This window comes from Megascapheus bottae, chromosome X (assembly GCF_031878675.1).
Source record: "Megascapheus bottae isolate mThoBot1 chromosome X, mThoBot2.hap1, whole genome shotgun sequence".
Classification (NCBI taxonomy): Eukaryota; Metazoa; Chordata; class Mammalia; order Rodentia; family Geomyidae; genus Megascapheus; species Megascapheus bottae.
The window spans coordinates 29,281,776-29,348,717 of NC_143547.1; the positions used below are offsets into that span (position 1 = coordinate 29,281,776).

The 66,942-nt window shown below is 42.0% G+C and overlaps 2 protein-coding genes across 2 annotated transcripts; one reads left to right on the forward strand and one right to left on the reverse strand.

Moving 5' to 3' along the window:
* Positions 1-17,593: 17,593 nt before the first annotated feature.
* Positions 17,594-20,340, forward strand: Spaca5 (sperm acrosome associated 5). The gene is made up of 4 exons (XM_090326153.1): positions 17,594-17,785; positions 18,463-18,621; positions 20,011-20,089; positions 20,199-20,340. The coding sequence occupies exons 1-4, from the start codon at positions 17,629-17,631 to the stop codon at positions 20,299-20,301; spliced, it is 498 nt and encodes a 165-aa protein (XP_090182279.1). The 5' UTR covers positions 17,594-17,628; the 3' UTR covers positions 20,302-20,340.
* A 2,315-nt stretch (positions 20,341-22,655) lies between these two features.
* Znf182 (zinc finger protein 182) lies at positions 22,656-33,851 on the reverse strand. The gene is made up of 5 exons (XM_090326133.1): positions 33,413-33,851; positions 32,841-33,025; positions 26,508-26,634; positions 26,178-26,273; positions 22,656-25,010 (listed from the first exon to the last, which is right to left on the reverse strand). The coding sequence occupies exons 2-5, from the start codon at positions 32,853-32,855 to the stop codon at positions 23,305-23,307; spliced, it is 1,944 nt and encodes a 647-aa protein (XP_090182259.1). The 5' UTR covers positions 32,856-33,025; positions 33,413-33,851; the 3' UTR covers positions 22,656-23,304.
* Between the last annotated feature and the right edge of the window lie 33,091 nt (positions 33,852-66,942).

A 66,942-nucleotide genomic window follows, 5' to 3' on the forward strand; every position in this document is an offset into this window, starting at 1 on the left:
GGACCCATTCTTAAACCACAAACTTCCAAAACTCACCCAAGATGGATGGTTCTAGAGCTAATCAAAACACATTGAAACCTTTTCTGGGTGTCAGCGGCTAATGCCTGTAATCCTAGCTACTCAGGCAGTGGTGTAAGGATCACAGCAAGAAGCCAGCAGGGGCAGGAAAGTCTGTGAGACTCATATTAAGTCCTAGGATTGACATGCATGAGTGTGCATGTGTTCACACTTGCATGTACACACACGTGCACATGTGCGCGCGTGCACACACACACACACAGCCCTAAATCTGTATTACTGAAGCCAAACTATGGTATTTTTATGATATTCTGAACAGGCCTAATCAGATGTATAGGAGCTGAATGATGAAAATAAAAAAAGTGAAATAATCAGAAATCTAAATAAATATAGAAATACATTATATTCTTAGATGGCAAGTCTCCATGTCAATTCTCCAGCTATTCTGGTAATATAATTTAAAATATATAGGAAAAATAATCTAAAATTTATATAGAAATGCAAAGAGAATGAAACAGTAAGAGTCAACCAATCTTGAAAGATAAAATGGAGATCTTATACTACTTGATTTTATGATTTATACTAGAAAGTGACAATAATGAAGGGATACACAAATCAGTAGAATAGAGAAAATATAGTGGGTACACTTGTTGGTGCACACCTGTAATCCTAGCATTCAGAAAATGGAGGCAGGAGGATCCCCAGTTTGAAAACAGCCTAAGCTACATAGTGAGACTCTGTCACACACATGAAAATAAAATAAAAATAAAAAGCATCAGGTTTAAGCTGGGCTTGGTGGCTCATGCCTGTAATCCTAGCTATTCAGGAAGCTGAAATCTGAGGATCATGATGCAAAGTCAGCCTGGGCACTAATGTCCGTGAGACTCTTATCTCCAATTAACCACCAGAAAACCAGAAGTGGCACTGTGGCTCAAGGGGTAGGGTGGCAGTAGCCTTGAGTTGAAGATCACACAGGGACAACGCCCAGGTCCATAGTTCAAATCTCACAACCAACAAAAGAAAAATCATAAGAGCCTAGAAATAGACCTTATAAATATGGCTAATTAATTTTTTAAGCAGTGGTAGGGATTGGACTGAGGATCTTGCACATATGAGGCCAGCATTATACCACTCAGCCCTTGGATTTTTTTTTCCAGTCCTGGGGCTTGAACTCAGGGGCCTGGGCAATATCCTTGAGCTTTCTTGAGGCTAGCACACTATCACTTGAGCCACAGCACCACTTCTGGCTTTTTCTGTGTGTGTTGTACTGAGGAATCGAACTCAAGGTTTCGTGCATGCTAGGCAAGCACTCTACCACTGGGCCACATTGCCAGCCAGCCCATGGAATTTTGAGACAAAGTCATACAATGCAGCCAAGACTGGCCTTAAATTCTTGATCCACCTGCACTAGCCTTCTGAGCACTAGATTACATGCATATGCCATCATATCCAGCAACTAAATGTTTTTTTTGTTTTTTTTTTTTACAAAACCATGAAATTGATTCAATTGTGGAAAGATGGTCCTTTCAACAAAAGGCTTAGAGCTACTGGGATTCCATATACAAAATAGTGAGAGTTCATCTAATTCACACAACTTACAGAAGAATGAATCCAAAATGGATCAAAATTGTAAACACAAAATTCAAAACTATGTGTCCAAAGTGTGGCTCAATCGGTAGAGTGCTAGCCAATAAGCAAAAGCATCAGGTACCATAGAAAAAAGGAAAAAGAAAAAAAAAACATAAAATTTTCAGAATAAAGAAAGTCCTCATGGCATAGGGTCAAACAAGCTCCAACATTACACCAAAAGCATAATCCATAAATGATTTATAAATTGGACATATGCAAAAGTAACCCACTATTAAGAGAATGAAATGCTTGGGCATTGATGACTTATTGCTAGCTACATTGACATTGAAAGGATCACAGTTCAAAACAAGCCTAGGTAGAAATGTTTGTGAGACTGCAAATAACTAACAAAAACCTAGGTTGGAGGTGTGGTTCAAGTGGTACACTAGCCATCAGCTGTGAGAAGCAAATGAAACTTAGTTTACGCCTCAGTATTAGAAAAAAAGAGTATGAAAGGACATGCAACACACACATGGAAAAAAATATGACAACTCTCAAAACTAGAGAGTACAGTCAAGTATCCAATATATATCCTAAAAATTGAGAAGAATAAGGAAGTTGTGGGCAGGGGAGGGATGGGCGAGAATGTTGAAAGGGGCAACCCGGATGAAAGGAGCGACATTGAGCAAGATACAGTGTATTCATAAACTGCTTGGTTAAATGGCAACTCCTTTGTACATCTGCTTAGAGATAATAATAATAAGTTCATACATAAAAACCAAAATAACAGGCTGGGAGTTTGGCCTAGTGGTTAAAGTGCTTACCTAGCATGCATGAAGACTCGGGTTCGATTCCTCGGTACCACATACATAGAAAAAAGCCGGAAGTGGTGCTGAGGCTCAAGTGGTAGAGCTCTAACCTTGAGAAAGTCCAAGGACAGTGCTCAGGTCCTGAGCTCAAGCCCAGGACTGGCAAAAAAAAAACCAAAATAACTTAAATTTTGAAAAAAATTATATGTAAAAGAATCCAAATGTAAAATAATCAGCTATGACCTTGTTATCTGATATATTGGATATATACATATTTGGTTATTTGAAATTGGATAGGTAATGGGGGAAAACAAGATGAGGGGTGGGGGTGGGGAGAGAGAAATGGGGACCAAGAAATGAGAAAGGGTATCAATATATGTGAAGTTATGCACCTTCTATCTGGTGAATATAATGTAACCCTTCTATTAAAGACAATAAAAATATATGAAAAAAAGAAAAAAATCAGCTATAATTTCAGCTACTCAAGAGGTTGAGCTCAGTAGTTCCAGGCTAGCCTGGGCAACCTAGTGAGGCTGTTTCAAAATGCATACACTTGCCTAGCATGGGCTAAGGCTCTGGGTTTTATCCTCAGGACATAGACACAGACACAGAGACACAGACACAGACACACACAAGCATGCACACACACAGAGAGTTTTGCTGGACATGGAACTACAAATTCAAAGAACTATAAATTCAAAGACAAACTGGGAACAAAACCCATATAACGAGTGATTGTAATCCTTAATGTACTATGTTATCTCTCATCTCTTTTACTGTCCCTTGGTTATCTCATATTGTTATAGTATCTCACCTTGTTATCTGATATATTGTATATATGTTTATTTGGTTATTTGAAATAGGATAGGAAAGGGGGGAAAACAAGATGAGGGGAGGGGGTAGGGAGATGGGAAATGGGGACCAAGACATGAGAAAGGGTATCAATGTTTGTTAAGTAATGCACCTTCTATCAGGTGACTATAATGTAAACCTTCTATTATTTCCAATAAAAATATATATGGAAAAGAAGACAAACTGAGTCATATAACAGACCTGAAAAAACCTATATGAAATATGGTTCAACCACTCTTTAAATAATTTGGCAGATTCTTTGAAAAAAGCATACATTTACCAAATGACCTAGCAATCCATTATCAATCTAGAAAAATGGATACATGTTCACACATTTTCTACTCCCAACTGCTTTACTGGAAATAGTCTAAGTATCAATAGGTAAACAGATAAATACCATGTAGAACCTCTAGGCTGTGAACTACTACTCAGAAATAAAAAGGGAAGAAGCTTAGACACACAACTTGGATGAAGCTTCAGAAAATTGTGTTAAGTTAGAAAAATCCAATCTGGAACACATAGGCATAGGCAAAATCTTCCTGAACAGTCCCAGGGTCACAACAGATTGAGAGAGACTCAACAAATGGACTACCTAAAAATAAAAAGTTTCTGCATAGATAAAAGAATAGCTACTAAAGTAGAAAGACAGCCAACCAACTGGGAAAAGGAACCCTACTGCACAGCTGGTGGGATTGTAAACTAGTCCAGCCACTTTGGAAGGCAGTGTGGAGGTTTCTTAAAAAATGGAAAATAGATCTTCCCTTTGATCCCGCCATCCCACTCCTGGGCATCTACCCTGAACATCATAACCCAGGACATGATAAGGACACCTGCTCAGCCATGTTCATCTCTGCACTATTCACAATAACCAAGCGATGGAAATAACCCTGATGCCCTACTGCAGATGAATGGATACAAAAAATGTGATACACACACACACACACACACACACACACACACACACACACACAATGGAATTCTACATAGCCAACAGACAAGATAAAATAATGGCATTCGCTGGGAAGCGGATGAAATTAGAGCGAATCATGTTGAGTGAGATAAGTCAAGACCAAAGTAACAAAAGGTGCATGGTATCCTTAATATATGTATATTAGATCCAAACAGTACAACGGTGATGACTCAATATTTGGGTACCTAAGGTTATGGACATGGACTTGGAGATATAAACATAACTACATAGACATAAAAATCTATGATGGGTTATATACTCTGTAGACATAATGCTTTATTTCACACACTAATTTGAATCTATGTTCTAAAATCTATGCGCCAGTGATTGTATATAGAGATTCCCTTTTTGAATACTTATTTATTAATCATGACATTTGAAATAAGATGTAAAAATCAATGTTAATAAATTCTTTAAAAAGTCCAATCTTGAGGCTGGGAGTTTGGTCTAGTGGTAGAGTGCTTGCCTAGCATGCACAAAAACCCAGGTTCGATTCCTTGGTACCACATACATAGAAAAAATCTGGAAGTGGTGCTGAGGCTCAAATGGTAGAGTTCTAGCCTTGAGAAAATTCAAGAACAGTGCTCAGGCCCTGAGCTTATGCCCAGGACTGGCAAAAAAAAATCCAATCTCAAGGAAACCACATATAATTCTGTGCATATCATATCCTTGAAACCACAACACCTAAAACAGAGAACATGGTTGTAAAGGTGCCTTGAACTGATGTGATACTGTGCCTAATCATACTGATGTGAATGTCTTCACTGTGTATTGCGTGACAGTTATGAAAGATAGTACCATTGTGGTAAGATGGGGAAAGCCTACACAAGATCACTCTGTAGTCTTCTTCAAAATGCTTGTAAATCTACCATCTCAAAAGAAAAAGTTTCATTAAAAAAAGGTCACAGGTCTGGGAGTTTGGCCTAGTGGTAGAGTGCTTGCCTAGCATGCACGAAGACCCGGATTCGATTCCTTGGTACCACATATACATAGAAAAAAGACTTGAGAAGTCCAAGGACAATGCTCAGGTCCTGAGCTCAAGCCCAGGACTGGGAGAAAAATAAATAAATAAAATAAAAATAAAAGGCTACATAGTATATGACCCTATTTATATGAAACAGTTGAGAATACAAAACTATGATATTGAACAGGTCTACAGGTGGTATAATATGGTAGGAGAGCATAGGTCTGCACACAGTAGCGTGAGGCAGCTTTCTCGAGTGATGAAATTATTCTTTATCTCATAGATTAGTTACATCGATCCAAATGTATAAACATGTAGCAACTCATAAAAGAGAGAAATCAATTTCCTTGTAACCTAAAAAGCAAACAAGGCTGGGAGTTTGGCCTAGTGGTAGAGTGATTGCCTAGCATGCACAAAGACCCGGGTTCAATTCCTTGGTACCACATACGTAGAAAAGCCAGAAGTGGTACTGTGGCTCACATGGTAGAGCTCTAGCCTTGAGGAAAGCCAGAGGACAGTGCTCAGGCCCTGAGTTCAAGCCCCAGGACTGGCAAAAAAAATAGCAACCAGGTATGGTGCTACACACCTGTGTTCCAGCTACTCTGGAAGCAGAAGCAAAAAGATCAAAGTTCATGGTCAGTCCAGTCAACATATGAACAAAAGGTGATAGAGTGCTTACCTAGGAAGCATGAGGCTCTGGACTCAACCTGTATGCAGTACAAAAAAAATAACATTTGAAAATCCATCCTTGTTTGGGGAAAGTGGTTCAGTAAGGCCTGAGGCCTTAAGTTCAAACTCCATAGTCCCCCATAAAAAATTGAAAATTGAAAGTAAAAGATGGTAGGCTTTGGGCTATGAACCTTTGTCTCTTAGCCAAAAGTCCAACTGAGAAAATTATTTCAGGAAAATCCCTTCAAAGAAAAGGAGATTTCCTAAGTATTTTAATTTCCAAATCAAAATTTGATTGTGTCTGCAGGTCACTAATAGGGGAAGTAAATATAGGAAATAAGGGACTGTGATTATCAACAGTAGTTGAAGATAATTCCCCATGTAAATCAAGCAAAGATTGCCTTTTAATACAATTCCAGGAAGTTTTTGGCATCCCTAGGCCTTGGTATGCACTCTTCTAATGAGTAAAGTGAGCCAAGTTACTAGTTGTATTTCCCTTTGGCTGTCAGAAGGCTCAAAGCCAAACTGGCGGCTCAACATCAATACAGATGGTCCTCTACTATGGTTCAATGAGTTTTCAACTTTGTGATGGTGCAAAGGTGATAAACATTCAGTAGAAACCATCCTTGCACTTTTCATCTTTTCCTGGATTAGTGATACGTATCAGTATACTTACTATGCTGGGCAGCTGTTGCAAAGCACAGCTTCAAGTCAGTCATGTGATCGACACAGAAAAGCAACCCACACATAGAAAAAGGTACTGATATGCTCCAAGGTTCAGTCAGTTAGGTATTAAACGAATTTTCAACTTGTGATGAACTTGAGGACATAACCCCATTATAGGTCAGAAAACACTCATGTATGTATTACTTTTTTTTGCCAGTCCTGGGCTTGAACTCAGGGCCTAAGCACTGTCCTTGGACTTTGTCAAGGCTAGAGCTCTACCACTTGAGCCTCAGCACCACTTCCAGCTTTTTTTTTGTATGTATTACTTTTAAGTCTCTTAACTATCTACAATTCTAACTTGGCGTAGATTAGCACTCATTTTGCCTGATCCAAATTCTTATTTACAAGTAATTTCCCATTTTATAGAGGAGATTCTTACATATCACATAAATGATAAAATAGAGGAAGAGACAGACAGACAACATACTTATCTGGTCTTCAGCCATTTCTTCCTATTCTTGGAAAAAAAGGCAAGCTGAGCTAAAACAGACAGAGAAGAGCCAAGTAGAGCTCAGAATTACCTGCCTAGAAACCTCACACAAGAGACCACTTTCTGAGAGTTTGATCAACAATGCTCTACCATTTGCGCCACTTTCCCCAAACAAGGCTGAATATTCAAATGTTATTTTTTTGTACTGCATACAGGTTGAGCCCAGAGCCTCATTTTTCATTAATATGTTGACCTTGAGTTATTTGAAAGCTTAATGCCATAAAGAAAATACAAGTTCAATTATTTATATCCACAAAACAATGTGGTTTTAATAACCTGTGGCTGGGCTCTGGTGGCTCACACCTGTAATCTTAGCTACCCAGGAGGCTGAGATCTGAGGATTATTATTCAAAGCTAGGTTGTAAAACTGCTACAACATATTTTAAAACTCTTAAGTTAAATGCTTTAAAAGACATACCCCTATACATCCAAGAATACACATTTAAATGAATAAGATTATTTTCTTTTCCTTTTATCTCCAATTACACTGTACTTTAAATGTGTCATTAATAAAACATAAAAAAACCTGATCTTTAAGCCAAATACTAGTTCTGCCTGTAATCCTAGCTACTCAGGAGGCTGAGACCTGATGGTTCTGATTCAAAGCCAGCCCTGACAGAAAAGTCTGTGAGATTTTTTTCCCCAATTAAATACTAAAAGGACAATTAACCCCCAAAAGGGAAAAAACAACTGCGGGGCACTAGGCAGAAAATTGCTGTGACACTCTTAGTTCTAATTAACCACAAAAAGATGGACATGGAGCTGTTGTTCAAGTGGTAGAGTGCCAGAAAAAAAAAAAACTAAGGGACAAATCCTCATGCCCTGAGTTCAAGCCCCAGGCACTACAGGAAGAAGAACATATAGGGAGTTAAACAAAAACTTCCTGTGAAACTCTTACTGCCAACTAACCAGCAAAAAGCTGGAAGTGGAGCTAAGGCTCAAGTGATAAGAGTTCTAGTGAAAAAGCTAAGGGACAAGGCTGAGAATGTGGCTTAGTTGCAGAGTGTTTGCCCAGTGTGCATGAAGCCCTGGGTTTGATCCTTCAGTACCACATACACAAAAAAAAGCCAGAAGTGGTGCTGTGGCTCAAGAGGTAGAGAACTTGCCTTGAGAAAGCCCAAGGACAGTGCCCAGGCCCTGAGTTCAAGGTCCAGGACTGGCTAAATTAATTACTTAATTAATTAAAAAGCAACCAGATCCAAACTTCTGGCACTAGCCTGGGTAGGTTCACCAGCAATAAACGCCGTAAAAAAAAAAAAGGTAAGGGACAGTGCCCAAGCCCCCAGGTCAAAGCTCCAGTGGGTAGACACATACACACACACACACACACACACACACACACATCCCAGAGAGAGGGGGAGGGGGGGAGGGAGGAGGAGGGAAGGCTGTGGGATTCTTCCTGCTGATTAACCTGCAAAAAGCCAGAAGTGGAGCCGGGGTTCAAGTGGTAGAGCACCAGCAAAAGCTAAGAAGCAGCATCCAGTATCTGAATTGGAGCCTGTCATTATGGGTAAAAACAACCAAAACCCCTCTGAACTTTTGAAGTACAAATCATTTCAATTCATCCACCCCTATTTAGCCTGCTATAGCATGAGGCCCCGCTCACTCCCCTCAGACCCCAAAGGAAGGCCAAGGTCTGTCTGGTCAAGGAGATAGCCCAATGACTATTTTTCCTTCTCACCTCACTGGAATTGTCTCTCCTGGGTCTCGGAATAGAGACCTTCAGGTGCAGATTCCCTTTGACTGGAGCAATTCGCACCCAGGTCCCCACCTTGAGAGACGGGAGTCAGCAGGGGAGGAGATAGATGGGTGGGAGGGGGCATCTCAACAGGGGCCTGAAAGACGCATGTCACTGTACTGAAAAAAAAATGTGTCAAAGTCAAATGAGTCCTCCTCCATCCTAACTTTATTCCCGCTCCATCCTAACTTTATTCTCCCTCACACTCATTCACTGCCATTTCCAATCACTCATCCGCCAACATCACTGACCCTCACAAACCTCCCGTCACTCCTCCCCGTCCACCCCCCTCCCCCCCCCGTCTCATCATCATTCAGCCCACAACCCCCAGCATTTCTCCCATCCCACCCCTCATCCATCTCCTCACTCTCTCCGTAACAGATTTTCTGCTCGCTTATGAGACCATTACAAGAGCTGGCCCAGAGAAGTACTTCCACTTCAGGAATATTCTCTGGCTCTGAGGAGCTGCCGCGGCAGATTTTACGCATGCTCAATGCTGCATTTGAGACCGCACCTGCCAAGAGTCAATAGGAAGCAGCTAAGGCTTTGGGGCCACAACGCAGGCGCAGAGGGAAGGTGAACGCGCGGGTGACGTCACTGTTCCCAGGGGACATTGCCCACTACCGCTCTTCCCCTCAGGGTCGGCGGTTCCAAGCGAGCGGGTGTTTACTTTTAGTTCGGCGGGCATTTTTAACGTTCCAGCCGCCGATATTCTACCGCGCGGGAAGGGGAGGGGGTGCTGCTTAATTATCGAAAAGATTCTAGCAGGCGGGAATGTCGGGACTTGAATTCAGCGGGTAGCAATGGCGTTTGCAGATGATTAAAAGCGAAGACTGGTTGCTAGGCAAAATGTTCTATGTGCACAGAGTAGGAGACTGGAAACAAGCTGCAGGCGCCACCCAGTGGCTAGTGCTGGGTGTTGACATTCTAAAACCAAAAGGCCCAAGGAGCTGAAATATAAACAGCCATGGCGGATACACATTCACGGGTGGTGGTGGTGTTAAAGCAATTGTGTATTGAGCAGTGGCTGACATATATAGTATATATATATATACATACATATATAAGACATATATATATTTATTTATTTTTCTGGATGGTCAAAATGTTGGGATGTTGGAATGCAGCAGGTCACGAGTAACAACTAGGCATAGCCAGGAAGAGTCTCATTCATTCTCTATAGGATGGGAAACCGAAAGACCAGAACGAAGCAATCTCGCATTACATAGTAAGGTAAAATTCACACATATATTTTTATTTGTTTGCTTATGACTTGTTCTTGACCCTTATGATATGAACTCTCCTGAGATTTGCTAAAGCATCTCCTGTGTATGCCAGGCAGTGTGTTAAATTCTGGGAATAGAGACAGGAAGGAAAACAGCCACAAATAGCCATGTTTAAATGGCCAAGTTTAAGTCTCCACTTATCAGCTATGTGACATAAGATGTGACTCTTGACTTCTCTGTCATCTATAATACAGGCATAATTAGACTGCCTAGCTCATTAAGGTTGTGGTGACAAATAAGTAACGGGTTTGAAGGGTGTAGAACAAGGTCTGTCACACAGCAAATTCTGGATGTCTTATTATTTAAATAAAATATGATGTGTATATTTTATATAATGTTTTATTAAGAAGGAAAAAAATTTAAAATGACTTTTAGGCTGCTTTGTGGAGCAAGGACTGAAGGGAAAGGGTGAATATGAGAAGACCAGGAAATGACATAAATCTGAACCTTCTGAGTACACAGCACTATCTGAAGCACTTGACAACCTGTCTCAGATGGTCACCACAAGAGTTCTGTGGCCCCCACTTAATCATATTTGGAGTCACAGACTTAACTAATTTGCTAAAGGGCACACACATTACCAACCTGATATGCATAACTCGCACCAAGTACTACTCTTTTTTGTTTATTCATTGTCTCACAAACTTTCTAGAAACTATCGGAAGAATTCTAAAACAATTAAAATCAGCCAAGGCATGGAGACCCCTCACATAAGAGGAAAAAGAGAAAGCCAAAAAGAGACTCACATCTCTTGCTCCCTGAAGAATTAGAACCTTATGGGTATAATAATTGTCCACTCGCTTAATGCACTAAGAGGTGAAAAATAGGTGGAGATGGACCTTTAAGTTCCATCATAATCTGGCTCCTTTCTTCTGTAAACACCATTCCTCACCATCTTGTATAAGCTTACACATACACAAGGCCTTGGTTCAGTCCCCAACACCTAATTAATAGGTAAACATTTTAATAATTATTAAGAAGAAAAATCTGACCTTGGGTTCACAGTATAAACATCCTCAAATTCCTGCCACAGAACCAAGACTCTGACTGTGTTCAGGACATAATCTTCCATCAGTTCCTACAGGTGCAAACCTCAAACAGTAGCTTAAATGCCAGATTTCTTGGTAAAGGGCACAGGAAGCTGACAGGTGTCCCGTTACACGGTCAGAACAATGTGAAAGTCTCACCCAAATAAACCTCCATATGGCTGACTGGGTCATAATTACAATTGCTCTTAAGATAATCTTTTTTCTGCCAGTCCTGGGGCTTGAATCCAGGGCCAGAGCACTGTCCTTGGACTTTCTCAAGGCTAGAGCTCTACCACTTGAGCCACCACATCACTTGCAGCTTTTTCTATGTATGTAGTACTGAGGAATTGAACCCGGGTCTTCGTGCATGGTAGGCAAGCACTCTACCACTAGGCCAAACTCCTGGCCCCTCTTAAGATAATATCTTATTTTTATTAGCATATATTATACAAAGAGGTTTCATGCATATTCACTCCCTATTATTCTTTTTTAATTTCCCCTCCCCAACATACAACTCATTAACCAAGGACATTATATGTACATATAGAAATGTCATGTTGAAGTCCCTTATGTACAATTTAATACATGCCAAATTTAAGAACAAAATCGGTAACCTATTAGAGCTGAGAGGTGTGTTACTTCTCCCAGTTGTATTTTTCCAGCCGAGCATCCATTTTCCAGAGAAGCAGACAAGCCCAGAAAGGTAAACAGTATTGAAGAGAAAGATTCTTACCTTTGTTGCTTCCAGGTATTGGGGCTATCTTTCTGCAGCCATTGAGGAAGATTTTTCACATCTCCATAGGATATTCAATGTGGGTTTTGTTCACCACTCAGTCTCTTGTATCTTTTGTTTATGTCCTTGTTGTGTTATCTGTGTCAGGCTTTCCAAAATTCAAGGTTGACGTTTCAACTCTCTCAATGCAATGGTATTAGGAGGTGGTGCTTTGGGAGGTGATTAATTTATGGATGTGGGTTACTGCCTTTACAAAAGTGCCCCCAAGGTCAGGTGGGTTGACACACAGCTCTGTAATTCCAGCACTCAGGGGAAGCCATTGCAGGAAGATTGTGAGTTTAAGGCCTTCATGAGACCTCATCTCAGAATAGATAGATGGGGGGGGGGAAGAGAGAGAGAGAGACAGAGAGAGAGAGAGAGACAGAGAGAGAGAGAGGGAGAGAGAGACAGACAGAGAGAGAGACAGAGAGAGAGAGACAGAGAGAGAGAGAGAGAGAGAGAGAGAGAGAGAGAGAGAGAAGAAGAAGAAGAAGAAGAAGAAGAAGAAGAAGAAGAAGAAGAAGAAGAAGAAGAAGAAGAAGAAGAAGGAGAAGGAGGAGGAGGAGGAGGAGGAGGAGGAGGAGGAGGAGGAGGAGGAGGAGGCAGGGAGGGACAGGGACAGGGACAGGGAGGAGGGTGGTTCACATATGACATTCCAGCTACACAGGTGGCTGAGATCTGAGGACTAGGGGTTGAAGCCAGCTCAGGCAGGAAAGTCTACGAGCCTTTTAAGTTCCATTAACGACCAAAAATGGGAAGTAGAGGTTTGGCTCAAGTGATAGCCAGCTCTCAGCAAGAAATATAAAGGATAAATGGGGAACTGATAGATTTTAAAGGCGATGGAAAGGTTTCAAAATTGATTGTGGTAATGGTTTTGTACAACTGTAAAAAATCACAATTGCTGGACTCCTGGTGGCTCACACCTATAATCCTAGCTACACAGGAAGCTAAATCTGAGGATTGGGGTTCCAAGCCAACCTTGGCAGGAAAGTCTGTGAAACAAGTAGAGCTGTGGCACAAGTGGTAGAGCCCTATACTTCAGCAAAACATTTCTAAGCCCCAGCACCGAGAGGGAAGGATGAAGGAGGGAAGGAGAGGGAGGGAGGGAGAGAGAGAAAGAGAGAGAGAGAGAGACAAACAGAGACACAGACACACAGGCAGACAGAAAGACAGAGATAGAGAAAAAACAAAACAAAACAAGGTCCCAGGCTGCAGTGCCCTCAGGCCCAACTGGTGGTTTTGGCCAAGGCCTCTGTGGAGGTGAGCTGTGTGAGGTGTGGCATGGTGGCGTCTCCCCCTGGTTGCAGGCCCAGTGGACCAGCCTTCCAGGCGGAGAAGGGGGCCAGGAGTCCGAGCAAGAATGGAGGGCTGGTGGGGGAGCCGGAAGTGGTGGTCCTTAGTGCCCAGGCCTGAAACAGGGACTTAGTTGTGGGGTGTGTGGGGAGGAGGATGGGTACTTACTTAGTGCCTGATAGAATGGGACCTTAGCGCCCTGACATGGACCGGGACTTAGTGGGTGGGGGGGGGCGCGTGGGTGCTGGGACAGGCACGCATGGAGGCCGGTGGCAGGTGCACGTGCATGCTGGGTGCCTGGAGATGGGAACGCGTGGAAGCGGGGAGCAGGCGGGCGTGGGTGCTGGGTGCCTGGGCAGGCACAAGTGGAGGCTGGTGACGGTGCGCGTGGGTGCTGGAGGCGCGCGCATGGAGGCCGGGGGCGGGCACACGTGGAGGCCAGCGACGGCGGGCGCGTGGGGGTGCTGGGTACTGGGGGCCCGTGCATGTGGAGGCCGCAGGGGGTGTGTGTGGGTGCTGGTGGCGGGCACGCGTGGAGGTGTGGGGCAGGTGCTCGTGGGTGCCACGGCAGGCACACATGGAGGCAGGAACGGGCGCGTGTGGGTGCTGGGTGCCTAGGGCGTGTGCGCATGGAGGCCAGAAGTGGGTGCGCGTGGATGCTGGGTGCCGGGGCGGGTACGTGTGGGGCCCGCTTAGTAGCGGCCTCTGCCACAGCCAGCTGTGGTGCTTGGACGGTGGCACCTGTACTGAGATGGGAGCGTTTCCAGCGCTATACACGAACCTGCTGTGGCATGGGGAGGGAGTGATGCGTCGTGGGGAGGGAGTGATGCTTCGCTGGTGCCACCTGTGTCACTTGAAAAGAGTATTCAAGTGATGGCTGTTATAAATGGCTTGGTCTCCATATGGTGCGAGCCGAAAACTGCCGATAACACCTCCTAGTGAGTTACAAACACAGTTCTGCCCAGCACCGAGGGACCCGCAGAAGCCCTACCTGTGTGACAAACACACAAAAAGAGGGGTGGAACTGTGGGGCCACACGAAACTCCAGGAGCTCATAAGTGTGTGCCAGGACAGTCAACAAATACTTCTTTTTTTGCCAGTCCTGGACATGAGCTCAGGGCCTGAGCACTGTCCTTGGACTTTCTCAAGGCTAGAGCTCTACCACTTGAGCCTCGGCACCATTTCCAGCCTTTTTTCTATGTATGAGGTACCAAGGAATCGAACCTGGGTCTTCGTGCATGCTAGGCAAGCACTCTACCACTAGGTCAAACTCTCAGCCCAACAAATACTTCTTAAACCAAGAGCAGCCAGGAGTCATCGGCTCACACCCACACCCTAGCTGAGGTTGACGCCAGCCCAGACCAGAAAGGCTTGAAATGCTTACCTCCAACCAACCACCCAAAATCCGAAGTGGATCTGTGGCTCAAGCAGTAGAGTGCTCGCCTTCTGTGAAAAAGACTCGGGACAGCGCCTAGGCCTTGAGTTCAAGCTCTAGGACTTGCAAGAAAAAAAATTATTTTTTAAAAACATGGTTCAACTGGTTCAGTGCCAGCCATGTGTAACTTGCATTAGGTGTAAACACTTACTCATACTTGGTTTTTTTTTTGTACTTGACTTTTGAGTTACATAGGAGGGAGTTTCATTGTGATAATTCCATGTGTGTGCAGGGACCTTCCTCAAGTTCACTTCCTGCTATATTCCTCCCTGCTGCCCTTTTAATTTTTAAAATTGTCTTTAGAGGGGGGAGTGGCAGGGAGAAAAAAAGAAAAGAAAAAAAAACTGTGAATAGGTGACTTGTATGCTATGGGAATTATGTCACATTGAAGATAAAAAAAAAACTCTCCAACTGAAAACAGAAAATGAGATCAAGAATAGTTACTTGGACCCTGCAGAAGCACATGAGATTGGCAGAGCAGTAGCACAGAAGAAATGGAGGTTCTGCTGACCTTAGACAAATTACATATTTACCTCGGTCTGAGAGAATTTCCTCACCTCTTTTTATGCCATTCTTGGCGCTTGAATTCAAAGCCTAGGTGCTGTCCTTGAGCTTTTTTTCCCCTCAAGAATAGTGCTCTACTGCTTGAGCAATAGTTCCACGCCTAAAATTTTTTTGGTGGTTAACCAGCTGGCTTCAAACCAAGATCCTCAGATCTTAGCCTCCTGAGTAGCTAGTATTACAGGTGTAAATCACTGGCACCTGGCCTATCCTTTTGTCAGTCCTGGGGCTTAAACTCAGGGCCTAAGCACTGTCCTTGGGCTTTCTCAAGCCTAGATCTCTACCACTTGATCCACAGTACCACTTCTGGTTTTTTCTATGCACGTGGTACCTAGGAATCAAACCTGGGTCTTCGTGCATGCTAGGCAAGCTCTCTACCATTAGGTCAAATTCTTAGCCCCCCCCAAACTCCTTTTGAATCCATTGAAATGTGGGTATTTGTAGTGATGTTAGTGTGTATACCCACTCCAAATCCCAAACAACACATCAAACTTTTGCATCTTGGCCAATGTATATGTCAATACCTGGGATAGGAGACAGGTAAGGATGGTTAATGAGAGGCAAAGTGAGGTGAAAGAAGGACCACGAAATAAAGAGGAATGTACAACAGTCTGGAGTGAATGTGGAGAGATATAAAGGGAAGAATGAAAGAGAAACTGTTATGTTTGGATTTTAAATGCACTCCCCCAAAGCTCTCTTGGTCCCCAATACATCTAGGTTCAAAATGTGGTGTTTGGATCATGAGGACTTCGATATCATGAGCAGATTAATCCCTTCATGGATCTATAAGTTAAAGGTTTGTTGAGTGAGGGCAGCGAGAACTAGTTGGAGAAAATAGGTCACTGTGTGCTCACACTCATAGTCTCTCTTCCTGACTACTCTGCTCCCTACATGGCTTGAGTGAGGGACTTTGCCCTACCATAATCTCCCTACCATCCATCATGATATTCTGTCTCTTACTACCACCCCAGAAAAAATGGAACCAAAGTAACCATGAGCTGAATCCTTAGAAATGTCAGCTAGAAGAAATCCTTCCTCCTTATGTTTTCCTCTGGTATCCTTTCTTAGTGACAGAGCAGACCCATGAAAATGCACAAAATTTTGAATTAATTGGAAATTGTGACTGAGCTTGGGTATGCGATGGACCATGAGGCATAATCTAAGTAGGTAATGGGCAGGGAAAGGCAGTGAGCATGCTTGGAGTTGATGTGAGCACTCAGGATTAGAGTGGGACCGCATGGTGGTTTGTAAAATTACAACATGAGAGAGGAGAAGGGAATTTAGGGGAAGTAGGAGTAATGTGGAACATAAGAAGAAATGAAGATGAATGGGAATCAGATAAAAATTGAGCAATGCTAGCACAAGGGAGAAGAAAAGTGCGGGATTAGGCAGGGGTGATATTTGGTAGTGACCCAGGAAGGTTGGGTGGTACCGGGACCCCAAGAGGAATTAGCAGATGTGAAGGAGCTGAAGAGCTCATGCATGGATGTCATGTTGAACATAGTAAGAAGGGATGGAAGTAAAAGGCAGAAGATAAGTTCATGATGGGACTGTGAAATGAAGAGAAGGGATGAAACTCACATCGCCTAGGGGTGAGTAAGTAGGGAATCACAGAGTCCAATGGGAGCAAAAGTGGTGGATTCACATCATAGTGTGATTGAATAGACTTACTAGACAGAGAAGCAAAAAAAAAAAAGAATCATGAATGAACTGTGAGGGGGAAGAAGGTAACATGGTTACATTGGGAGTAAATGCATATGAATGAAGTAAGGAGAGGCGGAGTAAAAGCAAATGGACCTAATGATGACAAAACTGAACAAGAATGGAGGTGACCCAGGATAGAGTGAGTAAATGTGGGTAACTTGAACTAGCATTGGGAGAATAATAAGAAACAGAGGTTCCAGAAAATGAGAGTACTGGGGGTAGTGGGGGGGGGGGGGAAGAGAGAAAGATTGCAAAGAAGAGAAAAGAGGAAGTAAATGGAGATGAGGCCAAGGCAGTAAAAAAAAATTGAAGGATGGATCATAAGAGAGTGAATGGGAGTCATTTTGCTGTTGTGTCAGGAAGAAGTCAAGGTAAAAGTAGGCAGTGAGCCAGGGTGATGATGAAAGCACTGAGCCTTAGGGAACTGTGAAGAAGTGCCCAGTCTGAGTGAACTGAAGTGGATTAGAGGCAACCTATGTGAACTGGGGAACAAAAGGGAGAAATAAGAATGAAGATGAAACAAGAGTTGAGTGTGTGTGTGTGCGTGTGTGGTGTGTGCAACACATCTGTTGTGGTATTAGATAATAAAATGCAATATGGTACTGGGGAGGTGCCAAGATCTTTAGTTTGTGTGTTCCAGAATCTGTCACACAGGCCAATGATCATAGAGCCTAGAATTTCAGAATGCCCCTCATTCCGAACATTACAGGGTGATCTGGAGCAAGGAGTCAACTTGTGAGGCTTATGGGTATCATACTGCAGTCCTGGAATACTGTGACAGTGACTCTGATCACACTGATGATTGTTACTGTGGATGCCAAGATTTATGAACGCTGTGAAATAGCAAGGAAGCTGGAGAAAGCAGGTCTCAATGGCTACCGAGGCTATACTATTGGAGACTGTAAGATTCCAATTGCCAATAGTCCCATCCATATCCTCAAACCACCCACCGCACTCAGATCTAGGCTTTCCTCCACAGTTCAGGGCAGGAACTTTCAGTCTGATGATAATTACTGGCGTGTTTTTTTGTTTTTGTTTTTGTTTGTTTTTTTTTATTTTTTTGTGCATGTGCCTGTACTGGGGCTTGAACTCAGGACCTATGATCTGGTCCTAAGCTTTTGTGCTCAAGGCTAGTGGTCTTATACTTGAACCACAGCTCCACTTCTGGCATTTTGGTGCTTAATTGGAGATAAGAATCTTACAGACTTTCCTGCCCAAGCTGGCTTCGAACTGCAATCCTCAAATCTCAGCCTCTTGAGTAGGTAAGATTACAGGCGTGAGCCATTGGCACCCATCAAATGACTGGTTTAACACAACTCTAATGCTACCATCATCACATCCTTCATAATCATTCTCTTGCTCTACAATCAACCCCATATCCTTAGTACTATCATGAACACCATCACAACCACTATCAGGATATTTTATAAGAATTGCCAACATCCCCATTCCACCACCAAAACAAAATCATCACCCTCACAACTAAGACAGCAATTATCCCTTTCTTCACTCCCTTTATCATAGTTTTCCCTATTCTCAAGTCCTATGCCAACGTCCCACTCCTTTCTCCCTACCCAGGGCTATGCATGGCACATTATGAGAGTGGTTTTGACTCTGCTTTTGTGGACCACAACCCTGATGGCAGCAGTGATTATGGCATTTTCCAGCTTAACTCTGCCTGGTGGTGTGACAATGGCGTCACACCCACCAGAAACCTCTGCCACATGGATTGTCGTGGTAAGACAACCCTGGGAATATATGGAAGACCAGAGTGGCCCCACATGCCACACACAGAAGGCATTGTCATCTAACCAATCTAGAAATGTAGAAAGGTGAACAGGAAAGGGGGGAAGTTGCCTGGGCTATTAGAAACAGCACCCCAAGCCAGAATATCCTGAGTTGTCTACGTCAGGAGAATACAGAGCCTTAAATCTCATCTAGAATGTAAAATGCAGTTTTCTGACACTCATAAACAAGAAAATTAGTTCCAAGTGAAACAGAAGGAAAGACTGTTCTGATTTAGGATTACAGTTGTCTAGGACTTGAAGGAAGAGGTAGATATCTAGAAGTAGGAAAAGAAATAAACTACCTCTGAGAAGAAAAGAGAGAACTTTACAGTTTACAGGTGAAAGAATGGTGTTTTGGAGGACAAAATAGAACAGCAAATTGAGATTGCTCAAGGCTGCACAAATTAGTGGTTGAAGTTGTCCAACACAGGCCAAAATAGAGACAATGCTTATTTGAGGCAAGTTCAAATGGAGGCTGAGGCTGCCCAAGTTCTGTCAGCATGAAAGAAGAGGTCACTGAGGAATGACCATACAGAAGGTCCAAGTTGCCCAGGACTAACCACTGGAGGTTGAAATTGACTAATAAGGGGTAAATTGAAAACTGAGTTTTTTTTTAAAGCTAGGTAAAATAAAGGTTAAGGCTATTCAGTTTGAGACAGCATGGATATTGAGGTAGTTAACTAGATAGCAATTAAGATTGCCAGATCCTGAGCTCAATCTCCAGTATTGTGAAAAAATAAATGTCTAGGACTGGTCTACATGGTGGTTGGAATGATTAATAACTAGCCAAATAGCAGTTAAAGATCACCCTGTCCAACCAACATAGCATTTAAGTTCATGTAGGACCACACATTGTAATGGCTGAGGTTGAACAAGGCTAGGCAATGTGGAGACTGAGGTCATCCAAAACCAATCAGATCTAGGATCTAACAACCCAGTATTTGAAATCACCAGGACAAACTGCTATGCCAATTAAGTAATTCCAGCATTATAGCTTAGTAGCCAGTATTATAGTTTAGATAATTCATAACCAGACAAAAAGTATAAAAATATCACTTTAAATCATCCAGAATTAGCCAGCATGGAAATTAAGGTTGTCTAGGAGCAGCCAATGAAATATGTTGGTTACTCCTGACCATCCAACATGATAGTCAAGGTTAATGAGGAGCATCCAAGTGAGTTCAGCCAATTTGATGGTTGACAAGGAATGATGTCATCTACAATTAGCCAATATAGTAGCTGAGGTTAGGCCCCAAAGAACCCAGAAACCTAGAGCCCTCCCTACACTGTCACCCTGTCCCCAATTCAGGAGATGACGTTGTCCCTCTTTTCTCCCCAGATTTACTTAATCGCCATCTTTTGGATGACATCCTGTGTGCCAAGAGAATTGTGAGCTCATATGACAGTATGAGAGCCTGGTAAATTCACGGGGATGGTCTGGACTCTAGATTGCCAGATATGGGATGGTACTAATACCCCACCAGCTTGTCCACTTCACCCTCCCTCCCACCCTCTCTCCATTTCTAGGGATTCTTGGATTCGGCACTGCTCTGGCCATGATTTATCTGAATGGCTCAAGGGGTGTGATTTACATGCAAAATCTGACTCAAGAAAAGATTCTTGGGGATAAACATTTGCTTATCCTTTTTATCAGATCTTTGTGCATTCAATAAAGGATAATATCTATAAACAATGTTAGGCTATCACTAGTCAGATATCTGGCTCTTCATTTTTTAATGCCTAAAGGTATCTCTGTTCAATCATTTCCTCAATACCTTCACATTGTAACCTAGAGATACCAGATCAAGCAAAGCACTAGAGGCTCACACTTGTAATTCTAGCTACATGAGATGCTGAGATTGGGAATATGGCAGTTTAAGGCCATTCTGGGCAGAAAAATTTGTGAGACCTATTCTCAATAGAGAGCAAGGCATGATAGAATGGTTGGATTGTCATCCAGGTGTGCACATATGCAGGAAATGAGTCTCTACCTCCAAAGAAATATCCAGCAAAATCAGCTAGAATTGTGGATCAGTGGAAGAGCATCTGTCTAAGCAGGTATAAGGAACTAAGTTCCAGTCCCAATAGTGCAAAAAGAAAAAAAGAAAGAGAGAGAGAGAGAGAGAGAGAGAGAGAGAGAGAGAGAGAGAGAGAGAGAGAGAGAGAGAGAGAGAGAGAGAGAAAATATATGAATTACTTGGAATAGTTATTGGAGGAGACTAGTATAGTGATTAAGTGTACAGGTTCTCTTTGGTTCAAATACCACAGTTTCTCAAGTTTATGGTACCTTGAAAATACCTTGAAAAATAGATCTTTGTGCCTTACTTTTCTCATCTGGGAAATGAAAATATGATTATATGAGATTATTGGGGGGATTAAATGAATAACATTTGTAAAGTAGTAAAGTGTTTGTTATAAAAGTCAGCTACAGGCTAAATGTGGTGGTGATTGGCTGTATAGTGCTTGGGAAACAGAGGTAGGAATACTGCAAGCTTGAAGCCAGTCTTGGCTAAGTAGTGAGATCCTATCTCAAAACAAATAATCCTATCTACTCAGGAGGCTTAGATCTGAGGATCATGGTTTAAAGTCAGCCTGAGCTGAGCTAAGTCTGTGAGACTTATCTCCAATAAATTAGCTCCCCCCCCCCCCCGAAAAAAAGCTAGAAGTGGAGCTGTTGCTAGAGTGGTAGAGCTCCAACCTTGAGCAAAAGAAGTTCAGTTACAGAAGACAGGTCCCAAGTTTGAGTCCCTGGACATCCCTCACCAAAAAATAGTCATGCTGGTGGCTTACACTGGTTGTAACACTTACTATGATGACTGAAATTTGAGGATTGAAATTCAAAGCCAACCCAGACAATAAAGACCGTGAGATTCTTATCTCCAATTAACCATCTAAAAGCCAAAAATGGAGCATGGCTCAAGTGGCAGAGCATCAGCCTCCAGCAAAATAGCTAAGGTTTTTTGAATCCATACACAAACAGAAAATATGTTTTGAGAGAGAGAGGGATGGGCTGCAAGGATAAGAAAACAAACTTCCCTCAACAAGTTATCGTTCTCAAATGAGGTCACAACAGTCTTTATTTAAGACATATACAGTCTCTTCAGGGGAGGACCATATTAGATTTGGCCTACCCAGGAAGCTCAGTGGGAATTGGGAGTTTAAAATATTCACATTCTCCCACAGCCTCTCCCTGGTCCCCATTCTCTCAGTTCCAACACAGCCACTTACACAACCAAAACCCTAAATTGCAAATGACAGACTGGGAATTTAGGCAAGGAATTCAATAGACACACAAAGTACTCATTTCTTTTCACAAAATGTCAAGGTTTCAGTCAGGTGTCTTGAGCATTAAGAATTTGAACTTGCCATTTTCTCTTTCCACTGAGCAGCCCCAATGGAAGTAGCCACTCACAGGAGGAAGCAACCCTCCACATCCTTGTAGTCTTTGCTTGGGCTGGGTGAGTGGCTACCCAACTACTTACCACCTTGCTTTCAGTGTTCCTCTCATCCAAAATAAACCCAGATGATCACAAAAATAGTCCAAGTCAAGTTTAAGCTTGTTTCTTAATGCCAAGTCCATTTCCCCTGTCTTCTTCCCTAACCAACATAGATGAACAAATTTCATATCTCCCTTATGGTCCATGGGGGGGAATCCCTCTGGAGACTGACTTTGAATATGATAGTTATTCATCAAAAGCATCAGAAATAAGCTCAATTAGAAACATCTTCTAAATACCTGTTAGGTAGCTTGGCTTACAGTCTTTCTGGGAAGCTAACCAATTTTCCAAAGGGGCTTCGAAGGGCCACACACAGAAACAACCAAAATTTTGCCCACAGAACAAGTTGGGGTAGAAACATTGACACGATTCCCATTTGTGGAAACTAGATTTCATGTTGTCTTGATATTGATTTGATTTTGCATCTTTCTAGTAGTGTGGAACATTTATAGGCATATTTTCTCCCCCTCTTCCTCCCTCCCCGCCTCTGATGCTGATACTAGGGCTTGAACTAAGAGCCTTACACTCTTGCTCAGCTTTTGTGCTCAGAGCTGGAGCTCTAGCACTTGAGCCACACCTCTACTTCCAAGCTTTTTGAAGGTTAATTGAAGATATTGAATCTCTATGATTTGTCTTCCTGGGCTGTAAGCCATGAATCTCAGATCTCAGCCTCCTGTGTAGTTAGGACTACAGGCATTAGTCACCAGCACACCCAGCAAAATATATTCTTCATTGTTGTTCCTTTAATGGTTATCTTTAAATCTGAAAACTTCATTAGTATTATTCCACAAACCCCTTTTTTTCCCTTGGACATGGTACTTCCTATTATGAGAAATGACAAAACGGTGATTCATAGTAAGCTTTCATTAATTGTTTTTTTTTTTCTGTAAAAGTTTGTGGTATTCAACGTCCAAGGGACCATGCTTCAATAGAATCACAATACAAGTTCAAAACCAAGGTTTTCACTTCAGGATGTTGGATCTTGCTATTCCTTATGCCTCAAATGCTTTTCCCCCAGTATGGCTGGTGCTTCATTTTCAGATCTAAGTTCCTCAGAAAAGCCTTCTAGGATCACCCTAGGTAAATAAAGCATGATCTTCCACCACACCTTTTCCATATTGTTTTTCTTTGACTTTCTAAGAAAGATGCTCTATTTTCAGTTCTTTGGTTTCTATTCTCTCTGAGTTCTCTAATGTGTGTTGAACTGTGATCGCAGGAAGGTTTCTCTCATATTCAGGAAAGTCGTAGGGTTTCTCTCCTATGTGAGTTCTTTGATGTACAGTAAGTTTAGACTTCTCTCTGAAGGCTCTGTTACACTTATCACATTTATAGGGTCTCTCTCCTGTATGAGTCCTTTGATGGATAATGAGATAAGATTTTTGGGAGAAAGCTTTCTCACATACATTACACTCATAGGGTTTCTCTCCTGTGTGAACTCTCTGATGAATGATGAGGTATGATTTCTGGAAGAATGCTTTATCACATTCATTGCATTCATAAGATTTCTCAAATTTTTCTCTTGTATGAGCTCTCTGGTGTAGCATGAGATAGGACTTCCGGGAGAAGACTTTTCCACATACTGTACATCCATCTGTTTTTTCTCCTGTATGGATTCTCTGATGAGCACTGAGGCTCAACTTAAGGGTAAAAGCTCGTCCACACTCTGAGCACACATAAGGTTTCTCTCCTGTATGAATTCTTTGATGTCTGCGCAGAGTTGATTTTTCTCGGAAAGATTTGCCACATTCATTGCATTCAAAAGGTTTCTCTCCTGTGTGTGTCCTCTGGTGCACACTGAGGTGTGCCTTTTGATTGAAGGCCCTTCCACATTCTGAGCATTCATAGGGCTTTTCTCCTGTGTGAGTTCTCTGATGGATGATGAGCTTTGTCTTTTCTCGGAAGGCTTTACCACACTCATTGCACACATAGGGTTTCTCCCCAGTATGAGTTCTTTGATGGATATTCAAGGTTGATTTCTCTCTGAAGTATTTGCCACAATCAGTACATTCAAAAGGTTTTTCTCCTGTGTGTGTTCTCTGGTGCACGCTGAGATGTGCCTTTTGGTTGAACGTTTTCTCACAATCAGAACATTTATAAGGTTTCTCTCCTTTGTGAGTTCTTCGATGTATGATGAGATTTGTCTTCTCTTGAAAAGCATTGCCACACTCAGTGCATACATAGGGTTTCTCACCTGTATGAGTTCTTTGGTGTATATGCAATGTTGATTCCTCTCGGAAGGATTTGCCACATTCATTACACTCAAAGAGTTTGTCTCCGGTGTGTACTGCCTGGTGTATACTGAGATGTGCTCTCTTGTCAAAAGTTTCTCTGCATTCTGCCCATTCATAAGATTTCTCTCCTATGTGGGTGATCTGATGAACAATTAGGAGGGAATTTGTGCTGAGGGTGATTCTACACTCAGGACATTCATACGATTTCTCTCCACCTTGAGTCATATTATACTGAACGAAGTTCTGACTGTGATCTTTCCCATATGGATTACAAGCATGTGGCTGTGTGCCATCATTGATCTCGTGCCTACCATGAATTAAGAATTTACCACATCTATTACATTCATAATATTCCTGAGCTGCAAAGCTCACACTATTAGGGCTGAGTAAGCCTACATTACCTTTGCAATTTTTCCCATAGGACTCATTCATATAGGGTGCATATCCTGAAGCAAGTCCCCATGGGCTCTGAGAAAGGGCATTTGCAAGTCCATCACAGTTCTGACTTCTCTCTTCAGTCACACTGTTCCTGAGAATGGATATAGCTTGCCTCAGTTGTGTATGTGGGGTGTCCTGATGCTTCTCCAACTGTTCTTCAGCCTGCCCATCTTCTGGAAAGAAGAATAATAAACCACATTCTGTAAATACATGTTTCTCACAAGGAGGTTTCTGATGCAGCTGATTTCTTTTTCTTTTAGGTCTAGGTACCAGTCAAAAATAAATTCCAATCATGTTTCTCTCTTACACTCAGAGATGAGGTTGAAATAAGTCGATCCAACAAATTATTAGAACAGAAAAAATAAAAATATACAAAACATAGTTACTTTTAAAATAGGGAGAGTTGGGAACTGGTGGCTCACACCTATAATTCTAGCTACAGAAGATTGCAGTTCAAATTCAGCACAGGCAAGAAAGTCAATGAGATTTCTACCTCCAATTATGCACTAAAAAAGCCAGAAGTGGAGCTTTTGCTCAAGTGACAGAACTTTATCATTGAGCAAAAGAATCTTGGGGATAGTACCCAGGCCCTGAGTTAAAGCACCAGATTGGCATATGTATGCAAAAAAAATAACTTGGTAGAGAAGGTGTAAACAAGTTTAAGTAGCTGTGAAAAGAGTAGCAGATTCGGGATTTGGAGGGAAGGAGATACAGAATGCAAAGATCCTTTCAAAAAGGCTAGAGGTGAACTCTTGAGGTGAATGAACAAAGATGTTCAAGGTCTCTTCCATAGTGGAATTTGAAGTTCCTCACGAACTCACAGCCCAAGATTAGCATGAGACAACAGCTCATAGAACAAAACCTTGGAATTAGCAACAACAGTACATATATCCTTTAGAAATAAATTTCTTATCTTTGAAAGATGGATAAATCAGGCACTGGTGGATTATTCCTGTGATTCTGGCTGTACAGGAGGCTGAGATCTAAGGATTTAAGCAAATGTGGGCAGGAAAGCCTGTGAGATTCTTATCTCCAATTAACCATCAAATGTCCAGAAGTGGAGCCATAGCTCAAGTGATAGAGCATCAGCTTTGAGTGAAAGAACTAAGCAAAAGCAAGAAACCCTAGATTCAAGTCCAGTACTAGCACACATATGCATGTACGCATGTACACACACACACACACACACACACACACACACACACGTACACAGGCACACAGACACACACACACATATAAACAACACACACACACACACAATGACACACACACAAAGATGGCTAGGCCTCACAGACTTCCTAAGTCTTAATCTATTCATCTCCCAATCTCCCAAATTTTACCTGTACAACTTGAGCTTGGAATTTCCTTCTTTATGATTCCAAGGACTCCCCCCTGTTCCAAAAAGGCAATCACTTCTGGTTTGGTAATAGGATACCCTGTAATAAGAAATAATACAAGATTTGTGTTTTCTGTGCAGCCTTCTGGATTTCAAAATAATTAAGGTATATTTTAATATATTTTACATGAGGTATGAAAATACAAACACCCATTCACTTTAAGAGGGAATAAGAATTTTGAATCCCTAGAACCTGAGGTCAAAGTATTAAAGCACTTGGGAGCTGGCAAATTATTCTACTGAGAATACCATGAATTATTCAAGCCATCCTCACCCACAGACACAAGGTGGCTATAATTCTCTAGCATCACATCTCTGTATAGGGTCTTCTGGGACATGTCCAGTTGATTCCACTCTTCCTGGGTGAAGTCCACAGCTACATCCTCGAATGACACTGATCCCTGCAATTGCATATTTTTATTCAACCAGCTTGATAAAAAAAAGAAGTGATGGCATTTCCCCCCAAAATTCATTTAATTATGTTTTCAAAAAATGCATAAGTAAATATGGAGTACAGTAGGGGCCCCTCTCGCTCTCTCCCCCCCCCACGTGTGTGTGTGTGTGTGTGTGTGTGTGTGTGTGTGTGTGTGTGTGTGTGTGTTATGTGTGATCAGCCCATGGTAACTGGGGAGATTAAAGATAAAGGAGATATTTTTAAGAAAGGAGCTACTATTTAATCACTTCTAAAGGCCTTTCAAAAGGTCTGAGGGTATGGTTAAGATCTTGAGTTCAAAACTCCAGTACTAGCCGGGCATGGTGGCTCACACCTGTAATCCTAGCTACTCAGGAGGCTGAGACCTGATGATCGCGGTTCAAAGCCAACCCAGGCACTAAAGACTGTGAGACTCTTTATCTCCAATTAACTACTAGAAAACTGGAAGTGACGCTGTGGCTCAAGGGGTAGGGTAGTAGCCTTGAGCTGAAGAGCTCATGGACAATACTCAGACCCAGAGTTCAAGCCACATAATCCACCAAAAAAAAAAATCAAAAACCTCCAGTACTAGGAGAGTAAAAAGCTTCTAAGGTGCTGGTGTATAGCCAGTAGTATCTACAAGACCCTAGGTTCCATCTTCAGCACCACAAAGAAACCCAAATAATGCAAAAAATTTGTACTGCCAAAACAATAAAGAATTCTTACAAGTCAATAATACAAACAGATAATCTAATTAAAAATTTGAAAAATATTGCATTATATAATTTCACAGATTGTCAACGAATACATGAAAATGTTTTCAACATCCTTGGTTATCACAGACATGCAAACTTAAATCATACTAAAATACCAATATGTACAGAAAAGCTAATAATCCTGGAAGTGGAGCTGTGGATCAAATGATAGAGCACTAGCCTTGAGAAAAAAAAAAGCTAAGGAACAAGTTCCAGTACCAACACACACACACACACACACACACACACACACACACACACACACACTAGCTGTAAAGCAAACTAAAAAAGCAAAAGCTACTAGGGGTATGTTTCAAGTGGGTATGTTTCAAGTGGTAGATCATATGCCTAAGAAGTACAAGGACCTGAATTCAATCCCCTCTACTACACACATGCATACATGTGCATGTGCGAATGCATGCACACACACACAATCTCTATGTGGCTGGGCATGGTGGCACATGCCTATCACCCTACCAACTTTTAGCTCAAGGTCAGCCTGGGATATAGCAAAATCTTACTTCAAAAATAAGTTATTTAGGAATATAGGTAGGATGATAACATCTTAGGCAAAATTTCTAGACCCTTTCTAGAAAAGAAATTAAAAGCCAAAAGATTGGGGATGTGGTTCAAGTGACACAGTGCCATCCTTGCTAGCCTGAAACTCTGAGTTCAGTATCTTTGCAAGCCAGGATGTAGAACTCCAGCACTGAGGAGGATGAGGCAGGGGAGATCATGAGTTTGAGGCCATCCTGAACTACATATCCAGATCTTATCTAAAAAAACTAAAGAAAGAGCCAAGCTCAGAGAGACAAACAATACATATTTTCTCTATATGTGAAAGCTAGACCTAAAACACACTGGGAAATGATAAATTATACAGGATTCTAGGCATTCCCATACCATGAGACCAAAGGAGGATACCCTTAGAGGAGGACAAAGGCCCAATGCCTATGTGCACCTGGTCATATAAAATAACATTTATTGAAAGGAAAAATGAACAAAGGAGCCAGATACAATGGTTGAAGCCTGCTTAGCCTGAGGCTCAAGACTCTAACTGCTTGGGAGGCACAGATCTGGAGATTTTGGTTCAAAACCAGCCTGGGCATAAAAGGTGGCAAGAGTCCATCTCAACTGATGCCTAGGCATCTATTACTGCCAATGACAAAGGGAAGAGCAAATAGGATAACAGCCCAAGCTATTCTAGTCATTAAGCAAGACCCTATCTTGAAAATATCCCAAACAAAAAGAGGCTGGAGGTATGACTTAAGTGGTAGAGGGCCTGACTAGCAAGCCTAAGGCTGAGTTCCATCCTTAGCACAGCTAAAAACAAAACAAACAACAGGAGCCAGTAATATGCCTGTAATACTAGGGACTTGAGAAGTGGATACTGGGAAGATCTCAATTCAAGGCCAACCTGGGCAAAATATTTAAGAGATCCCCATTTCAATAGCAAAAGTTGGGCATGGTGGTACATGTCTGTCACCCCAGTTTATACTGGGAAGGGTAAAGAGGTGGTTCATGGTGTAGTCCAGCCCAGAAAAACAAAAACAAGATCCTATCCCTCCCCTCCAAAAATCCCCCAGAGGCTTAACTCAAGCACTTTTGTACTCGCCTAGCAAGTGTTAAGTCAAGAATTCAAACCCTATTATCACACCAAAAAATGATGGGCATACTGGTGCATGTCTGTAGCCCAGCTATGCAGCACTCCAACTATATGGAGCTAGGAGGATTAAGGTTGGAGGTTGGCCCAGGCAAAAAGCACAGGTCTCCATGTAAAAAGTAACTATAAATAAATCTGGCATTAGTGGCTCATACCTGTAATCCTAGCTACTACAGAAGCCAACATCTGTGAATTATGACAGCTAGTTCAAAGTCAGCTAGTTCAAAGAATGTGAAACTCTTATCTCAAATTAACCACCAAAAACCCAGAAGCAGAAGTGTGGCTCAAGTGTGAGAGCACTATCCTTTTGTTCTGTCAGGTGTGGGGCTTGCACTCAGGACTTGGGTAGTTAGGATTATAAGAGTGAGCCACCAACATCCAACTTGATTAATTTTCTATATGTTTGATGGTAGGACTAGATTTCAGTGACTTGTTCATGCTTATGTGCTACCAAGTGAACTACAGTCCCAGGCAAGTTTCCTTTTCTAGGTTGTACATTCAAGAGTTTGAGGTAGCTCGAACCTGTAATCCTAGCTATGTGGGAGGCTGAAAATAAGATCATGGTTCAAGGCCAGCCCAGGCAGAACAGTTTGTAAGACTCCCTTCTCAATCAGGAATGGTGTGTGATACTGTGTGCCTGTCACCCCAGCTTCAATGGGAAGCCCCAAACAGGCAGATCAAGGCTCAGGAAACCAGGGCAGGCAGTGAGACTCTATTTCAAAAATAACAACAAAAAACAAGACCTTAAAGGCAAGTGATGGTGGATCATGCCTATAATCCTAGTTTCTCTGGAGGATGAAAACTAAGATTCATGGTTCAAAGCCAGCACGGACAGCAAAGTCCATGAGAGTCTTATCTCCCACTAATTACAAATAAGGCAGAAGTGGAGTTGTGGCTTAAGTGGTAGAACATCAATATTGAGCAAAAACACAAAGGGACAGGGACTAGGTCCTGAGTTCCAATCCTAGTATCAACACACACAAAAAAAGAAAAATGAACTGGAGGGGGGGTATGTGGCTCAGTGATAGAGTGCCTGCTTGGCATGAAACCCTGGGTTTTATTCCTCAGTACCATATAAAGAGAAAAGGCTGGAAGTGGTGCTGTAGCTCAAGAGGCAGAATGCTAACCTTGAGCAAAAGAAGCTGAGGGACAGTGTCCAAGTCCTGAATTCAAGCCCCAGAAAAGAAAGAGGGGGAGGAGGGGAAGAAAGAAGGACAGAAGGAAGGAAGGAAGGAAAGAAGGAAAGAAGGAAGGAAGGAAGGAAGGAGGGAAGGAAGGAAGGGTAAGGAAGGGAAGGGAAGGGAGGGGAAAGGAAGGGAAGGGAAGGGAAGGAAAAAGGAAAGAAGCTGGGTACCAGTGGTTCATGTCTAAATACTGCTCTAAAGGCTGAGATGAGGATCACAGTTCCAAGCCAGCCAATAAACTACTCAGAGAAAGCCAGAATTGGCTGTGGGCTCAATGGCAGTACTAGTTTTGAGCAAAAGGAGGCTCACAGACAGTGCCTAGGCTCTGAGTTCAAGCCCCAGGATCAGAAATAAAGGAAGGAAGGAGAAAGGAAGGGAGGGAGAGAAAGAATGAGGGAAAGAGAAGAAAAAATAGGTATTTTTTTGGTGTTGTGCTGCTGATGAAACCCACAGGCCTCTACATGCTAGGCAGTGTTCTATCACTGAGCTATACTACCAGCCCATTGTTTCTTGTGACAGAGTCTATTACATAGCCCAGGCTGGCCTCCAATTCCTATTCTTCCTGCCTCTGTCTCTGAAGTGCTAGGTCACAGCACTGCTAGCCAGAATGTTTGAATCTTTTAGTACCATTTCTATCACACTTCTGAAACAAAATGATGAAATAATCTATACTTTTTTTTTGCCAGTCCTGGGCTTGAGCTCAGGGCCTGAGGACTGTCCTTGGACTTTCTCAAGGCTAGTGCTCTACCACTTGAGCCTCAGCACCACTTCCGGCTTTTTTGTATGTATGTGGTACCAAGGAATTGAACCCAGGCCTTCGTGCATGCTAGGCAAGCACTTTAACCACTAGGCCAAGCTCCCGGCCCATAATCTATACTTTTAAAAGTAGGCATAAAAAAACTGAAAATGGACAAAGACTAACATCATGAATTCTGAACTTAAGAACAAAAGCAGTCCTGTGTGTTTCTCAGGGTGTACTGAAATTGAAGATAAGAACTAAAAATGTGTCAGTAAAGAAATGGAAGGATATGAGGTTTACTGATTCTTGTAGCCTTTCAAGGATTTATCCCTGTGTGAACCAGATCACAAGAAACTTTTGTGCAGGCATGGCTATGGTGGTGTTAAGAGCCACATACCTTTAGTTTTACACTTGCAGGATACCTTTAGCAGATACAAACTCATGACTGTGATCCTAGCTACTCAGAAGGCTGACATATGAGGATCATGGTTCTAAGCCAGCCTGGGCAGAAAAATCCATGAGACTCCTTTCTCCAATGAACCACCTAAAAACTAGAACTAGAACTGTGGCTCAAAGTGGTACAACAGTAACCTTGAGCAGAAAAGCTCAGGGACAGTGTTCAGGACCTGGGTTAAAGTTCTATGGCCAACAGGGGGAAAAAAGGCATTTTTAAATCACAGCTGAGCAATTCTAGCTCTGTATTTCCCACAAGTTTGCTGAAGGGGAATTAACTGATCCATTAGAGAAGTAGCCAATGAATTTCAGGAGATGGTGGCTTTGAAAAAAGTGTTTTTTTTAAAATATAACTATTGTTCTTATTAAGGTGTTGTACAGAGGAATTATTATTCCATAATTCAGCTAATGAGTACATTTCTCTCTTTTTTTGGCCAAATTTACCTCTTCTTTCACTTTCCCCCATGCTCACTTTCTCTAAATGGAATGAATACATTAAGTATGTTTCCTTTCTTTTATGAAGTTGCTAAAAGCAACAAGGCTCAGAAAAGTAATTGTAGTTTAATATATGGAGAATCCTATAATCTACATATATTTCAACCTTGACTTGGTCTTACTTTATTTCCCCAAACCTCACTGTGTATGCTTTTCTTTGCTGTTCTTGTTTCATGTTTCACACAGTTATTTTTAGGGAGGAGGAGTTGGAGACAGAGTCTTGCTTTGTAGCATGAGCTAGCCTGGATCTCTTAATCCTCCAGAATTTCTGAGTTCTAGGATTACGAATGTGTGCCATCATGTGGATCTCTGTATGTATTTATACTTATCCATTTTATAGTTTCAATAGTAATGCAAAGTTGGGTATCAGTGGCTCTTGCCTGTAATCTTAGCTACTCCGGAGGCTGAGATTTAAGGCTCAAGTTTTGAAGCCAGCATTGGCTGGAAAACCAAAGACTCATATCTCTAATTAACCACCCAAAAGCCCAAGTGGATCTGTGGCCCAAGTGTTAAAGCATCATCATTGTTCAACAAAGCTAAGGGACAGCATCTGAGCACTGAGTTCAAGCCCAAGTAGCAGCACAAAAATAACTGCAATAACATGAAAACTCATATTTATGGCATATCATGTATATAGCAGGTACTGTCTTAAACACTTATCTTTACTCATTTGATCTCTAAAATAACCATACAAGGTTATTATAACATCATCATCATTCTCATCATCTCCATTTCACAGTCAGGGAAACTAAGGCACAGAGGGGCTAGACAACTTTACCAAACCACAAAGCTGTTCAGAGGTCAAACTTAGGATAGTGTGGTCTTAACTACTGTACATCTTTGCCTTCTTGTTCCTACATATTCTGACATGGGAAAGGGGAGAGGGGAAAGTAAGTAATAACTTACCCGGAACTCAGTCATGTCTGACTGTGGTGAAGAGAAGGCAAAGGCCTAAAAAGGCAGAACTGTTGAGAGGGGGGAGAAGAAAAGAGAAGAGCTGCAGATGGCAAGGAGTACCCAGACTGAAAGTTCACCAAATCACCAGGCCAGAAATCCACACATGCCAGCTGGTAAAAATGGCCACGCTATAGCTAAGAAAAAAGGGAAAGGATATTTGTTTTCCCCCACAGATCCCCATCACCCAACCACACATTCTTATCATGGACCTCATAGGCTATTCTATATTCCCCACCAGATTCCTCATCGCTGACTCAGAATCCCCCCTCATATTCCCCAGAGCCCCCTCTTCCATCATTTACACTACAGACTCCATCAATCAATCTACAGACCCGCTTATCACCCCCACCCCCACCTCCAAATACTCCCATACTTCACCCAACACACAACTCCTCGGTCACAGACTCCACAGACCATGTCTCAACCCACAGACCCCCTCCCCCCGCCACCATTCTAGCTCACTTACAGCTCCCTCCTCAGACTCTCGCTACTCAGCTCTGAGGCCCTCCCCAAGTACTCACCCTATAAATTCATGTCTTTAAAGATTCCACACTCGCAGTCCGTGTCACTCCGCCCCGCAAGAGTACCAGCCCTCTCACTTCCGTTCTGAGTGAACTCTGCCCTCCTTCTTCTCCAGCTCCGATCTTAGAATCCAAATTCTTATTCTGGCAAAGTCTCCTTAATGTTTCCAAAAATCAGTCTTAACTTCCTGCGATAGCCACTTTTTCGCCCTTCACCCCGCCTTGGTTACTGTCAGTCACTATATTTGCTCATGCGCAGTAGCCCTTCCTGAAGCCATTGATGCTGGCAGCTTAAATTATCTTGATTACCACAATGATCGTATTTGGGGGACAAAAAAATGGCCGCGTTAATAAGCCGACTTGTCCTGGGAGCAGACATCTTTACAGCTTTTACAATTCCATACGGAGGCGAACTCTGCCCTTTAAACTTTGGAAGAGATGAAATTTTGGAAGGCATTAGGAAAAGTTAGCGCTAAGAGGAGGGACTCCTGTGGGAAGGCAGGCTAATTACGGTTTTGTTTTGTTTTGCAAATCGAGAGTTGAGGACCACCTCCTCCCTTCGCAGGGAGGGGGACCCCGGCTGGAATGGTACAATCCTCCCCGGTTACTATTCTGGGAGAAGGGAATGGGAGCAGAGAGCGATCCTTTTCTCTACCGACCCGTGCCTCTTCGGGGACAAGGAGGACGTTTGGAGCTGATCGTCCTCTTAAGGAAATATCACTAGCGAGCCAAATACATGAGACTGGCTTGAAGAAGGTGCGGGTTGGTACAGTCCGCTATGGGAAATACCATGGTGCAGATTTGGGAAAGGGGAACGTGGCGGCGGCAAAATTCTAAGCTCAGTGAACTAGTCTTAGAGGAAAGCTACAACTGTAAGCCCTGCTATTCAGAGATTCAGAGACAGAATCTTAGGGACAAAGGGGCCCGCGCCAGGTAGGATCTTAGTCAGAGACTAAGGAAGAAGCCACAGCGAATTGACTGTAACCCTGTCATGCAAATTTCTGGGAAACTGCTGCAGAGCGATTTGGGACAGCTGAGATAAGATGCTAGTTCCCACCCCGCACGCCTCCCACCCCTGAGTTCCTATGGGGAGGGGCTGATCAGGGTCTCGTAGAAGCCTGGAGGGAGAAACTGGAGACAATGCTCAGGTTCTGAACTTCAGACACCTTGCCTCATTAATCAAACTCTTATCATTTGACCTGGTAAAAGACAAAAAGTCGGACTATGGCAGTAATTTCATTCATGAGAATGATTTCATGAGAATACTTTCATTCATGAGAATATCCCAAAGGCAAGGAAGTGGTCCTTAAGTTTTATATGGACAGACCAACAAAGGAGTCAACCTTTATCTGGCAAATAGAACTGTAACCCCACTATACATTACAATAAAAAATGTATTACAAAATAAAGGAGTCAACCTTGAATCCTAAGGAAGGATGCATATATTACTTACGTTAGAATATGAAAAAGAATTGGAAACTGATAAGGACTTGTCTCCCCTTCCCAAATTAATATATTGAACCCCTTAATATGATGATATTTGCAAATGAGATCTTGGGGCTGGGTGCAGTTAGATGACTTCATGAGGGTAAAGCTCTGATTCCATGGATTTATGGCCCTAAAACCTTGGTTTTGGACTTCGCGGCTGCCAGAGCTGCAAGAAAGCAAGTTCCCGATTGATAATCCACTCACACTGTGATATCTTGTTATGGCAGCCACAGCTAACTAGCCTAGAATCCTGCACAGTTAGTCCTTGCCTGGAACACAAAGGGACAGAGTTTGACATGATGCAAGGGAATAGCCATCCATACTTTCCAGAAACACAGCACTCAGTCAGATATCAAGAAACACTGCCACCTCCATTTCAGCTTATTCTCTCCTTAGTGATTTTCATTCCTCCCCAATTCTACTAATCACTCAAATCCATTCTCATTTGCTCAGTCCCAAATGTTCTCTCATTCAATTACACTGTTATTCATGTTCATACATTCTACTTCATGATTACCATTCACACATAACACACTACTCTAAGGGAAAACTTGGGGATACAGGACTGAGGTTGAAGCTTAGGGAGAGAGCACTTGCCTACCATGTACAAGTCCCTTATTTGATCCTCAGCATTCGAAAATTAAAACAAGCTATTTTTTGTTGTTGAGGCAGTAAAATATGTGTACCAACAAATGCTTACTATTTTAACATGCACAATTCAGTGTCATTTAGTTCATTAAGTGTTTCGCAACCATTACTAGTCTGGTTATAGACCATCTTCATCACTTCCCCTCAAACCACCCAGTGATTAAGCAATCATTTCCCATCCTGTTCATTTCCCATCTCCTGGATACCACACAATCTGTTTTTCTGTCACAGTGGGTTTGCTCACTGGAATTATTTCATCTGAATCAGATGAAATGAACGAATCAAAATTGCGCTCTGTGAAATTTTGTGGCTAGATTCCCCTCCCCACACTTAACAGAATGTCTGTTTTATTTATTGTGTGCCACTGAAAAAGAATACCATACTGAACTCATGGTTTTACAGCTGGGGAAGTCCAAAATATACAGCATCAAAATATGACCAAGACCTGGTACTAGTGGCTTACATATGTGTTGGGAGGCAGAGATCTGAAGCCACTCTGTGAGGAAAGTGTGAGACTCTTACCTCCAATTAACCCCTCCCCCCACAAAAAACCAGTAAAGCTATAACTGAAATGATACAGTGTCAGTCTTGAATTAAAAAGCTAAGGGGTGGCACCCAGGATCTGAGTTCAGGCTCTAGTACCAGTACACACACACACACACACACACACACACACACACACACACACACACACACACACACACACACACACACCTGGCCAGGGTCTTGCTGCATACTAATGTTGCAGGAAATAAGCAAGTATGCTCTAAAAAGGGCAAGAGAAATCAGGAGACTTCATCCTTTCTCATCAAGAAACCATCCTCCACATAATCCACTCCTTCTATAATGGTATAATGACAAGGGAAAGGGAAGGCTTTCTGGAAACAATCCTGAAATGGAGGACTGCCAGTGTTAGAAATAGCTCAGGACGTTGGGGTATCATATAGGGATAAGGACACCGACTTAAAAGGAACTCAGAAAAACAGAATTTACCTCTGCAGAAGGATGTACCGTCACAAAAATCTGCCAAGCAAGCATCCAGAACAGGCAGACTGCTCTTTTTATCCCTAATGTAGCAGGCCCTGCCCCTCTGTTCAATTGTCTGCATTCAGATTCACAATCTGCGAAAAGACGAGCCTTACTTAACAAGATGTAACTAAAATTCAAGGAGCTTCGATCAGGATGTCTTAATGAAAGTGCAGCAGGAAAAGGAAACAAATAAAATGTAATTAGAATCAGGCGCTGGAGGCTCATGCCTGTAATCCTAGCTACTCAGGAGGCTGAGACCTGAGGATTGTGATCCAAAACCAGCCTGGGCACAAAAGTCCATGTGATTCTAATCTCCAATTAACCACCAGAAAACTGAAAGTGGCACTGTGGCTCAAAGTGGTAGAGAGCTAGCCTTGAGCTGAAGGACCAGACCCAGAGTTCAAGCTTCATGGCCAAATTTTTTAAAAATGTAATTAAAAAGGGCCCAGCCACCTGGCCAAACCCACAGAAAAATAATTCTCACAAGATTAACAGTAAGGAAGCCAATGACTTCGATTGAAAAGAAACTTTTTCTCACACAGAGCAATCAACTGGCAAAATAATCCTTGAAGGTGTCAGGTTGTGGGACTCAGAATCAGGAACGCCACTGTGACAGATTGCCATAGAAATGACCTGTGCTATATTTTTTGTGGTTGCCTCCATGCTTCACCAGTCTGAAAGAGTATTAATACCAGTACTTGAGTAAACCAACCTTGGTCTGACTGCGAGGATTCAAGGCTCCTACCTGGCCAAGGACAGTTAATTGTTGACTATGGTCCCCCAAACCAAAGCTAGACACTATGAACCCTCTGAGCCTGAACACAGAAGAGCAATTCCAGCCCCTAAAGCAAACCACACAGGCCAAACATTCAGTCTGAATCTGGACCTGAAGTGCCAATGCTGGCTGTGCTTGTGGAAACAGCAGCAGCTGTGGCTGCACCTGGAACCACAGAGCAAGATGACATGTTTCTAGTTCCATTGCAGCTCCAGTTTCAGATCTGACATTTTGGCTGAGGTGGCTAACACATTACTAAGGAGATAAAATAGAGACCAGGAAGTAGGGTTAGAAGCAAAGCTCACAGATAGGAACACTTGCCTGGCATGTGTAAGGCCTGGACAAGGACCTGGAGCTTTGGAGTCACAGATTGGTTAAAATGGTTGGCTCATACCTTTAATCCTACTCAGGAGCCTGAGGACTGAGAATTTCATTGGGAGCCAGCCCAGGTAGATAAATTCAAGAAACTTATCTCCAACTAACCAGGAAAAATAAGCCAAAACTGGATGTATTACACAAGTGGTCAAGTGCAAGTCTTCAATGAAAAAGGTAGGCAAGAGAGCAAGTCCCAGAGTTTAAGCCCAATTACCAGGACACATAAAAACTAAAGTATCAAGACATGAAATAAAAAAACAATAACAAAAAATAAAAGCACTCTAGTGGTAGAGTGCTTGCCTATGGGTTTGATTCCTCACTACCACACAAAATAAGTAAATAAATAATCAATCAGTCAATCAATCAAATTTTAGGTGGGTACCAGTGGTTCATGCCTATAATCCTAACTACTCATGAGGGTGAGATCTGAGGATCTTGGTTCCAAGTCAGTTCTGGCACGAAAGTCCATGATACTCATCTCTAACCCCCCAAAAAGCTGCAAAAGAAGCTGTGGCTTAAGTGGTAGAGTGCCAACATTGAGCACAAAAAAGAACAGGAACACTGCCCGAGTCCTAAGCTCAATCTCCAGGACTGGCACAAAAAAGAGCAGGAGGTATTAGAATGAGTTTAAAGAAAAATATTAAACTAGGCAAAGGAACACAGTGCTGCCTTTACTGCTAACTGACCTGAGCTAGGGAGAGCTTTTAAAGGGATGACTGAGGATTGTGTTGGTTGGCTTTTTCTTTTTCAGGGGCCTGATTGGTAAGTTAATTTTTTTCCTCTCAGAGGACAGTTTGAATTAGGGCTGGGGGAACATACCATCACCAGATTGACTTAACTTCTATATTCCCTAGGGGCCTGGATAATTTCTTGTCCTCCATGATTTCCCCCCTCTCTCACTGTCTATGTCTCTGTCTCTCTGTCTCTGTCTCTCTGTCTCTGTCTCTCTCTCTGTCTCTGTCTTTCTCTGTCTCTCTGTCTTTGTCTCTGTCTCTGTCTCTCTCTTTGTCTCTGTCTCTGTCTCTGTCTCTGTCTCTCTCTCTCCCTCTGTGGCCACCACAGATTCTATCCATGTATACATATCCATAGTGAACATTATTCCCTTGCTGCTATTCACCAAGGAAGCCAATTTCCACAGATACAAACCTGGAGATGAAAACTGGCGCCATCTAGTGGAAGATCATAAGAAGACAGTTTAACTGCTTTTTTTTTTTTTTTTGGTGGTAATTACATGCAAACAATAGACAAAGACAAATAAGAAATGTAATTTCTCACTTGGAGAGGAGACACATGCTCTCTTTTCTACTCTGGCCCAGTGTCTTCTTAAGGACACAGCCAAAGAACTAACAGAAAAAAAAATGGACTTGCTAGCTAGAAAGCACATATTATATGCCTTACCTGAGATTAGTAGCAAAAGTCAATGGCATTACTGCTGCAACATTCTATGTGGTGTGGGAGAGGAAAGCCATCCACTGAGAGAGATTTCATTCACAATGCAGATCATTGTTATTGGTGGGGAATTCTGTGGCTTTGGACACCTGCTTACCTTGCTTGAGGCCTCACGGCCTCTCAGACACAAAGTTAGTGAACACAAATCGTTCATAAAGCCAGCTAATAGAGTACAAACAGCTTTGGGGGCACATACGTAAAGGCCTCGTGGCAGGGGATGTGTTATTTTGAAAGTAGATTTTACTGTAAATCTGAGTCATCTATGTCCTGGGACATCAAAACGTGTGTTTCAGTGGGGACCATCTTCTCTATCACTTCTATTCAGTGTACCATTGCATTTTCCTCCCTCCCCCTCCCTCCCTCCCTCCCTCCTCCCCTTTTTGTCTGTCTGCTGTCATTCTGTCTTTTTTTTTTGCCAGTCCTGGGCTTGAGCTCAGGGCCTGAGCACTGTCCTTGGACTTTCTCAAGGCTAGAGCTCTATCTTTTGAGCCTCAGCACAACTTCCAGCTTTTTTTTCTATGTTTGTAGTAATGAGGAATTGAACCCGGGTCTTCGTGCATGCTAGGCAAGTACTCTACGACTAGCCAAACTTCTGGCCCTCATTCTGTCTTTTGGGGGTAGGGGCACCAGTCTTGGGGCTTGAACTCTGGGCCTGGGCACTGTCCCTGAGCTTCTTTAGCACTCTACCACTTGAGCCACAGCACCACTTCTGGCTTTTTCTGTGTATGTGGTACTGAGGAATCGAACCCAGGGCTTCATGCATCCTAGGTAGCCACTCTACCACTAAGCCACAGTCCCAGCCCCTGTTCCATTTCTTTCATTGCATCTTAGGTAAGCTTTTCTAGGCTGGTCATTTCCATAGCTTCCCAAACTCTCAGGCAGATAGTTGAAGCTGGTAAAGACAAGCAAACATATTTGGGCTAGAGATATAGAAAAAATGGACCAAACCAGCCATGCTCTGACCACATTGGTACATTGTACCTGTGCTCATATCAAACAGGACATGGAGTTGATATAGAAAGCATAGCATGAAATACTCAGAGAGCAAAGGCAGGTGACATGGTGAAGAAGAGGGAGTCCCTAGCTCTTTGGGATGAGCTGTTAACCATGCTATCCATAGGCATATCACATGCCTTGCCAATCTGGCAAAGCAGTAACAGCAGTCCTTGAATGAACCTACCTTGTTGTGACTCACTTCTGGGACCAGTCTCCCAGCTGCAGGAGGGTTGTAGCCTGAACAAGAGAGAGGAGGAACTGATGCCCCTGGGTCTATGGTAAAAAAAAATCTTCATGAATTGGCTGCTGATTGTGAGGACTCTTGACTCAAGCCTAGGAGGCAAAGCAATTAGTCTGAGATGGGACCTGAAGTGCAGTTTAAGTCTGTACTTGAAGAAATAGCATCTAGGTCTCCAGAGGTACATGGTAACGTTCTAGTTCTTTGCAGAGCTAGTTCTAGTATGACAAGTGGACTAAGGACACAGCTCACTGGCAGGGCACTTGTCTACATGTGCAAGGACCTGGATTATGACCTGGGTCTTTGGAGCCACAGATTATTCAAAGGAATTAATCAAGCCATGCACTTGGTGGCTCATACCTATAATCCTATTCAGGGGGACTGATTCCTGAAAAACCATCATTTAAGCCAGCTTTCAAGAAAAAAAATCATTATCTCCAATGAATAAGAAAAAAGGCACATGTGGAGGTTGTAGACCACTAGTCTTGAGGAAAACAAGCTAAGCAAGATCATGAATCTCTGATTTCAAGCATCAGTACCAATATGTATGCACACACACACATACTCTCTCTCTCTCTTTCTCTCTCTCTCTCTCTCTCTCTCTCTCTCTCTCTCTCTCTCTCTCTCTCTCTCTCTCACACACACACACACACACACACACACACACACACACACACTTATCAATAGAGAAAAATAGCAGGTATGGTGAGGCACCGTGCCAGGCATGGTGGCTCACGCCTGTAATCCTAGCTACTCAGGAAGCTGAGATCTGAGGATCAAAGTTCAAAACCAGCCTGGACACAAAAGAACCAGAGACTCTTATCTCTAATTAACCTCTAGAAAACAGGAAGTGTGGCTTGGCTCAAGGGTAGGGCGGTAGCCTTGAGCTGAAGAGCTCAGGGACAGTGCCCAGGCCAAGTTCAAGCCCCATGATCCACAAAAACATAGCAGTGTCTATGGTTCATGCCTGTTATCCCAACTACTCAGGAGGCTGAGATCTTAGAATCGCAGTTCCAAGCCTGCTGGGGAAGAAAAATCCATGTGATTCTCATCTTTGTTTGCTTTTGTTGGTCATGAGGCTTGAACTCTGGCTTTGGGCACTGTCCTTGAGCTCTTCAGCTCAAGGCTAATGCTCTACCCCTTGAGCTACAGGACCACTTCCAGTTTTCTGGTGGTTAGTTGGAGATAAGTGTCTGGATTGGCTTTGAACCGCGACACTCAGCTTTCAGCTTCCCAAGTATCTAGGATTACAGGTGTGAGCCACCAGTGCCTGGCAAGACTCCAATATTCAATGAATAAAAATAAAAGCCAGAACTGGAGTTTGGCTCAAGTTTTATGTAGAACATATGCCTTGAGTGAAAAAGCTAAGAAAAAACATGGGTCCCTGATTTCATGACCCAATACTAGCACACATACCTCCAAAATATTGACGAAACAAAAATTTAGCCAGATACTGGCGGTTCATGCTTGTAATCCTAGCTACACAGGGGGCTGAGATCTGAGTACCAGAGTGTAAATTTGGCCCAGGCAGAAAAGTTCATGAGACTCTTATCTGTGAATCACACAAAAAAGACTCAATCGGAGGTGTTGTTCAAGCGGTAGAGAAATAGTCTTCAGCAGAAGAAGCTCAAGGATAGCATCCAGGCCATGGATTCAACACCAAGGACCAGCAATAAACGAAAGAACGAACGAATGAATGAATGAATATATATATATATATAATTGAAGGTTAAATTAAAATAAAAATAGGCAAAAAAGAAGTTTATTATGTAGTTAAAGAAAAAAAATAATAAAATGTAGTTAAAGAAAAACGGCAGCAAGCTAGGCAAAGAAACACCTTATACTGTTGCTGCTCAGCTGATATACAGCGGGGGAGGTTAGGATAGGAGGACTGGGGATTTTGTTGCTTGGCTATCTCTTATCTGTCTTGCTGACTGGTTGTTTCTTTTCTCCTTGGAGTATGGTTTGAGTTACACTTGAGGGAACATTTTACCTGATTTTCTTTGCTTCCACATTCCATCAATGCCTGGATATTTTCCGGAAGTGCAATCTCCTTAAGGGAGGGAAGAGAGTGGACTTCTTCAAAAGTTCCATCCCTGCATGGAAAAAAAGGGAAATTTATATGTCTGCCCTTTCGTGACTCTGAAAAAGATACTACCCTACCTAAACCAAGAGTTCGATAGTGAATGCTGCTATGCACTTGCAAAGCAAGTTGAACCTGCAGCTTTGCACCAAGAAGGCAACTTCCCCAGATACCAGATAGGGGAAGTGCTGTGTAGATGGGAACATGCGCCCTCTAGTGGTAGATCATGAGAAGACCGACGACCTGCTTCTTTGCAAAAGACAAAGACAGATGGGGAATGAGATTTCTCAAGTTGAAGAGAAGTCACATTGTCAGATAAACACCCACTCTCTCTTTTCCTTTCCAGCCCAGTGTCTCCTTAAGGCCATATCCAAAAACTAATGAAAAAAAAAGACTGCCTGGTTAGAAAGCACAATTTATGGCAAGCTCAGCCTGTTAGAGACTGAAGTGACAATCAGATGCCATAGCAAGGACTGGGACATGACATTTTTCCTGGAGCACATTGTTGAAAAGAAATATCAGCCCATGAGGAGCCTTTTGTGGTGGTTTGGGGGGGAATTCTATAGCTTTGGAGATCTTCTCACCTAACTTGAGGCCTCACAGATCCCTCCAAGGCAGACATTCAAATGAATCAAGTTGATCATTTAGCCACAGGGCAGAGCACCAACAACTATGTGGACACACATACATGGAATCAACATGAGAGGGGATGGGTTACTTCAGAAATAGACAGAAGCTGGCTCTGGTGTATCTGCTGGCTCGCAGTTGTAATCCCAGCTCTTCAATCCAGCAGTTCTTATTTATCCAGGTAGATCCACTTCAACAAGTCACGCTATGAAACATGGGTCCTCTTTGTGTTCTGAGTTGATGATGATATCCAGTTTTAAAACTGAACACTCTGCTAAGAGAAAATAATGATGACATTTGTCTCAGAAATTCAGGAGAGGAAGAAGCAGCAATTATAGGAGTCTCACACCAAAGATGGACTCTTACCTGGCACCACACAAAAAAAAAAAATTCTGCCAGGAATGGTGGTGCATGATTGTAATTGTAGCTATTCTGGAGGCAAGCAAAGTTAGTGTGAAATCTTATCTCAAAAACAAAAACAAAAACAAAAAAACAACTTGGACATGGGCCAGGAGCATAGCCTAGTGGTAGAGTGCTTGCCTAACAAGCATGAAATCCTGGTTTCGATTCTTCGGTACTACATACACAGAAAAAGCCATAAGTGGTGCTGTGACTCAAGTGGCAGAGCATTACCCTTGAGCAAAACATGTCCAAGGACAGTGCCCAGGCCCTGAGTTCAAGCCCCAGGACTGGCAAAAAAGAAAAAAAAAGAATTTGGACATGGCTCAAGTTGCACAGTGCTGGCCTAGCATGTATGAAGCCCTGAGTCCAACCCCTAGTAATAGAAAAAAATAAATCAATACATTCAGAAATTCATTTTTACAAATTAATAAATCAATTGATTTAAAAATAAATATCAACTGTAACAAAAGATGAACATGCAAAATCCAAACCTGAAGACATTCCATTAAGGAAAATCATTTTTTAATGGTAAACTATACTTCTTTTTATTTTTATTTATATTTTTGTGAGTCATGGGGCTTGAACTCTGCCTGGGCGCTTTCCCTGAGCTCTTCAGGACAAGGGTATCACCCTACCCCTGGGCCTGGGCACTGACCCTGAACTCTTCTGCTCAAGGCTACTTCCCTACCCTCAAGCCAAGCCCCACTTCAAACTTTCTTGAGGTTAATTGGAGATAAGAGTCTCAGGTTCTTTTGTGGGCTGGCTTTGAACCTTGATCTTCAGATCTCAGCCTCCAGAGTAGCTTATTTTTTGGCCAGTTGTTGGGCTTGAACTCAGGGCCTGGGCACTGTCCTTGGACTTTTTTTTCTCAAGGCTAGAGCTCTACCACTTGAACCACAGCACTACTTCCAGCTTTTTTCTATGTATGTGGTACTGAGGAATTGAACCTGGGTCTTCGTGCATGTTAGGCAAGCACTCTACCACTAGGCTAAACTCCCAGCTCTGACCACTTGTTTTTATTTTGACATAGATTTTTGTGGTATTTGGATTAAACCCAGGTCTTTTGCATTCTAGTCAAAGGCTTTACTACTGGACCCACACCCCAGCCTGAGAAAATATTAAAGTCTTCTCAGCTCTGAAAACAAGGTAGATCGGATTCATTTGTCCACAGGAATTTGCTGTAACCCATGGAGACAAGGTAGCTATAGGTTTCCAACGTCTACAGTGTCTTCTGAGCTGTGTCCAGCTGCTGTTACCCTTCCTGTGTGAAGTCCACTGTCACACCTTCAAATGCTTCTGCTTCCTGTAATAACACATTCTGATACAATCTCATTTCCACACTGCAATATATACATCATTTTCTGAGTGAGAAAATGCACAATCCTCCCATTAGAAAGAACAATGGAATGATTTAGATATAATAAAGTGGGAAATGTATTATCAAGGTATCATTTACAATAACACGGAGAAAAATTGTATTTAAAACTGAGAAGCTGCCAGTTGTGGATGGCTCACAACTGTAAGGATAGCATCTCAGGTGGCTGAGATCTGAGGATTGTAGTTTGAAACTAGTACAGGCAGGGAAGTCCATGAGACCCTTATTTCCAACTACCCATCAAAAGCAGAAGTGAAGCTGTGGCTCAATTGGTAGAACTCTGGCATGCGAGAGAATAAAACTCAGTTACAACACCTAATCACTGAATTTAAAACTCAGGACCAGCATATACACATACACACAAACATGAAGAGCTATGAGGAAAATATGTAATGTTGTAATTCTTATGTCAAAAAAGATTAAGATGCAACAAAATTTGAAACACACAAAAAGCTGGGCGCTGGTGGCTCACACCTATAATCCTAGCTACTCAGGAGGCTGAGATCTGAGGATCACAGTTTGAAGCCAGCCAGGCTAAGAAATCCATGAGACTCTGATCTCAAAAAAACAAACAAACAAACAAACAAAAAACTACTCAGAAGATGTTATTGGTGCTGTGGCTCAAGGGGAAGAACACTAGCCTTGAGCAAAAGAAGATTGGGGTCATAGCCCAGGCCCAGAGGACGGGCTTAAACATACATACATAACATACATACATATATATATGTATGTATATACATACACAAACAAGCAGGATTGGAACTGAGAATGTAGTTCAGTATTTAAGTGCCTGTCTATTGTACATAAGGCAATTATTTCCACCCCCAACATGGAAAACAAACATACAGAGAAACCATTCAATAAAGACAGGAGGAGAGGACATGGGCACTGAGGCTCACACCTGTAATGAAAGCTATGTGGGAGGCTAAAAATGTAAGGGTCATGATCTGAGGTCAGCTCAGGCAGAAAGTTCATGGGTGCCCAATTCCACTAATAAAATGTTAGGTGTGTTGGTGCACACTTGTCATCCCAGCAATGTAGGAAGTGTAAACAGGAGGAGAAGCACAGGTCTGGTCAACTGGACATAAATTTGAGATCCTATATAAAAACCCACAAAAGCAAAAAATGTTTGGTAGCATGGCTCAAATGATAGAGTACCTGCCTGGTAAGCACAAATCTGAGTTCAAATCCCAGTACTGTCACACACACACACACACACACACACACACACACACACACACACCATAGAATGGGAAGAACACACACACAATATATAATAGGAACACTAGTATAGTGTGCAACCTTGAAATGACAATACTCCAGAAAGATTTGGAGGTCAAGATTTGCCTTGGTTACATAATAAGACCTTGTCTTATAAATGAAAGAAGAGGAAGGAAGGAAGAAAGAAAGAAAGGAACTAGGCACCGATGGCTCCTGCTTGTAATACTAGCTACTTAGGAAGCTGAGATATGAGGATTGTGGTTGGAAGCCAGTCCAGGCAGAAAAGTCCTTGAGACTCAACTTTTTTTTTGCCAGTCTCCAAGCTTGACTTTAGGTCCTGAGCACTGTCCTTGTGCTTTCTCAAGGCTAGAGCTCTACTACTTGAGTCACAGCACCTTCCAGCTTTTTCTAGATATGTTGTACTGAGGAATCAAACCCAGGTCTTTGTGTATGCTAGGCAAGCACTCTACCACTAAGCCAAACTCCAAGCCCCCTGAGACTTTATCTCCAGTTAAACACCAGAAAATCCAAAGTAGAGCAGTGGCTCAAGTGGCACATGGGCGGTCAAGCAAAAATCCTAAGGGACAGCATGAAGGTCCTGAGTTCCAACCATTGGCAGCAAGAAAAAGGAAAGGGCTTGGAATGTAGCTATTAGTAGAATTCTAGACCAGCATAAATAAGTTTCTGGATCCCATGCCAAGCACCAAAAAATAATATAAAAAAAGAAGATCTTTCTTTTTACATTTTATTAACATATGTTAATTGTGCAAGGCAAGAATATTTTAAGTAACCTGATGGTATTTTATTTTAGCGGCCTTAGCAAATATCCACATATGGTATAAAACCATAATGCAAAATATTTACTTGATACTTTTATATTGATTTTATTGAATAAAAAACAGTATTAAGTTAATTTTGTAGGAATGGACCTAACTCAAGTGGTAAAGTGACAGCCTCAAGTGAAAAAGACAGGCAAGACTTTCAAGCCCTGAATTGAAACAACAGTACCAGCACACTCGTGCGCGCACACATGCACACGCACGTGCACACGCACACACACACACACACACAAATTTACCTCTGTGATCTAACTTTTTAAAAGTAGCCAGCTAGCTGGCCCTCATTGCTTATGCCTATAACCCTAATAACTGAGGAGGTTGAGATATGAGAATCACGGTTCAAAGGCAGCCTGGGCAGGAAAGTTCATGAGACTCATCTCCAATAAAATGTCAGAAAACTGGAAATGGAGCTGTGACTCAAGTGGTAGAGCACCAGTCTTGAGCAAAGAGCTCAGGGACAAGTGCCTAGGACCCGAGTTCAAGCCACAGGATCCCTCATCACCCCCCAAGGAAAATTGACTGGCTGGTGTGGTTGCCAGTGGCTAACAACTATAATCCCAACTACCGAGGCAGCTGAGATCTAAGGAACAAAGCCCATTCTGTGCAGGAAAATCTGTTAGACCTTTTCATCTAATGAAATACCGAAAAAGCTAGAAGTGGACATGTGGTTCTAGTGATAGAAGGCTAGCCTTGAACAGAAACAATCAGGGACAGGGCAGAGACCCTGAGTTTAAGTCTAGGAGCAGCAGGAAAAAAGGACCTAGCAGAGCTGGGTGCCAGTGGCTCATACCTGTAATCTTAGATGCTCAGAAGTTTGAGATCTGAGAATCACAGTTTAAAGCCAGCCAGGGCAAAAGAGAATCTTATCTCTAGTTAACCACCAAAAAGCCAGCCATGGCTTAGTGGTAGAGTGATGGCCTTGAGCAAAAACAATCAGGGTCAATGCCCAAACCCTGAGTTCAAGTCCAACAACTGGCCAAAAATAAATATAAAAATACTAGCTGACCTGGTTACTGGTAGCTCACACCTGTACTCCTAGACACTCAGACTGATAAAATCTGAAAATCACTGTTCAAAGCTAGCCTGGGCATGGTATATTTATCTCTAACAAACAAACAAGTCATAAATTCAGCTGTTGCTCAGGTGGTAGAATACTAGTTTTGTGGAAAAAAGAGACAAGGTCCAGGCAAGGCACACACACACACACACACACACACACACACTGAAGAGCTAAGAAAAATGTGAAAATTGTTTAAGATCTAAGCAAAATTTAAATAGGAAAAGATCAGAATTAAGGATGTGGGTCAGTGGTTAAGAGCTTGCTTAGCATACATAAGGCCCCAAGTTGTATCCCTAGACAGAGAAACCATTAAATAAAGAGGTGAGGGGACCTGGGCTCTCAGGCTCTAATCAAATCCACATGAATAGGTTAGAATGTGAGGAATGTTATTCAAGGCCAGTTCAGGCAGAAAAGTTCATTAGATTCCAATTCCACCAGTAAAATTCCGTCTATGGTGCTGCATACTTGTTATCCAAGTAATACAGGAAGTGCAACCAGGAGGAGGGTCCAGCTAGGGAATAAATATAATCTTATATAAAAACAAAGAAAAGCAAAAGAGTTCTGGTAGCATCATTGAAGTGATACAGCACCTGCCTGCCTGATAAGCACAAGTCTGAGTTCAATTCGCCGTGCTGTTACTCTCTCTCTCTCTCTCTCTCTCTCTCTCTCTCTCTCTCTCTCTCTCTCTCTCTCTCTCTCTCTCTCTCTCTCTCTCTCTCTCTCACACACACACACACACACACAATATAGAACAAGAAGCCTGGTAAAGTAATGCACACATGAAGTGTCAGTACTCTGGAGGAAGAAGCAGGAAGATTAGAAGCTTTGGGCTAGCTTGGGTTACTTAACAAAAGAAAAAGAAAAAAAAGAAAAAAAGTTAGTCACTGATGGCTCATCCCTATAATACTAGCTACCCAGAAGGCTGAGATATGAAGATCATTGTTCAAAGTCAATCTCAGAAGAAAAGTCCTTGAGACCCTTATCTCCAACTAAGCCCCAATATAGGTGTGGCTCAAGTGGCAGATGGACAGTCTTAAGCAAAAATTCCTAACAGACAGTATCAAGCCCTGAACTCAATCCTTAGTACACACACACACACACACACACACACACACACACACACACACCTCCCCTCTAAGAATAAACAAAAACCAAAAGAAAAAACAAGTGTAGCTATTAGAAGAAATTTTATCTAGCATGCATGAGATTCCCAAATCCATGCATGCTCAAAACCAAAAATAATGTAAAAACAGAAGAGGGTCTTTTTATATTTAATTAACATGTATTAATTGCATAAGGCAGGAATGTTTAAGTTATCCAGTTTTGGTATTTTATTTTAGTTGCCTTAGCAAATAACCACATTTGTTATAAAACCATAAGGCAAAATATTGACTTGATACATTTTTTTTGCCAGTCCTGGGGTTTGAACTCAGGGCCTAAGCACTGTCCCTGGGCTTTCATCAAGGCAAGTACTCTACCACTTGAGCCACAGCACCACTTCTGGCTTTTCTATATATGTGGTACCGAGGAATCGAACCCAGGTCTTCATGCATTCTAGGCAAGCACTCTACCACTAGGCCAAACTCCTAGTCCTTGACTTGATACTTTTATGTTGATTACATGTTGAAAAATATTTGGATGTCATTTACTTTTTTATTTGAATCAGGGAAGGGAAGAAGTAAAACAAAATGATGAGACATACGACAAAGAGTGAACAAGTGTAACAGCGATATTCATAAGACAATATATTGGAAATGATCTTTAGAACTTGAGAGGGGGTGGGAGAGAGAAAATGGGAGAAAAACATTGGAAAAGGTAACAATGTTCGAAGTACCAGGGGCTGGGAGTTTGGCCTAGTGGTACCGTGCTTGCCTAGTATGCACAAAGACCCAGGTTCGATTCCTCGGTATCACATACATAGAAAAAATCTGGAAGTGGTGCTGAGGCTCAAATGGTAGAGCTCTAGCCTTGAGCAAAACGTGTCCAAGGACAATGCCCAGGCCCTGATTTCAAGCCCCAGGACTGACAAAAAAGAAGATGTACTCAATACATTACGAATATAACTATAAACCCTGTATACATCACCCTGAAAATAAACAAACTATATTAAGATGCATTTATGAAATAAATTACAGTATTAAAATTAATTGTGAGGGAGTGGAGACCTGACTCAAGTGGTATACTGGAAGAAATGAGTAAAAAAGCCAGGCATTTCCAGGCCTTGATTTCAAACCACAATATCAGCACAAAAAATTATTTTACTCGTATGATAGCATTCTTTGAAAGGAGCCAGCTAGCTAGGCCCAAGTGACTCACGCCTGTATTGCTAGCAACTCGGGAGGCTGGGATCTGAGGAACACTGCTCAAATTGGCCTGGGCAGGAAAGCATGTGAGACCCTGTTATCCAATTAAGTAGCAAAAAAGCTGTAAATGGAACTGTGGCTATCGTGATAGAGTGGCAGTCTTGAACAAAAACAGTCAGGCCACACCCCAAGTTCAAGTCCCAGGAACAGTAGCAGAGCTTGGCACCAGTGGCTCCGGCCTGTAATTTTAGATATTCAGAGGCTAAGATGTGAGGATCATGGTTTAAAGCCAGCCACCTAAGGCAAGTCTGTGAGAATCTTATCTCCAATTAACCTCAAAAATGCTAGAATTGGAGGTCTGGCTCTATTGGTAAAGTGCTAGCCTTGAACAAAAATAATCAGGCACCATTACCAGACCCGGGTTCAAGCCCACAGCTGCCAAAAATGAAAACAAAAAATGATTCGCTGTCCTGAGTACTAGTGGCTCACACCTGTAATCCTGGCTACCTAGGCTGCTGAAATCTGAGGACCACTGTTCAAAGCCAGCCCAGGCAGGAAAGCACATGATATGCTTATCTCTAATCAACCAAGAAAAAAGCCAGGATGGTAGCTCTGGTTCACATGGTAGAGCACTAGCCTTATGGAAAAAAAAAAAGCACAAGGCTCAGGCCAGACCAGGGGTGGGTGAGTGTGTGCGTGCATGCGCGTGCACACACACACACACACACTGAAGAGCTATGAGGGAAAAATGTGACATTGGAATTCTAACACAGTACAAAAGAAGTTTAAGACATAAGCAAAATTTAAACAGAGGGAAAGTTCAGAACTGGGAATGTACTGCAGTGGTTGAGAGCTTGCCTAGCATATACAAGGCCCTGAGTTCCATCCCTAGCACTGAAAACAGACAGACATATAAACTATTAAATAAAGAGGTGAGGGGGATGGGAGTTTGGCCTAGTGGTAGAGTGCTTGCCTAACATGCATGAATACCCGGGTTCAATTCCTTGGTACCACATACATAGAAAAAGCCAGAAGTGGTGCTGTGCCTCAAGTGGTAGAGCTCTAGCTTTGAGAAAGCCCAAGGACAGAGCTTAGGCCCTGAGTTCAAGCCCCAGGACTAGGTCACTGAGATTCATCTCTCTAATTAAAGCTATTTGGTAGGCAAAGAATGGGAGGGAAATGGATACAAGCCAGTTCCGGCAGAAAAGCTGGTTAGGTTCCAGTCCCTCCAGTCAAATTTTGTGTCTGGTGCTGTATACTTGTCATCCCAGCAATGCAGGAAGTGTAACCAGGAGGGAGGTCACAGTTCAGGCTAGCCAGGCACAAATTTGAGATACAATATAAAACCCAACAAAAAGCACTGATAAAATGGCTCAAGTGATAGAGTACTTGCCTGATAAGCATGAGTCTGAATTCAAATCTCAGTACTATCATACACACACACACACACACACACACACACACACACACACACACACCATAAAATAGGAAGACTGTGATTGTGATGCACACTTGATATGCCAGTACTTTGGAGGCAGAAGTGGAATATTGGAAGTTCAAGGGTAACTTGAACTAAATAATAAGAACTTGTCTCAAAAAAAAAACGCTAAAAAACTGAGCAATGAAGTCTCATGCCTGTAATCCTAGCTACTCAGGAGAGACATGAGGATTGTGGTAAAGAATCTTAGCTCTAATTAACCACCCAGAACCTAGAAGTTGAGCTGTGGCTCAAGTGGAAGAGATCCAGTCTTGAGTAAAAAACAACAAAACTAAGGAACAGCATCAAGGCTCTGCGTTCAAGCCCCAGGACTGTTACAGGCGTGTGTGCATGTGCACGCGCGCGCGCGCGCGCGCGCACGCACACACACACACACACACACACACCATAAGATAGGTAAAACAGACAATGTTGATAATGAAAACTGGCCATAAGCTAGGCAAAGGAACACCTTGTACTGTTACTGCTGAGCTGATACATGGTGAGGAGAGATTAGAACAGGAGGACTGGGGATTTTATTGATTGAAGATCTCTTGTCTATCTTGCTGATTACTTCTCTTTCCTCTTGGAGTATGGCTTGAATTAGGTTTGAGGGAACATCTCACCTGATTTTTTGACTTCCACATTCCACCAAGGCCTGGATATTTTCCTGAACTCCAGTCTCCTTTTTAAGCAGGTGAGCAGAGTGGACTCCTTCAAAGGTTCCATCCCTGCAGAAAGAAAAGGTCAATTTATATTTCTGCCCTTTCAAGACTCTGAAGGAGGTGACTATCCTACCAAAACTGGGAGGCCCATAGTGAACCTTACTTCCTTCAGCTTTGGAGCTAGAAGGCAACCTCCCCAGACAGACACTAGATAGGGGAAGTACTGTGGAGATGAGACATGACCGTCTAGTGGAAGATCATGAGAAGACAGACAACCTGCTTCTTTGCTGGTAACCATGTGCAGAAGACAAAGACAGACAGGAGAGGCGATTTCTCCATTCGGAGAGGAGACACATCCTCAGATACATCCTCTTTCTTACCCTCTGGCTGAGTGTCTCCTTAGGGACATGTCTCAAAACTAATGAGAAAAATAGACTGTCTGGTTAGAAAGAACAAGATTGATACTTTATGGCAAGCATAGTCTGCAGAGGCTGAAGTGACAATCAGATGGCATAGCATGGGCAGTACATGGTGTTCTTCTTGCAGTATTCTTCTGTACATTGTTAAAAATAAATGTCAGCCAATGAGGAGCATTTAAATCACAGTTCAGAATAACTGTGGTGGTTTTGGGGGAATTCATGGCTCTGGAGATCTGTTTACCTAAATTGAGGCCTTACAGCCTCCCTTCCAGGCAGACATTCACTTGACTCAAGTTGTTCATTTAGTCACAAGGCAGAGCACAAACAACTGTAGGGAGACATACATGGAATCTGTAGCAAATTCTGGAGCCCATCTGTGAGACCAGGAAGGTATTAAGAGGTGGGAATGCCACCTGATGAGTTCTTAAAAGACTGAGAACTGGACCTTGGAAAGGTCAAAACAGGCAAGGTAAAATAAATGTATATCTTACGATTAACTGGACTGGATGATGTATAAGTCACAGTTGATCAGATCCTATGATACTTGAGACAATGGGAATAAGATGAATGCTTGTTTTATGATCACTGCTTCTCACACCCCCTAACTATAGGATGTTAGTTATTACGATACACAAACTAGTCTTTTTTATTGCACGTTATTGTACAAACTGTGTCTTATGTTAATGATTGTAACAATAAGATAGGCTGACACCTTTTTTGCACATACCTACACTAAGTAACCTTCTCTCTGCTAAATTAATAAATAAACTTGCTTAGGAAAGTTCAGGTTTCAGAAGCCAATGAACGCTGGAACTGTAGTTCTCTACTTTTCTATTCTCTCTGTCCTTTTTCATTTCTTCAGCCCTGGTATCCTATCCTGCTGACCCTGGCTGAGGTTAACAACAGAATCCATATGTGAGGGCAAGGGTTATTTCAGAAATAGACAAAAGCCAGGCTCCCCTGGCTCACACTTATGATTAAATTAATCCACCAATTCTCACTTACCCAGTAAATCTACCTCAACAAGTTACTCCCTATGAATCATGGGTCCTCTTTGTGTTCTAAGTTGATGATGATATATAGTTATACAACTGAGCACCCTGTTAAGAGAAAATAATAATGACATTGGTCTCAGAAATTCAGGAGGGAAGAAGCAACAATTCTAGGGGTTTCACATCAAAGATGGAGCCTTAAGTGGCACCATACCAATAAATTTCTGCCAGTTGTGGTGGAACATGCTTGTAATTCCAGCTATTTTTGAGGCAGGGAGGAATCTTGTGGTTCAAAGTAGCCCTACCAAAGTTATTGTGAAATGTTATCTGAAAACAAAGCTAAAAAAAGGAAAAAAAACTTGGGCATGGATCAAGTAGTACAGTGCTGGTCTAGCAAGCATGAAGCCATGAGTTCAATCTCCAGCGAAATAGAAATAAATTAATCATCACATTAATTAACAAATTAATTTTAAAAATGTAATGCATAAGTTGATTACATTTAAAAACAAATATCAAAAACAAACAAATAAACAAAAAACAAATATCAAATATAACAAAGGATAAACATGAAAAACCTAAAGCATAAAACATTCCATTTAGTAAAATCTTTTTTTTTTTGGTCGTGGGACTTGAACTCTGGGCCTGGGTGCTGTCCCTGAGCTTTTCAGCTCAAGGCTAGTACTCTACCTCTTGAGCCACAGACACATTGCAGTTTTCTGGTGATTAACTTGAGAGAAGTATCTCACAGTCTTTAGTACCTGGGCTGGCTTTGAACTATGATCCTCAGATCTCAGCCTGCTGAGTAGCTAGGATTACAGGCGTGAGCCACCATGCCTAGCAAAATCTTCTTTTTTAATGGTAAACTATACTTGTTTTCATTTTGGCACACATTTTTGTGGCATTTGGATTAATAATGGGGACTTGAACATACTAGACAAAAGCTTTATTACTGGATCACATCCAGCCCAGGAAAATCTTAGGGTGACAGCCTTCTCAGTTCTGTAAACAACTGAGGGAATCTACTAACCGAGGAAAACAAGGTGGCTATAGATTTCCAACATCACATCTGTGTGAAGTGTCTTCTGATGACCATCTAACTGCTGCCACTCTTCCTGTGTGAAGTCCACTGTCACATCTTCAAATGTTTCTGCTTCCTGTAATAACACAGTCCTGTACAATCTGTTCCTTTTCACATTAATAAATGCATTAGTTTAAGAATTAGTTAAAACAACTCAAAAGGAATTGAACATGTGGACAATGGGAACTCCCAGAATGACTATATTGGTTATGGACTTTTTTTTTGTGGACAGAGGACTGCAATCATAGAGATCTCTTTGTTGGCACTTTTTCTCTTTTAGTCTTTGCTTTCTAGCATTCCACCTGGGCTAGCTCAAGTAGGAATGAAAATAAGGCTTTATTCAAAAAATAATAAAGGAGGAAATGTAGGGAACCCCGAAGTTGAGCTTTGAAACCTGGAAAAGATCTGAGCGGTTGGAATGCTGCTTGAACAGTACTCAGAATGCTGAGTACTGGCCATGGAAGGGTTGAAACAGCTTTGGAGATGTTCAAGAGGCTTAAATGCTGTCCCTTTCCTTAGTGCTGAAAGGGCTGAGTGCTAGACCTTGAAAGCTAGATAAAGTAGAATACATTCTTGAAGTATGCCTGGATTACAGTCTTCACTCTGAAAACATTAAGGGAACCAGTTATTTTCACAAACTAACTCTGTTTTGTCTCTGATTGTAATAACAGTTTAGTTGCCTTGTTTACTGCAGGTACCCATAGTAACCTTCCCTGTACTAAGTCTAACAAATAAGCTTGCTTAGAGGAAAACAGGGTTCAGGAGCCAGTGAGCCTTGGGCACCTCGGTCCCCACTGCATCTCTCTTTTCTCTCTTTCTAAATGTTTTTCCTCATTTCTTTATTTATCCATTTTGGAGCAAACAGTTAAGACAATTCTTACTTTCCAAATCCTTTCTTATCTAAAGGAAATAATTTTTCCTCAATTCTCCTTCCAAAGTCTTTCTTATACTCTTTTATAAGCTCTATCTTATTAGACTAAAAACATCCCTTTTCCTTTTAACTTCCTTTTCTCCTTACTTATATTTTCTTTAGTTTGTATACTGATTAACTCTTAGAAGAGTTTCAAACTCAAGACAGTTTTTCTCATTGAAATTTAATAACCCTTAGACACATTAGTTAACACCCAAATACAATGACCTTTGTGTTATGAGTTTAGAACTGCCAATTTTTATTTCTAACCTCTTTGATAAAGGATTTATCTCCCTAACTTAATTAGGTGGTCACAAGAAGCACACCTGGTAATTGCAATTTATTCTTTAACTCCTTCAACAAAAGGTTCATATTCCTCACATGGCTGCTGATCACAAGAGTACAGGTAACAGTAAAAAAAAGCAAATAATTCCAGAAAATGCCAATAACAAAAATATCATTATATAAGACCAAAGCATTTTAGTCTGATAGAAAAAACTACTTTTTCTCACACCATGATGACAGCTGTTACGCATGGAAGTATTAGATTATTTTGATTGTGTTCATACACATTTAAACACACATGCAAACAAATGTATTAAGGTGCACTTAGGTTTTAAAAGTGAAGATCAGCCGTAAGTTTTTTGGAATTCCAGTGGCAAATGACATTTATTCCTATTGTATTATATAACCATATTATTAATGTGACAAAAACAAAGACTAAATACATAAAATACAAGATTCAAAACACAAAACCTTTTCCATACAAATAGAATTTAAAGACCAAACTTTTCATGGGATTTCTTCCCTTTGTGTGTAAGCCTTTTTATCTGATTTTTTTTTGCCAGTCCTGGGCCTTGAGCTCAGGGCCTGAACACTGTCCTTGGGCTTTCTCAAGGCTAGAGCTCTAGTACTTGAGCTGCAGCACCACTTCCGGATTTTTCTATGTATGTGGTACCAAGGAATTGAACCCGGGTCTTCATGCATGGTAGGCAAGCACTCTACCACTAGGATGAACTCCTGGCCCTGTAGGCCTTTTTAAAAGACATCGCTACATCTTTTTATTGCTGCACTTGCTGTTCTCCTTTTTGCAAAAAAAAAATGTGCTAAATCCTCAAAATCTTTACTCTATGGGCTGGGATGTAGCTCAGTGGCAAAAAAGTGTAACGTCCTGGGTTCGATCCCCAGTGCCAAAAAAAAAAAAAGAAAAAAAAAAAGACAAAATCTTTACTCTTTCCTTTCACTCTTGATGCTGACAGCAGCATCTTTTCCAGCTTAAAAAACTCAGCCCTTTTGCTTTCTTATTATCTTATTGTCATCCTGAAATCCTGAAGCATGGCCCTAGGGCATTCCTGGTCAGGTCACTGACTCTTCAGTTTAGAGATTGCTCAATTCCCATATTGGGTGTCATTTGTTGATAACCAAAACTCGAGGCAGTGGGACAGGATACTGGAACCAAAGAAATGAGAAAAACACACAGAGAGAAAAAAGAGTTGCAGTGGGGACCAGAAGGCCCAAGGCTTACAGGTCTTTGAACCCTTGATTTCCTAAAGGAGGCTTATTTACTGATTAGTTCAGAAAAGGTTACCATGGATACATGCAGTAAACAAAGCTTCCATACTTTTATTCCATTCAGGAACAAAACAGAGTTTGTGAGAACAACTGGCTTCTTTAGTGTTTGGAGAGTGAACGCTACCAACCCAGGAATAATTCAGACATATATTCCACTTTATCTGTCTTTCAAGATCTAGTTTTCAGCCCTTGCAGCACTAAGGAAAGGGACAGCATTCTGATCTCTTAACCCTCTCCAGAGCTGTCTGTGTTAACCTTTCCATAGCCAGTCTCCACATTCTGAGACAGTTGAGGAAGTCCCAACATCTCAGACCTTTTCCAGATTTCAGAGCTCTGCTTCAGAGTTCCCTACAGCACAATCATGCCATTAGAAAGAATGATACAATGTAATAATTTAGAGATAATTAAATTGAGAAACGTAATACACCATAAAAGTGTCATTTTCAATAATATGGGGGAAAAGAGTATTCAAAACAGAATAGGTGCCAGGCACGGTGGCTCACACCTGTAATCCTAGCTACTCAGGAGGCTGAGATCTGAGGATCGTGGTTCAAAGCCAGCCAGCCCAGGCAATAAAGTACATGAGACCCTTATTTCCAATAAATCACCAGAAAACTAGAAGTGGTGCTGTTGCTCAAGAGATAGAGCGGTAGCTTTGAGCTGAAGAGCCCAGACCCAGAGTTTAAGCCCCATGATCCACAAAAAAACCCCAAACCAAAACAACAAAAAAAAACTGAATAGGTGCCAGGTTAGGTTGGCTCACACCTAGAATCCTAGCTACTCAGGAGGCAGAAATCTGAAGGTGACTGTTCATAACCAGACCAGGTAGGAAATTTTGTAAGAATCTTATCTCCAATTAACCACCAAAAGCAGATGTGAAGTGTAGTTCAAGTGGTAGAACCTGGCCTTGAGTAAAAAAAAGCAAAGAAAGTTCAAGGACAGCAGTGTGTGGAGCGTGAGTTAAAGACCCTAGACTGGCATCCACAAACACAAAACTAAAAAGCTATGTGGAAAAATTGGAAGTTACAATTCTTATACTGTATGAAAAAAAGTTGAAAATATAAGAAAAATTTAAACAGAGGGAAAGATCAGAACTGGGGTTGTACTGCGGTGGTTGAGAGCTTGCCTAGCACATACAAGGTCCTGAGTTCCATCTCCAGCACTGAAAACAGACAGACAGACATATATACCATGCAATAAAAATAGGTGAGGGGTAGCCAGGCATGGTGGCTCACACCTGTAATCCTACTCAGGAGGCTGAGATCTGAGGATGACAGTTCAAATCCAGCCCGGGCACTAAAAAGTTAGTGAGACTCTTATTTGCAATAAACCATCAGAAAACCGGAAGTGTGGCTCATTGGGTAGGGTGGTATCCTTAATCTGAAGAGCTCAAGGACAATGCCCAGGCCCAGAGTTCAAGTCCCACAACCGACAAAAAAAATACGTGAGGGAACCAAGGCACTGAGGCTCACACCTGTAATCGAAGCTACTTGGGAGGCCATAAAAGAGAGGGATATGGTTCGAGGCCAGTTCAAATAGAAAAGTTCATTCTATTCCAATTCCACCAGTAAAATTCTATGTATGGTGCTGCATACTTGTCACTCCGGCAATGCAGGAAATATAAACAGGAGTATAGTTTACAGTTCAGGCCAGCTAGGGCATAAATTTCAGATTTTATGTAAATGAAACAAAACCAAAGAAGAGTGGTAGCATGGCTCAATGATGGATTCCCTGCATGGTAAGCACAAGTCTGAATCCAAATCTCAGTACTGTTATATACAGACACAAAAGGTAGGAAAGGAAAATTAGTCTAGTGATGCATGCTTGAAAAGCCTGTACTCTGGAGGAAGAAGCAGGAGGTTTGGAAGCTCAAGACTAGGCTGGGATATATAACAATCTCTGTCTCAAAATAAATAAGTAAAATAAGAAGGTGGGTACAGATGGCTCATGCCTTTAATCCTTGCTATACAAAAAACTGATATATGAGGATAGTGGTTTGGAGCCAATCCAGGTAGGAAAGTTCCTGAGATTCTTTTTTTCTAATTAACCACTCGGAAGCTAGATGGAAAGCTGTGGCTCAAGTGGTAGAGAGCCAGTCTTGAGCAAAAACAAAAACAAAAAGAAAAACAAAAAAAATCCTCTATGGGACAGCATCAGTGCCTCAAGACGAGCACAAAAAAGTTTAGAGAGGGCTTGGAGTATTAGAAAAATTCTTGTCTAGTAAGAGGTTCTAGACTCCAGCCTCAGCACCACAAAGATAATATAAAAACAGGAGTAAGATCATGTGTCCCTTATTTCAAGCCCCAATACAAGTGTGGCGTGCATGTGCACGCACATGCACACACACACACTCACACTCACACAGTCAGGTACCAGTGGATCATGCCTGTAATCCAACCTGTTCAGGAGCCTGAAATCTGAGGACTGTAGTTTGAAGCCAGACTAGGCCCTTAAAATGGGGCAATGTCGTTTTTTTTCTGACAGCAGCATAGAATTCCATTGTGTATAAATACCACGTCTTGTTGATCCACTCATCAACTGAGGGGCATCTAGGTTGGTTCCATATCTTTGCTATGGGATTTAGTACGTCCTTGTTTCTGGACAATTGGGTAAATGCCAAGTAGTGGAATTGCTGGATCATAAGGGAGCTCTATGTTTAAGGAACCACCATACTGCTTTCCATAGTGGTTGAACGAGTTTACACTCTGATGGGGAGGATTCTATAGCTTTGGAGATCTTCTCACTTAACTTGAGGCTTCACAACCCCCTTCCCTGGCAGACTGTCAATTGACTCAAGTTATTACTTAGAGACAAGACAGAATATAGTACCAACAACTGTGGAGACATACACACATGGAATCCACATGGGATGGGACAGGTTGTGTCAAAAATAGGCAAAATCCATGTCCACTGGCTCACATTTCTCATCCTAGCTATTCAGGTCACCAATTGTCACTTACTAAGGTAGATCTACCTCAACATCTCACTCTCTATGAGTCATGGGTTCTCTCTGTGTACCAAATTGAAGATGATATCCAGTTTTATAAGTGAACATCCTGCTAAAAATGATGGTACTGGTCTTAGAAATTCAGGAGGGAGGAAAACCAACAATTGCAGGGGTCTCTCAACTAACATGGATCCTTACCTGGTACCATAAAAGAGATGCTGCCAAGAGTGGTAGTGCATGCTTGCAATTTGACATATTTAGGAGGCAGGGCTGGGAGCTTTTTTGTTCAAGTCCAGCCTGAGCAAAGGTTTTGTGAAATCTTATCTGAAAAACAAAGTTACAAATAAAGAGGAAAATGAACTTGGCAATGGCTCAAGTAGTATAGTGCTGGCCTGGCAAGTTTGAAGCACTGATTTTAATCCTGTGTAAAAATAAATTCAATCCTCATAAAATAAAATTTCAATCCTCATAAAAATAAATGCCAGAAAAATAAATCAATCAACTGTTGGGAGCCATAGTGGAATCTAACTGTCCTTTGATCTGCATCAGATAACCACACAAAGAAGTGAGCTGTCATGTGTAGCACCATATTTAGAAACTTCTGAAGCTATGTTTTCTGTATGGTGAACTTTCTGATCTCTTTGATTTATTGCTTTATTGCTTTATGGCCTTGTCCTGCTTAACTATTTACCATATGAATGTAACCCCTAGCAGTTCCCTGGTTTAACTGATCTGAGATTTACCATATGATTGTAACCCCTGCAGTTCCCTGGTTTCAAGAAAGTATATAAGCTTTGATTTGGAAAAAAAACAAGCCTTCTTGGGCTGCTGACTTGGGCTGTAGTCCTCCCGAACCCCATCTGTTTGTCTCTCTTCTATTTTTTCCTAGTCCCTGCCCCCTATTTCAGGAATCCAGGTTCCCTGCAGACTGGCCCCGGCAATCAACCAATTAATTAACAGATTAACTTTAAAAAATAAATAATTGAAGAATGGAGACTACATTGAGTTTCTGCTCAGAAGGAATCATTACCAGAATCCAGAGACAACCAAAAGATGGGAGAAAATCTTCACTAGCTAGTCAAGAAAGGAAACTATCTAGATTTTTCCAAAGACCTTCAAAATTAAGTAGCAAAAGAGCAAAGAAACCAATTAAGGCAACTAAGCAAATGATTTGGGCAGGTCTCAGAAGAAGCAATACAAATTATTTACAGATACCTGAAGAAATTGACATCTTTCAACATAAATGAAATGCAACTCAGATTTACATTAAGATTGTCTTCTATCTCAGAATGGAACGCATTAGACAAATGAATGAATAATGCTGGTGAGAACACAAGGAAAAGAACCTCTGATGCTCTTGATGAGTCTGTGAACATGTTTCCCAAGCAACATAGGCAGCAGTGTGGAGGTTCCTCGAAATTCTGAAAATACATTTACCATAGGATCCCACTCTAATGCACTGAGACCAGAGGATCTAAGTAGAAATCAACCCAAGCAAAATAGGCTTAGAATCCCCATCTCCAATTTATAAGCAAATGCAGGACCATACACATAGCTCAACTTCTAGAGCACCTGCTGTGAGTTAGCAAGTAGGAGACTGCATTGCCTTAAGTTCAAGTCACATTCTATGCAAAGAAAGAGAGAAAGAGAAGTACATCCATTCATCTGCAGTAGGATATCTGGGTTATTTCCATCGCTTGGCTATTATGAATAGTTCAGAGATGAACATAGCTGAGCAGGTGTCCTTATCATATCCTGGGTTATGATGTTCAGGATAAATGCCCAGGCGTGGTATGGTGGGATCATAGGGAGGGTCTATTTTCAATTCTTTAAGAAACCTCCACACTGCTTTCCAGAGTGGATGAACTTGTTTAAATTCCCACCAGCAGTGAAGTAGGGTTCCTCTTTCTCCACAGCCCCCAAGTAAGGAATATCTTTGTCTTTGATCTTAAATTGTACTTGTTTGTATTTTGTCATGCAATGATTTTGGGGATTAAATACATATGCAGCCTAGCTTTATGTCTTGAGTCACACCCTCAGACCAGTAAAATCGTACAAGTCATAGCCATCTCTGCTTCAACAACAAAGTAGATGAGATTGATTGGTCCACAGGAATCTGCTCTAACCCAGGGAGACAAGGTGGTGATAGGTTTCCAGCATCACATCTGTGTGCTGTGTCTTCTGAGCTGCATCCAGCTGCTGCCACCATTCCACTGTCACACCTTCAAATGCTTCTGCTTCCTGTAGTAACACATTCCTATGCAATCTCTTCATATCTCCACTGCAATATATGCATAACCCTCTCAAGTGAGACAATGCACCATCCTCATATTAGAAAAAAAACAGTAAAGTGGAATGATTTAGAGATGTAAAAATGGGAAATGTAATGTATTATCAATGTGTCACTTTCAATAACGTGGAAGAAAAGAATATTCAAAAATCTATGAGCTGTCAAGTGTGGAGGGCTCACAACTATAATGCTAGCTACTCAGGAAGCTGATATCTGGGGATCACAATTTGAAACTATCCCATGCAGGGAAGTCCATGAGGCTCTTGTCTCCAATTATCCATCAAAATCTGAACTGGAGCTGTGGCTCAGTTGGTAGAACCCTGGTGTGGAGACTGTGCGGAGCCCCTGAGTTGAAACATGAGGACTGGTATACACAACACAAAACTGAAGAGCTATGAGGAAAAATGTAGGGTTGTATATTTAAAAAAGTTTAAGATTCAAGAAAAAATTGAAACAGAAAATGCCAGGTACCAGTGGCTTACACTTACAATCCTAGCTACTAAGGATTGCAGCCTGAGCATGAAAGTCCATGAGAGTCTTATCTCCAATAAAATTTACTCAGAAAAAGATGGAAGTAGTACTTTGACTCAAGGATACAGCACTAGCCTTGAGCAAAGAAGCTCAAGTACAGAGCCCAGACCTGGATTTGAAGCTCCAGAACTATAAACAGATAGATAGATAGATAGATAGATAGATAGATAGATAGATAGATGACAGACAGGTAGGAACAAAGAAATGATTGGAACTGGGAATATAATTCCGTAGTTGAGTGCATACATAAGGAAATGAGTTCCATCCCCAGCACTGAAAACAGACAGAGAAACCGTTCAATAAAGATAGGAGAGAGGACATGAGCACTGAGACTCACACCTGTAATCAAAGCTACATAGGAGGCTAGGAATGTGAGCGTCATAATCTGAGGCCAGCTCAGGCAGAAAAGTTCATGGGACTCTAATACTGCCAATAAAACCCTAGATGTAGTGGTGCACACTTGTCATCCCAGCAATTCACCAATATATAAACAAGACGAGGAACACAGGATGTAGGCATATATTTGAGATACTATTAAAAAATTTTTTAAAGTAATAAAGGTCTGGTAGCATGGCTCAAATGATAGAGTACAAGCCTGGTAAGCACAACAGTCGGTTCAAATCTCAGTACTGCTACACACACACACACACACACACACACACACACACACACACACACACACTGTAGAATAGAAAGACCGTATAGGAATCCACACTTAAAATTCCTGGAGGAAGAAGCAGAAAGATTAGAAGCTCAGGGCTACATACGAAGACGTCTCAAAAACAAAAACAGGAAGAAAGAAAACAAAAAAGCTAGGTAATTATGTCTCATGCCTCTAATACTAGCTACTCAAGAGGCTCAGATGTGATGGTTAGAAGGCAGTCCAGGCAGAAAAGTCCTTGAGACCCTTATCTACATTTAAGCCCCCAAAGTCTGAAATATAGGTGTGACTCAAACAGTAGATGGGAACTCTTCTTTTTTTGCCAGTCCTGGGCTTGAGCTCAGGACCTGAGCACTGTCCTTGGACTTTCTCAAGGCTAGAGCTCTACTACTTGAGCCTCAGCACCACTTCCGGCTTTTTTGTATGTATGTGGTACCAAGGAATCAAACCCGGGTCTTCATGCATGCTAGGCAAGCACTTTAACCACTAGGCCAAACTCACGGCCCTAGATGGGAAGTCTTGAGCAAAAACCCTGATGGATAGCATCAAGGCTCTGAACTCAATCCCTAGTATTGAGGCACATACAAACAAAACCCCCCAAATCAGTTTGGAGAGAACTTGGAGTATAGTTATTAAAATTCATGTCTAGCATACATGAGATTCTCAAGTCTACGCCCAGAACCCCAAAATAATATAAAACAGAAAAGAGTCTTTTTATATTTAATTAACCTATACTAATTGTACAAGGCAGGAGTCTTTAAGTTAGCCAGTTTATGGTACTTTATTTTAGCAGCCTTACCAAATAACCACATGTAGTTTAATAAAAGCATGATGTAAAACATTAACTTCATACTTTTATATTGATTATATGTTGAAAAATACATGGATGTATTTTATTGAATAAAATACAGTACGAAAATTAATTTTGTTGGAGTGGAGACCTGGCTAAAATGATAAATCACCAGCCTGGAGTGAAAAAGCCAGGCAAGAGTTCAAGGTCGGGGCCCTGGAGTGTAGCTTAGTGGTAGAGTGCTTGCCTAGCATGCATGAAGCCCTGGGTTTGATTACAGCAAAAGCTGGAAGGGTGCTCAAGTGGTAGAGCAATAGCTTTGAGAAAGCTTAAGGAGAGTGACTAGGCCCTGAGTTCAAGTACCAGGACTGGCAAAAAGTTCAAGTTCCTGAGTTCAAGCCACATTATCAGCACAAAAAAATTATCTTATCTCCATGATTCCATTCTTAAAAGAAGCTAGCTAGCTGGGCCCTGGTGGCTCATGCTTGAAATCCTAGCAACTTTGGAGGCTGAGATATGAGGATTGAGGTTCAAAGCCAGACTGGGCAGGAAAGTTAGACTTTTCTTTTTTGGTTGTGGTGCTTGAACTCTGGGCCTGGGCTCTGTCCCTGAGCTCTTCAGCTTAGGGCTGGCACTCTACAACTGAGCCACAGTGCCACTTCTGGTTTTCTGGTGATTAATTGGAGATAAGACTCTTATGGTAGGTCTTTTGTGCTCAGGCTGCCTTTGAACTGTGATCCTTAGATCTCAGCCTCCTGAGTAGCTGGGATTGCAAATGTGAGCCGCCAGCACCTGAGACTTATCTCCAATTACCACCAGAAAACTGGACATGGAGCTGTGATTCATAGTGGGAGAGCACATGTTTTGAGCAAACGTTTACAGACAGTGTGCCTAGGTCCTGAGTTCAAGACCAAGGACCACCAAAAAAAAAGGTGTCTAGCTGATGTGGATGCAAATGACTCAAAGTATAAGCCCAGCTACTCTGGCAACTACTCTGAGTAACACTGATCAAAGCCAGCCTAGGCAGGAAAGCATGTAAGACCATTCTGTATAAGTTAGCACCCCAAACTCTGGAAATGGAGCTGTGGCTTTAATATAGAGTTGAACAAAATCAACCATGAATAGGGCTCAGTCCCTGAGTTCAAGCACACAACTGACCAAAGATGAAAGTAAAAAATGATTAGCTGACCTTGGTGCCAGTGGCTCACACCTGTAATCCTGGCTACTTAGGCTGCTGAGATCTGAGGATCACTGTTCAAAGCCAGGCTGGACAGGAAAGTCTATGATATGCTTATCTCTAACTAAAAAGCATGCAGCTGTAACTCAGGTAGCAGAGAGCTAGCCTTGTATAAAAAAAGCATAAACAAATGAACAAAAAACCCCCACGAGGTTCAGGCCAGGTTCGCGCATGTGTGTGCACAGGTGCACACACACAGAAGAGCTAAGAGAAAAAAAAATGTGACATCAGAATTCTTACACAGTACAAAAAGAATGTAAGGTGTAAGAAAATTTTAAGCAGTGGGAAATATCACAACTGGGGATGTACTGCAGTGGTTGAGAGCTTGCCTAGCATACACAAGGCTCTAAGTTCTCATCTCCTGCACTGAAAACAGACAGACCTGGGCACTGAGGCTTATATTTCTAATTAATGCTATTTGGAAGGTGAAGAATGGGAGGAAAATGAATCCAGGCCAGTTCAGGGAGAAAATTTCATTAGATTCTAATTCTATCAGGAAAATTCTATGTCTAGTGATCCATACTTGTCATTCCAGCAATGCTGGAAGTGTAACCAGGAAGGAGGTCACGGTTCAGGCTAGATAGGGCATAATTTTGAGATCCATTATAAAAGACAAGCAAAACAAAAAAAATGCCTGGTGGCATAATTCAAGTGTTAAAGCACCTACTTGATAAGCACATTTCTGAGTTCAGTTCCCCATACTGCCACAAATTCACAAAAGATAGAATAGGAAGATTGGTATAGTAATACACACTTGAAACTCCTGTACTACATGGAAGACTGGAAGCTCAAAGCTACCCTGGGCTACATAACAAAATCTTGTCTCAAAAATTAGAAAAATAAATGAAATGAAAAAACTGGGCACTGATAACTCATGCTTGAAATCTTAGCTGCTCAGTAGACTGAGATGAGTTTGAAGCTAGTCCAGATAGGAAAGTCCATGAGGCTTTTATCTCCAACTAACCACCCAGAATCCAGAAATTAACTTGTGGCTCAAGTGGTAGAGAGCCAGTAGAGAAACAAACAAACAAACAAAAAACCCAAAAAGATAGC

Excerpts from the sequence above, each read along its gene's own strand:
- Spaca5 (XM_090326153.1), top strand. The coding sequence starts at position 17,629 with ATGGGTATCATACTGCAGTCCTGGAATACTGTGACAGTGACTCTGATC. Across the intron at positions 17,786-18,462 it reads AGGCTATACTATTGGAGACT|GGCTATGCATGGCACATTAT; the intron begins GTAAGATTCCAA and ends CTCCCTACCCAG. Across the intron at positions 18,622-20,010 it reads CTGCCACATGGATTGTCGTG|ATTTACTTAATCGCCATCTT; the intron begins GTAAGACAACCC and ends TTTTCTCCCCAG.
- Znf182 (XM_090326133.1), bottom strand. Across the intron at positions 26,274-26,507 it reads TAGCCACCTTGTGTCTGTGG|GGTATCCTATTACCAAACCA; the intron begins GTGAGGATGGCT and ends TTCTTATTACAG. Across the intron at positions 25,011-26,177 it reads TCCAAGCTCAAGTTGTACAG|AAGATGGGCAGGCTGAAGAA; the intron begins GTAAAATTTGGG and ends TCTTCTTTCCAG.